This window comes from Peromyscus californicus, unplaced genomic scaffold, assembly GCF_007827085.1.
Source record: "Peromyscus californicus insignis strain IS unplaced genomic scaffold, ASM782708v3 Scaffold_20__1_contigs__length_68692818, whole genome shotgun sequence".
NCBI lineage: Eukaryota > Metazoa > Chordata > Mammalia > Rodentia > Cricetidae > Peromyscus > Peromyscus californicus.
Window position 1 is genome coordinate 20406279 of NW_026294503.1, and position 72089 is coordinate 20478367.

Below are 72089 nucleotides of genomic sequence, written 5' to 3' on the forward strand. Positions count from 1 at the left end.
AGATGATTGTACTATATAATTAAGATAGATGTGAAATGACTAAATAAGAAGACTCAAGACAATTCAGGTGAAAGTTATTGAGAAAAGCATCATCAGTAAAATGCTGGTTAATTATTAAGCAATGTGTGGTAACTTAGAAGAATTTCACCTGCAGTAACAGAACAGTACTCAGTTCAAATCCAACATGACAGCATCCTAGTTTCTGGGACTCCAGATATGTTGCCTTATTGTGGCAAATGCAAAATAACATTACAGATAGAGTGAGGCTGTTAGATTATCACAGCTTCAAGTCACCCCAAGGATAGTGACATGGATCCTTACCCCTGGAAAAAGGAGGCATAAATAGGAGAATTGGAGACATGGAAGCATGAGGAGGACTTGGGCTAATGTTTTAGGCTTTGAAGGTACAAAAGTGACTCTGGTGGTCAGGAAGAAAGTTAGGAACTGCCTGCTTCTCCAAAGCATCTCCAATGAGCATGGCCTTGCCAATATCTTTATCAGAACCCACTGAGGCCCACCTGAAGATTCTGATCTTTAGTACTGTAAGAAAACTGACTTCCATTTTCTGAGCCACCAACCATGATAATTTGTTTCAGCAGGAAATTAATGCAGTATCTTCCCAGAAATAATTTAAGAAAGGTGTGGTAAGAAAGAAAATGAACAGTTAGCCAAAGATAGATTTTCTGATGATGTACATAATATAATAGTTTGGAGAGGGGCATGTGGTCCTTGCCTATCAGGACAAGAGAAGTGGCTGTAATTCTTGAAGCAAATATGTTACAATTAATAAGAATAAACAAAGCTATATTATGGGTTATCTATGTACTATCTTACCTATCTGCCTTTTGTAAAATATATCATAGTCTTGTCTTAAGACCATTTGAAATTGAAGCAGGTTTTCTAGCTTCCTTGAATGTAAAGAAAGAAAGTATGATGTCATGGGAGATCTTAGCATATAGAGAAAAAGGATTCATGTACTAGCTGGTTGGATGAATAAATCCATGATAATAACTGGAATGTTTTTAAATGTTCAGTGACATAGTTGCGTACATGAAAAATTGAAGGTGGTAAATCTGGAGATGGGAGACAGATAGTCAGGAAATTGGACTAACTAAGACTCCTGAGGATAGAGCCTGACTTAGAGTCTGCTTGGCAGTGACCATGGGAGTGAAAAGGATAGAATACAGGAAGCCTTAAGAAGAAAATCAAAGCTAATCCTGGGCTTTAGGGTATGACATGATGAAAGAAAAGTTGCTTAGTGGTTCCTATAACCAGATATTAGGGATTTTAGGGATATCAGGAAGAGGAACAATTTTGAGAGGTGTACTTAGGTTGGGTGGTTTTATACAATAGAGAATTTATCTATGGACAAAACTCAAGTTTCATTTCAACACTGGAGCAAAAAGACATTAAATAATATTTTAAATGCCTATTTCTTGATTGGGGAATGACTTGTGATTTGGGGGCCATCATGATGGAATTAACTATCAGGGGTTTGTTTTGTTTGGATTTTGGAACTGGAGTCAGAGCCTAGAGTATGCTATTCTCTACCACTAAACTATATCCTGGGCTTCTTTTTTATTTTTCATTTTGAGACATGGACTCATTAGTTTTCCCACTTTGTAGTCCAGGCTGGCCTTAAAGTTCTAGTCTTCCTACCTCAGGCTCCAGAGTAGTTAGAATTCCAGGTGTGTGCATTAGGTCTGGCTATTATTAGGTGTTGAGAGACAGTATTCTTACTTGCTATGAACTAGTAGGGATATTACATTCTTTGAGCTTTAACTAATTGTCCAAAAATGGGAGCACCAATGGTATCAATACCCATTTTGTAAAGCTGTGGAGATGAACATAGAGCAAAAAGTGTGATACCTGAAAGGTGCTCTGTGAATGGTACTTTCCACTGCACTTAAATTGCTTCCTGTTGGAATGATTCTTACTAAGTTTTTTTTTTTTTTTTAGATTTATCAAAAGTTAATGTGGGTGATGCTGAGTCACTGAGCACTCAGTGAAATCTCTTCAGGATGCATTAACATGTTCCCTCAAACATCAATAGTTAAGATTTGACATGAGGAGACTTTCTGTAACCAGAAATATTTACCACCATTGCTGTTCATGAAAAGGGGCAACTCCTTTGTTGTGCCTGATACTGCTTGGTGCCATATTTACTACAGACTCTCCAAGCTGTGTGTCTAAGGTACACTTAGGAGCTCTGGCCAGCTAATATGGCTACATAAGCTTATGTGACTTTTCTAGGGAGACTAAGCAAGTCTGGAGCCCAAGAAGCAACCCACACCTGTGGATACTTCCCTGCATCCTCAACCTCCTCTCTGGTCTTGCCTTGCTTCCCTTTATGGAGATGTGGCTGCAACTTGGAACCAAGTCAGCTAGCAGAATGTCCTTTAACCATGACCTCAAATTTATCCCATGAAGTGGCCAGCCACCTTCCTTGCATGCATTCGTCTCTTGAAAAGGAAGAAAATTTATAAACACTTTTTACTATACAAAATACAGTTATATATAAACTCACAGAGACTGTCCAACTGAGCTTCTGTGGTTTTGTCTCTCAGTCATACAGATAGGCAAACTAATCCCCAAAGCAAGTGATTCAAAGATACAATTATTCTGGAGAAAAGCGGCTGTGTCTCATTCCACGTCATTTCCTTTCACTTATTTTCTTGGTATTCTCGGGCCTTGCTAGACTTTATTTTTGAGACACTTTATTATGACATTCTCTATTTTTAAAATGTGGCTTAGTCAATAGAGTTTATTTACAATTTCTTTGAAAATAATACAGTGCCAGCCACACCCAAAGTGGCTGTCTACTGGTCTTAAATTTTGTTTTTTTCCTAGTACCATCTTCAATGGTTTGAGTTTTACAGAAATTTATTTATTCTGGAAGCATTGGCAAGGTTTGTTTCTTTTACTATCTCCCTTTAGTAGTAAACAAATCCTGTCTCTTTCCCATGACATAAGAGCATATGACAAAATGCTTCTCTATGCCATTCAAGGTGACATATTCTCCTACTTGGAGGGGAAAATTTCATTCAGAACTCCCCCAACACCCCACAAAGAGTTTTCTGCTTAGGCTCATGGATAGTGGGTTTCTGATTCTCAGATTTGTAACTTTTTCTTTCCTGATTACTGACGCTGCCCTACTTCAGGAGTGGTGTCTGATTTCCCTGGCTTAAATCTAAAGGCAAAATTAAAAGTGATCATTGATATATTACACAATGCCTGAGCTATTTGGAGGTGTGAGATCAGATGCATTATGTGCCCTGTCCAAGCTATGGATAGTAGTAGAGAGTCGAACAAACGGTGTTGAATGTCACAGCAGTGCGCTGCTAAAGCTGTTAAGATTTAATAAAATGATGATGATAAAATAAATGAGTAGTGGAGGTCAGGAGAGTAAGATAATTGGAACATTGGGATTTAATGAGATGATGTCTGTAATGGTCTTAAGTGTAGGGCTGTGCTCCTTGTTAGGGCTCAATAAATGACATTTACTGTAAGTACCAAGGTCAGTGTAGAAGCAAGGCAAATAAGTAGAAGATGAGCAAGTGATATCCAGGTTTTTAGCTTTATGTAATGTTGCTTTCCAGAAATGTGAATGGGTCCAGAGTTAAGAAGCAGGAGTGGTCAGTAAGTGACCATGACTAGTCAGATATTCAAGTGTAGATTGATGCATGCATCCAGACAGGGGCGACTCTTTATTTCTATCTTTATTTGCAGATGCCCAGGGTTAAAAAAAGAATATTAATATGACTGAAGATAAAGAAGGAAACTGTTTTCTTAGGTTACCTGATATGAATCCAGTATCTCACTCTCTGATCCATATAATCAAAATCAGCTTGGAGGAATCCTAGGACTGTGAATTTTTAACAAGCATCCAAAGTGATTCTTAGAAGCTATTGAGATTATTATAAGGTGTATGCTTGTGGCCAGAGCAACCTGTACAACCTCACTACCCCTAATATCTGCTCTAAAATTCCTAAAGGGTGGGTGCTTTTACAAGTAAAGGAATCATTTTTGCCTAGTTTGTTTTGGAATGGGAGCTCTTGGGACTTCCAGGTGGCTCTCCTGATTCTGGGTGAGAGTGTGCATGCGTTTGTCAAGGAGGGAGACATGACAGTTATGCTCTCCGATAAAACTCATAATGCGACAGGACAGTATTAGAATGGATGGACCAAAGGAGGAGGGATGGACAGATGACCTCATATTATCTCTTAAAGATCTGTGATTCTATGATAATGATGCAGATTTTATACATTATTCCCCCACCACCCCATTTTTAAACTTCCACTTGTCAGAAGCCTGTGAAACATGAAAAATCAAAGTTGCAGTAGAAATGTCATATTGGAAGCCATTTTTGTTTTAGTTACAACAATTTTGTGGAAATATGGCTTAAGCCTTTGTGTCTCAAAATTTGAGCTGGATTTCCCTGGGGAAAAGGACTCATAAAAGCCCAGGAAATGGAAGATTTATTTTGCATTAAATACTTGGAAAAAGACAGAAGTCTCAATCCGTTAGTCATAACCAAATGCCAAGGGATGGTGCTCCTCCTGTTATGACTCTTCCAGAAAGATGATCTGTCCTTTTCATCTGACACATTTCCCCATTCCATTCTGGACTCCCACATTTTGTCTGAGTTTCTAGGTCATCTCTTCCAATCCATCCTATTTTCCCATGCCAGAATATTCTTTCCAAAATGCTATTTCGCAAATAATCGATGTGATTCTTGAGAGCACAGTGGCTCCCACAATGGTTTCAGCAAAGGATCACAGTGGCTCCTACTACAGCATTAACATTCCATGGGGGAATATGACCTCAGACAGGAAGCATCTCAGGCCCAAATATCTTTGTCTTGTTTTCAAAAGCACCTATTTACTCTGCATAGTAGTCTTGGTTCTTGTTTAGAAATGACAGAAACTGGCTTGATTGAGAAGGAAAATCTAATGATTCACAAAACTAAACATAGAGGAAGCCAGACCTTCATTCTCATCAGGATTCATTGTCTATCTATGCCTGTCTTTTCTCCCTAGATCCTCTTCTACATCTGTTTCCTTTGTAGCCTTGTTTTCCATTAACACCTTTGTAATTTCACTGAACACAAAACGTCCATTGTAAGCAATTTCAAATGTTTGGATCCTAAGGAAAGTTTTAAATCTCTTGAATGAGGCATGTGGAAGGTTTCAGGGTTATCAGACTCAGTTGGAACCACAGGATTTAGTCAGGAGTAAGACTAGGAAAAGGAGCTCACTGGAAGAAAAAGAAAACCTTCTGGATTAACAAAACAAATTGATTTAGCTATTGTAATGCAGTGTCTTAGTAATCAGCTCCTACAAACTTATTTTATACCACTCATTAAATTTGTATGGAAGCCACATGGGATCAGGTAATGTGTCCTTTACTTTAAAGTCTTTAGACCTTGTCCTGTGCAATTTCTCATGTCTCACACATGCCACGTATAGCTCTCTGCCTGTGGTGTCCTAGCAAATCTAACCAACATGACCTCTTTTGGGCTGCACTGAGGTTCAGACATGACACTTGATGCCTTTGCTGGATTTGTGAAACTCAGAGGCACTTGTACATGCTGTATGGTATATCCCATTTCCTCAGACACTAAACTATTTTCAGGATAGGTGCATTTATCTCAGTTTCCGGCATTATTGCTGCTGATTATTATGATGGTTAAATATCTGTTTTTCAGTTTTCTAGTTTGGGGGCAGAAGTGTGGAAAGCCAAGCAAGAAAGCCATAAAGAGTTAGAGCCTAGTGGTAGTCAACATCAGCAATCATAACTACACTGATTAGACACAGAGCAGACCCTGGGTTACAGGAAGAAAATAATAGAAGTTCAACTCTTAGATTAAATTCAACTCAAGAAACAGATTCAAATAAATTAAATATATTAGAACGGAGATGCTTCTGGGGCTAGAGACCTCTGTATTCATAGCAAAGAGTTACATTTCTGAGTTCTATGGGTTTTCCTTTTCCTTCACACTCATCTCTACCCTCACAGATGAATAAATTATGTTTGACAGTGACCATTTCCCAATGCCAGATTAAATCAATGGACTATATTTCCGGTGTGATTGCACAAAAGTATAACCACAGCACTTGGAGGCATAGGCAGAAGGCTTGGTGAAAGTTTGAGTGCAACAAGATTGATATAGTAAGATGTTGTTTTAGAGATAGAGGCAGAGGCATGGGTATATAGAGCAAAACAATGGAAGACAAGGTAGGTTTAAAGTCAGTGATAGTTTGTAACTGTGTCTTTTCTTGGAGCTGAGTAGAAAGTGCATCCTCTTAAGTGACCCACTTGGTCATTCAGAACGTTTTCTAATATAGCAAAAAAAATTAAGATGATATAGTAAATACGGCTTAACATAGGTAGAATAGAGAATAGGTTATGTTAATAAAAACTTCATAGAATGTTTTGCTGACACATGGAATAAAGACTTCAAAAGTTATTCCTTTAAATTAACATTATAGTCCATAAGATGATTCTATTAAGAATATGTTGTAGTATATCTGTGTTCCTACATTGGGCAAGAGAAGATAACAGATCTAGACTCATGGGGATACTTTTTAACTCCAATCCTTTCTTCTACATCAACAATTAAATGAAAAAAAAAACTGACTTGATACATTTAGCTTCCACTGTGGTAGACACAGAACTGGTAGATGTAGAGAGTATGCAAGTTCAAATTCAAGAGTTAAAAAAAACCCACTGGAGACCTGAGATTATAAAATTAATAAGTGGCCCCAAATCAAAGAGGAGACAGTGATCTGAGGGATAGAAGACATCTAAATGCTAGCTTCCCTGGAGCACAGGTGACTGGATGCTAGGAAGAACAATTCAGCTGGATGAAAAATTAAAGACAGCAAGGATAGGTTAGCGGGTCTTAGAAGAAATCTCTGAAGGCTACAAGAAATGGAGGCTTCCTCCACAGGTTCTACTTCTGTGAACTCCTCTAGGTACTCGCAGAAGGTCTTCAGAGAGCTCAGAGAGCCATACCATCTTAGAAGAAAGAGGAAGAACAGTAGCCCTAAGTGGAGAATAAAATACCTACTTAGAAAAACAAAACTGTTAAGCCATCAGGGAAACGGGCAAAAACTGCAGGCTTTATGATTTCAGTAATCACTCATCAAAGCTGAGAGCAGAGAGCAAGGCAGAGGAAAAAGTCTTCCTGGGAAGAGAGGCAGGATTCAGTGCTGAGCCCACAGCTTTAAGAACTAAAAAGGCCACACGCATACCTAATACACAGCCCTAATGAGAACATCACAGACTGTATGTACCTCCCACTCCCTCAATGATGCCAAGAAGCTTTGCATAACTAGTAGCAAAAGCAAGACAGAACTGAGCACATGAGTGTGCTAGGGAGCCTCTTTGAGTCTGAGCTCCAGGGAAAGACCAAAATCTCAGTTAAACAGACATTACTCTTGAGTACAGCCAGCCACCACCCAAGAAACACCATGCACAAGGTAGCGAAATCTGTGCTGCACTGAGTGTAACTGTAGCAACAAGAAAAAAAAATCACCAAGTAAGCCCTGTTATTAAATAGATTAATATGAAGTCCTCCATTCAAGTTCCAGCAAGAGGGAAGAAAGTAAATCTAAAGGCTAGGTCTACAAACCATTCATGCTCCTGCTCACTTACTGTCTTAGCCAATGTAAGTTTTACAAAACCTTGAAGTATATGTAGAGAAGGGAATGTATCCAACCTTCCCATCAAACAATAAACACAGAACCAATGCAAAGAAGAAAGCCAAGAGGTCAGAGCCAAGAGCCAAAACCTTACCCTTCCTCCTGCAGTGGTCCTACCTCTCCGAACCAGAGCTACCCCTGTGTTAAAGTCTTTATATAGAGTTCCTGTCCTGCCTTCTCATTGGTTGTAAACCCAACCACATGACCGCCTCCACACAGCCTGTCTGTATAGGCCTCCAGGTTTTCCATGATTGGTATTAAGATTAAAGGCATGTGTATCCAATAATGGCTGTATCCCTGAACACACAGAGACTTACCCAGCTCTGCCTACTAAGTGCTGGAATTACAAGCGTAGGCTACCACTGCCCTGCTTTCCTATGGCTTGCTAATAGCTCTGACCCCCGGGCAACTTTATTTATTAACATACAAATAACATTTTAATACAAATAAAATATCACCATAAGTAAGCCCTGTTATTAAATAGATTAATATGAAGTCCTCCATTCAAGTTCCAGCAAGAGGGAAGAAAGTAAATCTAAAGGCTAGGTCTACAAACCATTCATGCTCCTGCTCACTTACTGTCTTAGCCAATGTAAGTTTTAACAAAACCTTGAAGTATATGTAGAGAAGGGAAAACAAACACAAACAAACCCTAACACATTCCCAGGTAACAGAATAATCATCAAAAAATAATTTCAAGACTTACTAAAAGGTGACAACCATTAATAGACTATGGTATCAGTGAAAGGGCAGAGCTAACAAATCAATGGAGCTAGACATGGTGGTGGATGCCTACAATCCCAGTAATCTGGAGGCACAGAAATGGGGATCTGAGGTTTAAGACCAGCCTTGGATACATAACAAATTCAAGGCCATCCTGGGCTATATAAAATCTTATCTCAGGAAGAAAATGGACCAGTAGTATATGACTCAGCTGGTGAAAATGTTGGGAGCACAAAGCTGATTTATGAGCCAAACTCACGTTAAGCCAGATTTGTTGGCACACGTTTACTGTCTCAACACTCGCAATGTAAGACGAGACATAGAGACAGCCAATCAATCAACAAGCAAATCAAAACAAAAGAAACACAAATGAGCAGACTAGAACAGAGACCCAGAGCCAGGAGCATAGACATATTATCAGTTACATTTTTTTAGAAACAGGCTAATGTAACTCAGTGGACAAATGCTTTCACAAAGCATTCTGCTAGAGCAAATAAAATTCAACACATATTCTACAAAACTTGAAGTAGTTGATAAATTTGCTGTATAAAACTGTGGAAGTGTGGTTATTTGGATATAAAGTGTACATGGGCACACTTTATATTGCATGGGCACAGACATACAGAGAGAGAGAGAGAGACAGACAGACAGAGACAGAGAGAGACAGAGACAGAGAGAGAGAACACAGACAGACAGACAGAGACGGCAAGACATGGGTGTGACCCAAACCTGTAATCCAACACTCCTGAAGTAGAGGCAGGAGGATTGCTACAATTTCAAAAACACCATGGCCTGTGTAATGAGTTCCAGGGATATATAGTGAGACCTCATCCCACAGAAAAAGAAGATAGTTTGTGATTTTTTTTAATAACAGCTCAAATTTTTGCTTTTGTAAATTCACAAGAATATTAAAGCTAAGACACAGACTGAGAAATGATACTTGTAAGCCACATATAGGCCAAAACCAAGAATTTATAAAGAACTCTTAGACAAGCATTGGAAAAGATACAATATAATTTAAAATGGGAGAAATATCTGGACAAAAACATTGCTAAAGATTTATAGATGGCAGTAAATACATGAAAAGAGGGTAGTAAGATGGCTTAGTGGTCAAGGGCACTTGTTGCTCTTCCAAAGGACCCCAGTACTATCTCCATTGAGAAAGACCTAGAAATAGTGATGCACCTAACATCAAGATCTTGGTTTTTAAATACTGTTTTAAAATTGTTATTCATTATTATTGTGTGTGTGCATGATGGACAGGATGCATATACCACTGCACACATGTAGAGTTAAGAAGACAACTTTGTGAAGTGGGTCCTCTATTCCCACCTATACTTGGGTGCCAGGGATTAAACCAGTCACCAGGCTTGTGTGACAAGCACTTCTACCCACTGAGAAATCTCACTGGCCCCTACAGAAAATTTATTTTCTTTTTTTTTCCACCTTTGGAAATGCTTTTATTAACATATATTAATTATACATAATTGGTTTCATTATGTTTTTATACATATGTATAATAGAGTTTGATTGTATTCAGTGGTCGTTCACTTTTCTTGTTCTGTCCTCTTTTCTTGTCTTGTTGAACTTGTCAATAAATTCCCGCTATACATTTTTCTTTTTCTATGACCCAATGAGTTTTTTTGTTTGTTTGTTTGTTTGTTTGTTTGTTTGTTTTTCCAGACAGGGTTTCTCAGTGTAGCTTTGCGCCTTTCCTGGAACTCACTTGGTAGCCCAGGCTGGCCTCGAACTCACAGAGATCCGCCTGGCTCTGCCTCCCGAGTGCTGGGATTAAAGGCGTGCGCCACCACTGACCGGCTACCCAATGAGTTTTATACGTTTTGCTTAGAGGAGCAAAGGTGAGGCACGTTTGATGATGACAGTGCATGGACACTTAAATAGTAGCTACATCACTGAAGAAATACCTCTCCCTTTCCCATAATAAATTGCCTGCTTATAAAGCTTTAAGGGAGGGTTGAGCCTCATGAGCTGATCTGTATGCCCACTACTGGTAAAATCTAGTTCAGGTAATCATAATTGCTATAAATTTATGACTTCCATAGCCACATGGTGCCCCAAAATCAATAATACACATTACTATCACCTTGACTTCTTTTCTAAATATCTTTTTTTTTTTTTTTTTTTTTGGTTTTTTCGAGACAGGGTTTCTCTGTGTACTTTTGGTGCCTGTCCTGGATCTCACTCTGTAGACCAGGCTGGCCTTGACTCACAGAGATCCTCCTGGCTCTGCCTCCCGAGTGCTGGGACTAAAGGTGTGCACCACTACCACTGCCCAGCCTCCAAATGTCATTTTTAATGAAAGGAAAAATTACCTAATTATAGGTCTGAAGAAAGGGAAATTTTATTTCTGAATTATAAGTATAAAAGAGAGAGAAAATTAATGATGGGAATTTTTCTCTTGGAAAATACAAAATTGGGATAAACCAACCCCAAAAGAGTGGTTAAGTAAATAAGAACCTGTGAATGCTACCTTATTTACTTATTTAGAAAAAAGAAAGAATTTATTGATGTAATCAGATTAAGGATTTTGAGATGATAAGATCTCCTGGATTATCCCACTGACTCATTTTCAGTGATGAGGATATTTATAAGAAATGCACAAAGAGAGGAACAGGAGAAAGCGATGTGAAGACAGAAACAATAAGAACCTGAGTAAATTTGCCTCGATGCCTTTATCTTTCAAACTAAAGCTTAACTGACTGGTGTAGACCATTTCATTCTCCGGCAGCATGATCTTCAGTAGATGAACTGGAGCTCCCAAGGAGGAGGTGCAGACTCCAAGTTAATCACTGGGCTTTTGCCTGATCCTTCAATATATGACTTTCACAACTCTGCCTTGGTATGGAAACAGTGGAATCCCCCACCTCAAAGTCACCTGACTTTACCTTGTTTGTTTGTTTGTTCGTTTAATTTCTTCAGTTCTATGTGTCTGTGTATGCTTACCCAGCTCTGTTCTTCTTTTCTATGAAGGTAGCCATTAACACATGGGATTTGTGTCAGTGTTACATTCTAAGTATTAGAAAATGAGAGAAAGGAGGAAGGGTAGGTGGACCCTACTCACAAAGTCACTTCTTGGGAAAGGAAATTGATGAACAAGCGCAGAGCATCATTTGGGTTTGTCTTTCGATCAATCCCAGAGTGAGACAATTGGGATCTCTTTTGAGAATATGACACTAAATTAAAAGATAGACCTGTAAGAGTGGAGAAAGTAGGAACTTCCACTCAAATGGAAACAGATTAGTTTACTTCCATCCTTTCTGAAACTCAGATGCCACCTCTTTATTCCAGCTGCTCTAACAAATTGTCAACGATGGGATGGTTGAAAACAGCAGAAGAAGCATTTCCTCACAGATAGAAAGGACAGAGGTTAGCCCACCAGCCCACCCAGGGCTCTGGGAGAAGCTGTCTGTGTGGCACCACTCCGGGCTTCTTTTACTTTGGGCCACACCTCTTCTGTTTCTTTTTTCATACCACCTTCTCTTTTTCCTCTCTTTGTGTATTTCTTATAAAAATCCTCATCACTGGAAATGGGTCAGTGGGATAATTCAAGTGATCTTCTCATCTCAAAATCCTTAATTTGATTATATCAGTATTTTTTTTTCCTGAATAAGGTAGCGTTCATATGTTCTCAGGATCACCATATAAAGGAATGAATTTGAAGACCACCTGCAACCCAATCATTATGCCACCCTTCCAATTAAGGTCTTCTTTCTTTTAAAGAGCTAGGGAGTGCCATTTTTAATTTGTTTGCAGGCAGAAATATTTAGTTTGACCTTCTGATGATAGTGGTGTCACTTGTGGCTTGTTCCACGTATACACCAATCCTGACTTCAGAAATTCTCCAGTTGTTTGTATGGGAATCATCACTTTGGAGCTTGTCCTGGACCACACTTGTTCATCCCTAAAGTTTTTAGCAGTGTGGTCCAGGAATCTGCATTTTAAACAACTCCTAGATGCTTGTGATGATCAAAGATGCACAGGAAAGTTGTGACTGTGTAAGACTGTTAACGTCTCGTTCAAATAAAAACAAGAGGAAAAGAAATGAAAAATAATTTGAAAACTTTAATGATGTTATTTATATAGTATGATCATAAAATCTTTTAAATAAGGTACATTCAATTTCTCAGAGCATCTAATATTCAGATAATTTATAGTTCATACACTTTCTGACATTAAACAACTGACTATATAATTCATTTTTCTATAAAATGATATTACATCTTACACAGATAAAATTATATTATAAAAACATTCCACACTGGAAAACTGGCAGTATCTATTAGAAAACCCTACAAAGTTTCTATTAAAAATATATTTTATCTCTTTTGTCATAACAATAAACAGAATATTTTTTCTTTCTAAAATTGTCTTATACCATTTCTCTCTAGGATGATAATATGTACAAATCTTATATCTGAGTGAATATAAATAGCAACACTGTAATAGTCTTACAGCTATATTAGTAACTTTTACAGAAGAACATTGGCTTTCTAATAAAAGCCTCTAACACAACTGAAATCTCAAACCTATTTAAGTTAGAGATTCCCATATTCAGAGAGATTCAATGGAGTCTAGATTTTATTACTATTATTATTATTTCCAGTTGAATTACTGCAAGCAGTAATAAGAGAACACATAGTCAGTAGATACTGGGCCAGATACGACAGCTGGATAAACTATTGGGGATTTGTTGAATGTGGGAGGAGATATCAATTCTTTCTCCATGTCATAGTTTCTTTTAGTGTCCTGCAACAAAGTCAGTTATTGTTGGTATAAGGAATAAAACTGGGTGATCATTTTCAAAATAAAAGTATTTTGAGTCAGCTTAGGTCCAACTACATGAACAAGAAACATTGATGGGCTCTTGGTGGCAGTCTGCTAAATAAACTACTGAAACCCACCCCTGCTTGTCTAGCCAAGCCCCTAGCCCAAAGTAAATCTTCAGAGGGAAAAAATAACTAACAGTCAAGCTTGCCTAAGACCCTGCCTATGTGATAAGGCTCGTGCACCTGATAACCATTACAGTAAAGAGAATGTAATAGACAAACAGCTTCAGAATGAAGAAAAAGACATTGGTGACAAGTAAGAGAGCAGAAGCCTCCTGATTACTCAGCCATGAGGAAGTCGAGGAAGGGACCTATGTTTAGGGTTGTAAAAAATACCCTCTGCTGTCAATCAGCATGCCTGCCGTTCTGTGCTGACACTTGGCTTTGCAAAGCTATAAAATAGTCTGCCTCACTTTCTCTCCTCAGAGTCCTCAGTGTTCTTAATGTGGACTGTGGGGCCGGGCATCTTCATTCCCACCATTGATGGGAAAGGGATCACTGTGCCTTTTCAAGTGCCTGAGAAACAGTCTTCTCCTCCGTCCGCGCTGGCCCATCCCAAAGAAAACAGCGCAGTGACCATTTCTAGCTATAAACAGCTTATCTTCACTGACTGCACCCGGTTCCCTATCATTTCCAAAAACAGCTTCTGATACAACCTGTACATAGTGAAGCTGTGCAAGAACCTGATGGTCTTCTTCAGACTGTGGGTGACGGTTTTGGGGAAGTGGTATGGTTTCAAGTGCTTGAGTGCATACATCAGGCCCTTCAAGGTGTCTTGGTCTCCGTTTTTGATCCTCCACAAGCTGAGCAGCTTTAGGAGCTGCTCACTGGGTTTGCATGTCTTCCTCGTTCTCTCGATGTCCTCTGGGCCAACCTTCTTCCCAGGCAAGCTCTCCATCAAGACATAAAGCTGCTCTGCTGTGAGGTTTGCGTGGCCGATGTGCCGCTGAACACTGCTTTCACAGAGGTCAATGTCTGCACGAACCAAAGAGATGCTCATGTCATTCTTAGTCATCTAAGGCCTCAGACAGGCCCTCACACAATCTGAAACTTCATTTTAAGGGTAATCCTTTCCTGCTCTTCCTTAGGTGACTGAAGTGACTCTAGTTCTTTCTGATTGCTAAGATGATTTTGTTTTATGTTATAATAGGATAAACTACAATCTCTTTGAAGTACCCAACAACAGTCGTGTGAGAAGCTTGTGGTTTTGACAGTGAACAATGGAAAATTACAGACTCATCACCTTCAGTTTTCAAAGCAAGAATTGCAACTTTAAAATCACAGCATTTCAGGGAAGGAGAAAAAGAAACCAGAAATGAAGTATTCAGGTTCTCTATATTATAATGGAAATTTCATGGGTCGGTATCTAACCTTGGCCCTATTTGGCAAGAGACATTTTAACTAGCCTTTAATAAATATACATCGTGCTGGAGAAGCACCAGAGTGTGGCAGACATGGAAAGCCAGGAACAGGAGTCCAAGAACAGCAAACACATAGCCTGGAGGGCATTTCGGCAATGAGCTTGGGCATAAACATAAGAAGGAGTAACTAATGTCTCTATTAACGACATGAGTCATTTACTATCTGTGAGCCTTAAGGCAACTCTGTTCATCTTTCCAGGCTGCAATGTTCTCATTTATAAAGCAGGGAATTGGGTCCCTTCACATACTGACAGTCCCTGACTTTCCATTTCTTTTTATTTTTGCTTCAGGGCTAATTATAGGTTCAAAGAATAATTTTGTTTTTGCCAGAAACACAAGAAAAGATAACTCTGCATAAGTGAAAGCACTGGCCTGTCAAAGGGGAAGTAATTCTCCTAAAATCTATTGCCTTGACTTCCCATGTCTGAAGCTTTACGGGGAATGTAAGGAGACTCTGTCAGATACCAGGGTGGAGCAGGGTAATTTCTGCTCCATGCTGTCTGCATTAGGAAAACCTTTCCTCATCTCTGCGGCATGTCTTCCCTAATGGTAACTGAAGTCGAACTCTTTCCACTGTATGTCATTAAGTGTACAGTTCATGTGGACTCCAGCTCGTTTTCTCCTCTTTGGGTCTCTTCTCTCCATGCCTCGCTTTCTACCCTCCACACTATTTCTAAAAGAGATCCTTTAGGAATCTCTAGCACATTGCTTTTAGCTAGCCCTTTCTTCTGAGAAGCTCAAATGCTGATTGGACTTTACTAATCCTCACCACAGGTGTTCCTAAAATGGTAATTTGGATGCATATATAGTTAGGATTAATGAGAGATCATCTGCAAGACATTTAGTGCCCCTCGGCAGAGAATTACCAACAACAGCAGAGTGTGAAAAAACGTGAAGCAAGAGCCAAGAGACCAAGGACTTTCTTCTAGACAGACATGGCTGGAGGCTGAGGAAACAGCTGAGGAATCTGGGGGCAGAGTCCCACCATCCCCGGCTTAGTCCTGAAAGTAAGAGTTCACACCTCTTCTTTCAATCAGTGCAGAGGTGAGAACTGAGCCTTCCTTAGCTGTGACAGGAATCCTGTCTACACTATCACTTGGTAAGAAATTGTCAGTTCCATGATGATTCCAGGAGGGGAGCACCCACCCCACTACTTAGACAACTAGTCCCATTCGTGTTTTATGACAAATAGGTGTCTCTGATTGTTGATTGACTCATTATTTCAGGAGATGGTACCTTGGATGATCTTCTTCACCATCTCTTGGTCTTTGTTTTGATGCTTCCATATCTTCAGCAGCTGGAAAGTTTGTTCTTGTGAGCTATGTCTCCGCATTATCCTCTCTACACTCTCTGCGTTCACTTTTGTCCCAGGCAAATTGTCTACGAGAACACTGAGCCAATTCGGTGTAAACTTGGTAGGAACAGCAAACCTGAAGAATGCCTCTTCGCACAGGGTGACATCTGTAGAAAAGTGGAAAATAAAAAGATTCACCGAACACATCAATTTCCTGCAGTCTTTCCAGCAAAAGAAAAAGACAAAGCAAATCCAACCACAAAATGAGTATGGGGGTTGAGTTTTCTGTGAGACAACATGTTAAAATGGGAAGTTTAAATAAACAACTTTCTTTTGGTTGCTCTTAGTAGTAAAGACTAACTGGACTTAATGTGTTGTCTAATGTTCTTTTGTCTTCCTTTGTCATTTTTTGGGAAGGGGTAAGTTAATATATGTATAATGAGAATATTAATATGGATACACACAAATAATAGGCAAAAATTCTACAACTCAATATAAATATTAATACTTTACTAAAAGTTTACTTAGTGACTACTGGGTACCACAAGGTCAATGTCAAAGAAAAACCAAAACACAAACTCACTGCCTAGAAGGAACTTAAACTATAATCAAAATAGTGTTATTATTTTATGTGCAATCATGATAGGGTATTGTTTTGTGTATATTTAGCAAACATGTTGCTTAGCAGTAGAAATGAGGCAGGGAACATAGAGCTGAGTGTTAAGTCGTTAACCGTCTACATTTATCCTAAGCAAATTTCACAATGTTTTTCATAAATATCAAACTAGAAAGTAAAGGACTTGGCATATACTAAATACTCAGTTGCAAACATAAAATGTAAGCTGAAATAAAAACAATGCTAAGGCTAGAATTAACTCTTTTCATTACCCTTTTCACTCATTTTATTTGTCAGATAAGAAAAGATAAAAGATAAATTAACTAAGGTATCTAGCTGGTACCACAGTGAAAAAATAGTGGAAGTATTGGGAACTCTAAACAATGCCTGTGTCCATTCCTGTCCTTCATGTTTCTGTGTAGCAGAGAGAGACATTTTGAGAGAGTCACGCTGGTTTGTGTCATTGCTTGCCCTGATGCCGGAAAGCACATAGTACTGGTGTGTAAGTCCCACCGTGACTTGTTGAGATCAGTGTGGTAGCAGAAGGACTGGAGAGAGAACACACCAATCCCATCACCCACAGGGAGTGGTTTGATCTGTATGTGGGGACTACCTGCGAAGAACTGAGTACAACCAAAGCATCCTGGAGCTTCCGTGCAATGAAGCTATGGATACGATTGGTCGTGAAGCCAAGTTTTCATTTCTAATTTCTCATCAGTTTATGTCATTTTGCTTATTAGTTGCCAATGTATACCTTAGCTAGTAAACATTCTTAGAAATGATAGAAATGTGTAAGTTAATTCGATAATTTGAAGTCTGCTAATTTGGGCGCAAGCAATCAGCTTGCTACCACCAATGGGCTCTGCTGGATTTTAGTGTGAAAGTGTGGAAGCAGTGGGGAGAGTTGGGGGCTTGAGCTGCCCCTGTGATCACGGAGGAGGCCAGATTGTTAGTATGAGCTTATAGAAACTATTAGGCAGGTTAAGAGTCAAGAAAGGCAAAATGTGAGTTTGTATTCCTCTTGGAGGAGGAAGATATGCCGAGATGGTAAGAAGGCAGTGTGGTTTGGGGTATAATTACCTATTCCGCATTTTTGTGTTGCTTCTCTGTTTCCAGAACATACATTGTCATGGGATCCATTTCCTCTTTGAATTAGCAAGAGGCCAAGTGCGCTGCAGTTCGTGTGTTTCCTACAGGGGGCTTTCGAAGACGTCTCATTTGAGAAGAACCCATCTGGACATCTTTTGCAAACTGTATTTCGCTCCGGGGTTCCTGTGGAAAATACCCTGCAATTTAGTGCCTTCTTCCCCAATGCTTTCACTGTACATAACGTCTAGGCACAGTTCTGAACTGAATTTTCACTTAGCTTTTATTGCTACCACATAGTGCAGGAAAGTTTCAGAATTTCCATTTTTCACTTCATTAGACAGAAATAACAAAACATCAACAGCCAGCCCCTCCGGCTCTTTCCCCTTCTTGTAATACCCACACAAGGTTTTTAGTGCTGTTACCTACAAAATGCTCCTGAAATGGGAGATGAAAAGAGAGGGGGAGTGGGGTACTCATCAGTCCTGTCTCTGATGAAGTGCCAGTAAGATTTGCCAACCGTATTCTTCGCACAATTATTCCTGGAAAAATCATCAAGATAACTGCTCTGTGTCTGCTTTACTTTCACTCTTTGAAATCAGCACCCATTGAATGTTGCATCGTTAAATTCCAATCATTTCTTACAGAACTTCTTTCTCTCCGAGCTCTTAATTGTGAAACTTGCTAACCTTGAGAACAGCACGTTATAGCAAACTCCTGAAGGTGGTATTAAAGTTGACTGCTGACTCACAAACGTAAGCCCAACGTTGAACTACATGATAAACAGACGATAATACAGCATTCGTTTACAGTGTTGAGTAAAGAGCGTGGCTAAATCTTTAGGATGGGTAACTACAAGGGTATTCTACTTCATGTTTTTAAGGCATTTAATACCTCTGAAGACATTATTGGTTATGAAAACTCAAACCAAGAGACTTTCAATAGAGTTGCCACCGAAAATAAACATATTCAAACCCTGAACTCTATTATGCATGGACGCAACACACATTACAGTATATTTGCATATGAAAATACCTCCATCTAGTGTAAGTTGGCTGAACAGATTTAAACTTCAGTATTCAAATGTAGATTGCACAGTCCAACTCTGGCTCATGCAAGATAACAAACACAAAGGAGACGAATGAAAGTTACAGAAAGTTATTAAATTTCATTTATTAAGAAGTTCCACCTCCCATTTCATTGTGTCTTCTACCCTTCCTGGAAAGAAAGCAGTAAAACGGATTGGTTCTAGTCTCATCTCCTCTCTCCTCCTTTATAAAAAGATTGATGATTCATTGACCTGTAAAAATGACAAAGGGCTAGCGGAGACAAGGAGGAGGAGAAACCACAGGCCCCATGTCTCCCATAAATGCTATTTTCAACACTGTCATGACATTGTCTTAAGAACCACCCTCACCAAACAAAGAGGAATTGGTTTGGGTTTGGTTTTCAGTGTACTCTCTTACGACATTCCTCCTGTTAAGTGGAACCCCACTCCACGCTAAGTTCTACAGTGTTGTAAGTAGAAATATTTAGGCGCCCAGGCTCTGCCAGCTTACTGAGAATAAATGACTTGAGTGTGTGGACGTAAGAATCCATTTGCCAACTGCCACATTATCGACACAGAAAGGGAATTTGTCATTATTCAGCTACATGTTTGTGACTTGAGTTTTCTGATGTCACCTAACAAGAAGGTCATCTATATAAAATAGTTTCTTAGATAAACTTGCCTTTCCAATTCTTTAACAAGAAGATTCAAGAATGACAGATATAAAGTTTATATTTGGGTGGAGGCTTCATCTAATAACCTCTCTGAGTAAGACTTCTTTTGAAACACTTTTGTGCCTAAAAAAGATGTAGCAATCTGAGCAATGATTTTTGCCTCGTTGATATCAGTAGAAACAACGAACGTCTATTCTGGCAGGCAAGATGTGAAACACTACAATGATACAATGAATTGCAATTCACTATGACAGCCCTAAGTAACTCGTCAGGAAATAGAGGGCTGGCCAGCAGGTGGATATGAAGAGAAGAAAGTGAAACAATCTTGGCTTCAAAACAACAACAAAAAGAGTTAGCAAATATTTTGTAGAATAACATCACACAATCCTTCCTTCCCTTTGACCTGGCAACCTCTTATTTTCCATGTAGAATCACCTTGCAGGTTTTTGGAGAGAAAAAGTTGAATAAACTCTATCATGTGCCTTTGTTCTAAATCTTCTGGCTAACTCTTAGTTCACCCCATAGAAGTATTTCCACGCTTGTGAAAACAACCACCTTATTATTTCTGGTATTTCCACAATTTTCAACTTTCGGAGCTGTACTGTCCATGCTTAATTTCCGCATCTGTTCGACATAGCTCATAGAACTGGAGTAAGTAGACTTGCTTGAGTTTTTCTCCCTATTGGTTGGTATAGCATTGAGTTCCACAGTATCACCCAATAAGTGGGAAATAGCAGTTCTTTCTCCTTCAAATGCTCCGCCTAGCGGTGTTGCTATGGGCTCTCCTGTGGTGATCATTCTTTTAAAGATTTGCTACAGAAGACACTAACTAGACTCAAGCTTTTGTTTGGGGTTTTGTTTGTTTGTTGCCTTTCTTGAAGCATGGTCTCATGCCATAGCCTAGGCTACACCCTTGTTGGCCTCAACCTTGTCGTCATCCCTGGTGCATCTTTAGAGATGGGACTCCCCAAGCCTTGGCTGCTACACCTGACTTTATGCTTTCCATGCATGACTTCAAACCTAAAATATTTGTCATCTAAACTTAAACTTGTTATAAGCAATGAACATGTACTCGGCATACCTGTACTATGACCTCTCAACCAGGAGCAAATTGGCTCTCACAATGGAGGGAGGCCTGCAGCTGGTAGCTAGTTGCTAGACACCAGGGCTCCTGATAAGCCCTCACAGGGCTTAGAGAGAGAGGCACAGGAAAGCCTCCCACAGGGAAAATGATCCAGCTTAAGTCAAGAGTGCTGGGTTGAGGGATCCTGCTTTAAAGTGAGTAATCAGAATATACAACGATTACTCTTCCTTCCTGCTAAGTGGATGCTCTTCGTTTTCCGAAGGCACAAGCAGTTGTAGTCTACAGGGCAGCTTCACGTGCGTGCTAGAAATGGAAAATGGGTTTCAGCTTTCAAAGTTTCTCACTAGCCCCAGCCCATGCTGCCAGGAACACAAGAAGAGAAAGTACTTGTTTCTACACAAGGACTTCCCGTTGGTTTGACAATCTGTTTTGTCTAAGATAAAGAATAAGCTGGTTAGAAGGTTTGCTACTATCTTTATCCTCCCAAACATTCAACTCCCATGCCCAAAGGAGAACCAGCTTCATTTTTAATAATGAAATGTATTTCCCCAAGCCATTCCCATTTTTACATAATTAATTATAACTGCTCATTGTTAGTGCTCCAGAGTCTCATTAATATCAGCATAATTAGTCTCCTGGTATCGATTAACATTTCTGATGTTTGTCAAAACGCCCTGTAATCTGAAGCTGTCCATGCCGAAGTGAGACGTGGTAGTGTATATCAGCTACTCGTGGTGCAACTCAGATGGCAGGCCTTGAAAACGGAGCAATCTATCATGCATCTCATTAGGGAGCAATTTGCTACATTCGAGATTCCTCACTAAATCATACTGTAGTGGCAAAGTATTCCTTTGAGAAAAGTCCTTTGGAAACAATCCAGATATACAGCACACAGTTAGCAGGTACGGTTATCTTTTATCAGGACAAGCATACCCTTAACTAGCTACTGTCTGGCTTTGCACGGACCTAATTGGTTTTGCTGCACATTGTAACAGGTACCTACCAGCCTGCACCACTCCAAAGCCTGGTGGACAGCTCCTGTGCTTCAAGCAGAATTCTAGCTCCAGGTAGCGCCCTTCCTCACATTCACACACGCGGTTGTGGGTACGGTTGCACTCCTGCTTCACGGACTGCAGCTCCTTGCACACTGGACTGCAGTACACACACTCATCACTGGTGTGCCAGCTGTCTGTGTAAGAGTGGTCAGGACAAGGGACACACAGTGTCTTCCTTCTCGCTGTACAGTGCTGTTTTAGGTAGGTGCCGGGAGAACACTTGTCACACAGGATCTGACGACGGGTTTCTGCGTCATAATGATGGTACTTTGGAGGAAAGGATTCCTGGGTGGTCCATTCAATGATGTCCAGGAGCTAGAAGAGACACAATGGTTAAATAGAGTGGAAATGTGGTGGTAGTTCTGTGCAAAGGCAACATCTGAGTCAAAAATCACTCACTACCTAACCTAAATGCCATTCCAAGGAGACCCAACACAAAGAAGGTTCCAAAGCCACAGCTTTGCTTTTCATGGTTTCTGCCAATAGTCAAGAGGATAGACAGAAACAGACAAAGTGATGCACACTCATAGACAACTATAATTAAAAAAAAAAAAGAATAGAACTAATGATACTTGGGTAACACTGAGTAACCATTTGAGACTTCATCATCCCAGGTCTGAGGATCATCTCTGGATTAGTGAGTGGATGAACTGGTCACTCTCACTTTGGCTACACCATAGTCACCTAGACTCCTTGTTAAAAATGAAGACCTCCAATCCTCATGCCTGGAAGCAGTATGGTTCTATTGGTGGGGAGTTGGTCTTGGGAGTTAACAATATTAATGAACCAAAGTCATGTGTTGATTCTGATGTATGGAAAGAACCAACTAAGAACTGTTTTCTTACTGACTTGACAAATAGTTACTGAGCCTTTACTGTGGGCCAGACTCTTGTTCAAAGTATTCCAGATACAGGTCTAAGTTAAACAGTTCAGAAATTCTGTGTCATGACATTTACAGTCCAGTTAGAGGAGAAAATACATAGAGTAAAATTAAATGGAATATTAGAAACTAAGCGTCATTTTAAATATACATGGGAAAGCAGGTTAAGGAGATGGGAAACATGGAGTGGAAGATGCGGGGAGTATGATTGCTAATGTGGTCACAGTGGCTGGACTCACAACTAGATAATGGTTCTTTTAGTTTCCTTAATTACGACTTAATGATGAAAAGCAATAGAATAAAGAGTTGATGATGTGGGAAAGTACATGATTATCAGTGGCCATTCACAGCATGAATCATTCATTCATTCATTGATTTATTAATGCAACAGAGCCATGGGAAATGTCTACTAGGTGTCAGGAACTAGGAATATCCTAGAATCACACATGAGTACAGTCTCTTTAAGCTTGCAATCCACTAGGAAGAGTCCTGGAATTTTAAGATTGAAACTTTCTCCAGCAAGCCTGCAGGCTGACAATCTTGTCTTGCATAGATAAAACACATGTAGAAGAGGAAAGGACTGCCTCTGCCAGGGATAACTGGGAGAAACAGCATGGCAAGGATGCTTTTTGGAGGACCACCATCACATGAACTCTGACTTTTGTTCTGCGTCCCCAAAGGTCTTCACAGAACACTGAAGAACAACTCCATGCTAATTACTGGAAACATGTTCTCAGAAGAAGCAGTGTCATCTGTGTGTGGAGAGTGGCTTGCTTGGTTTTTAAAGTTTGTTTTTGGGACAGGGATCAACACTGACTGTTTACAGTTTGGGGGACAGTGTCAAAACAAACACCATTTTTTTTCCAAACTCTGTTGCTTGTAGAGCTCAGGAAATATCCCCCGCTCACCACCACACACACCTGGGAAAAGCATGCCCAGCTAGAGAAACAGCATTCCCTATTAAATCTGTAGTGGCCAAGGTGAAGACTAGCCCCTTTCATAAGCATACAGCATTTTAATCTAAGTGACTCCATTCACTTCCCAGTGGAACATAGCCAGTATCTTAGACCATATGAGCTGATAAAATGAAAGGAAAAAACCCAAATACCTCCTCCAAGATGATGGATTTTTTTTAGCAGAGAGAATTTTTCAGAGTGCTTTGATGTGAGACACTCCAATCAAGAAGCTGAGAGCGGAGGAGTGCAAAGTCTGGCCTGCTGGTTCACCAGGGCACCCCATAACTTGAGGGGTTCAGATGAAAGCACGTTCTTTCATTTCCCTGAGACAATTCATTGGCTTGAAGGAAGCGAAGATGAAATGACTGCCTGGCTGATTGTTCAATTGAATACGCTATGAGACATGTTTTAAGGATCTGGTTCAACTATTTCTCCAATCGCCAGCGCTACGGCATGAGGTTTTCCTAACACAACACGCAAACCCATATGAAAGCAATGAGACACACTTTTATTTTTTTTCTATTGCTGTTCATTTTAAGTTTCCTGGAAAGCCACATTTGAGGGTTCTGTCTGCCTTTAGGAGGTCTGGCTCAGAGGTCCAGAGAGGCTGTTTATCTCGAGTGCTACATCCAGCCATGCTTCTCATCCTTGTCCTGTGCCCATTTCCACAGAGGTCAAGATGCTCATTCGTTCATCAACATTGTGATGATGATTATTCCATTACTCCAATGTGATGAAGATGGGATGGGGAAGGAAAACAGTAACCACTCATATGCTTTACCCTGCAGAGTCACACAAACACCACCAACTTAGTACTTCTAACCTGGAAATGCAAAATCGGAAATGCTCCAAAATCCAAACCTTCTCAACTCTCATGTAAGTGCTCAAGAACTTTCAGATTTTGTGGAATTTGGGGTTTAGAATTTTGCAATAAGAGCTGTCAAAGCATATGCATATATTCTTAAATCATTTTTAATAGTCAAAATCTGAAGTAGTTCAGACTCTTATCACCAAGAACACTAGTACAATTGGTATTTTTCTAGGAAGTAGACACGGTGTTGTTTCCCTGCACTGATACTGTGGAAAATAAGCATTTCTTTAAGATATAGGGAAATTATGGTGGGAGTAATTGAGAAAAATGAATAGACAAGGTGTGGATTTAAGAATTAGGGAGTAATTAGTAGGGACAATTTCCTCAAGACTACCGTGTGGAATTAAAACCCAGAAGGCTTTGAAGAATGATGGACTTGTTTTCAGCAAGTTGAATTGGACCTCTGTGCTTTACTTGGAAAAAACTCCACTTTAGTAAAAGAACAGAACTCTGTGTGGTCAAAATCAGATAGTTAGGTCTCAATCTTTGGTTAGCCCCAATTCCCACACAGAATTTCTGGACTCAGTGGCTGCACAGAGGATGGGCAAGATGAATAGTCTTTTCTTACTTCCTTTTGCATTTCCTGGAGCAATGAAAGATACGTGGTCCTAACATTAGTTGTTGCTCCTTTGCCTACTGATAAGATTTAAAACCTAATAAGGCTTTACAAATAGATTCCTGTGTAATGCCATCTTCCTGAACATCTATAGAGGCTGAGACAACATATACACATGTCTGCTGAGCCTTAACGTGTTTTTTATAGATGGGAACATCTTTTCTTTTTTATGTTTGATTTGTAAATGAAATTAAATGCAACTTTCCTTTTTTTTTAGTATTTCCTCTTTTGGCCTCTTTCCATTCTGCATCTAACTATTATCTGGTCCAATCGCTTGTACTAGAAAGTCATCTGTAAGTCCTACAGTCTAGCATTTCTCGCCAGTCTGGGATTTCCTTTGGAAGCTTCCATACTATTTTTCTTGAAAGCATAGTTAAAGTTCTATCTCTAAAGGCTTGTTACCCACTTCCATGTCTAATGTTACACCATTAAAGAATCTTCTGTTCCAAGCCTTCCATCCTTTCTTATCTACCAAATGTTTAGAGAGGATGGAACTGAGCGAAGATGGTGAGGAGATTTAACTGGCTCTCTGGGGTCTTTTCTAGCTTTATCATTGCTGTGTTCTTGGGTTTGGCAGTTTGGTGAGTAATGAACTAAGAAGCGACTCTTCTTGTCTCACCCCCTTTGCTCTCCTCTATTTACCAACTTCTTGGCATGGAGCCTTTGCATACCAATCCCCACTTTTCAGGTTCAGGTTCACCTATGCCTTCCACCCCCCTCTTAAATGACAAGTGATTTGACTCGAGTCTTCTCTCGGTTTATTTGACTACATGACTTCCTAAAGGACAAAAGAATACACTTCCTCTGGCAGGTTTATTTTTGCATTATGCAATACAGACAGCCCCATACTACTGAGCTTGCTCTCTGGTCTGCAGAACCATGAATGACCGACCCAGTGGGTTTCCATTTATGGAAGATTCATTAAGAGCATCCCACGCAGAGCCTGAAAATAGTCAGTTGGTTTGGGAGTTCCTTTTGTAATCCCCCGTCATGATCTTTGCCACAGAAAACTATTTGAGGACTGTCCAGAGTTAGCTAAACATCTGGTCAGTTTGTAAACCATGCCATTCTAAAGTTCATCTCAGTGGTTAAAGGAAACATCCAGGATACATACAGTTGAGAGTTTCATGAAGATTGCCTGTTGTATAAATAACAAAACGTATTAAAAAATAAACTTTTCACATTAAGTTCCATTTATTAATTTTTTTTGTCATTTTAGTCTTTTGGAGTCCCCCATTTTCCCTCCATTCCTTAATTAATTAGCTCATTCACCAAACATTGATTAAAACAATCACTGTTCTCTGTAAATTCAGCTAGATGATAGATTCAATGTAAATCCAGCCTGGTGTAAGATATGAATAAGCTACTCATTGATTTAAAAAAAAATGGAGGTATAAAAAGGAACTGGAGATGAAGGAAAGGACTGAACAGACAATCAGATCAGAAATTATAAGAAACAGTTGATAATAAGGGAGGGAAGGATAGATGAATGTTGGCTGATTTGGGAGGGAAGAGCTGGTAACAAAAGGAGCAGATGAATTTTGAATCTCCCAAGGTAAGGTCTCCATTAATAGCTGAAAAGAGAAGTGTGAGTGAGTATGCAGGAATAAAGAGAAGTACTCTAGGTAGGAACTTTTTTTTTTTCATATGAGATACAAGCAATGATGCTAAGCAAATAGCTGGGAAATACATACTGAGAATTCAGGGCAGAAATGCAGTGAAGGAGCCAACTTTGAAGGTTCTGAGCACACAAATGTCTCTAGGAGCCGAGGAAATGCATTATCCAAGGGTATTGTATACAAGCAGAAGATGGAAAAAATACACACTAACTTTTAGTATTTGCAAATACTTGTGAGATGAGATGAAGAAGAGAAAGTAAAAATGTATGGATATCGTGGACAGTTTTGAGAAGCATACAAAATGTGTCATGAATGAAGCTGTGAAAAGCATACAGCCTGGCAACTCAATGGGGACTAACGTGCACTTTCTGCTGGAGAGCTGGAGAAGTTGCATTTCGATTCTGTTGACCAGATTGCATACTTAGTTCTACCACTGCCTCGGTGACCCTAGGCCACCAGTTCCTAAAATGAGAATGATTCTGGTTTTTATGTTCCCCAAATAATTATTTTCAAATCAATAGGAATATGGTGACCCTGAGCCCCCAGTTCTAAAATAAGAATGATTCTGATTTTTATGTTCCCCAAATAATTATTTTCAAATCAATAGGAATATGGTGACCCTGGGCCACCAGTTCCTAAAATGAGAATGATTCTGGTTTTTATGTTCCCCAAATAATTATTTTCAAATCAATAGGGATATAGAAACTTCTTTTCTTCTGATGATCAATATCAGTTTTTATTTGCTTCTGCCCATAGGCTAGGACCCTCAACTCCATCTCCATTCTTGCACAAACTCTCAAGTTATGTGGCAGGAATTATGGGCCAATTCATCAAAATCACTTTGTGTCTTCACACCATGACTTGTTATTAACTTTCTGTCTTACATTTTAGGTAAATGAACCTTAGAACAATTTTGGGGTAGTCTCCTCTCAAAATGTATTTTTTTTATGTTTATTTCCTTTTCCTTTTATTAAAAATACATTCTTTTCTCATACAATATAAAGAACATAAGACTCACATAACCATGTGGCATAGCCATATATGTTGATTGTACAGGCAGTAGGAAATGAAACATTGTGAATCAAATTCATTTCTGGAGATATTTTGTATTTCTTGGTCAATAGGGAGTTGCACACCTAACATGTGCCTTCAAATTAATTGTCTATCCTGTTCTTAATGATCTCCAAAATGTTCCTTTGACTTGTAAGTAAAATTAGTCTCATATTGAGATTATAGATTACTTGGTAGAGTGTCTGGCATGCATGAACAAATCCCTGTGTTCTATTCATAGGAAAGCATCAACCTAGGTGTTGTGGTTATGTCTTGTAATCCAAGCAGTTGGTCGGTGAGGCAGGAATATCAGAAGTTCAAGACCAGTTTGGAGTTCATGGACTGTTTCTAAACAGATGTGTACATAATCATATACATACATATATATATATATATATATATATATGTATATATATACGTATACATACATACATCATATAATAAAATAATTGGTTTCAGTATCTTCCCAATGGTTACTTTCTTGGTTGTGCTAAGGGACTTAAGGCTGGTCAGTGTTTTTTTCCTGGAAGACTCAGATAGTAAAGAGTTTGTCTCCATATTCTTTGAATGCTTGGTATGAGTTTATACAGCAAGTCTTCAACATATCTAGATATTTCCTCAATGCGGTAGATAGGTTGAATGCCTTCTATGTAAAACTCAGATAACTGGAGATTACACAGCATAGGTAACGTGTAAAGGATACATTGGCAAGGACATGCACACAACCTGCATTTTCTTGTCTGTAAAATGACAGGGATGAAAGCTTTGCTTAGGGGATGTTTTTTAATGCATCTTTCATTTGCATGGAGTTTTGCAAGCACTGTTTGATTTGTACTTAGCCTCTGTGAACAAAGGAAATTCATTGGAGAGGCTTATCTGCTCTGCCAGGTCCCCTCCTGAGGAGTAGCCTGCTTAGTAATTTTCACACTACCCAGTGATTTGGCTCAGGGTTATGTCTCCAGGTAAGGAAGTAAAAGTAAATGAATTGAATCTGTTCATCTCTACATCTGTGCTCTGCTGCCAACTGCTTTCCCAGGCAAATGGGGGAAAGGAAACACAAGCAACTATGATTTATTAGATGAATCACTGGGCCAAATTTGACGTGAGCTTGCGTCCCTTGAGGCTGAAGAACAGTATCCAGGTAAAATTTAACTTTCAATGTGATTTTTTTTTCTTCATTTCAGAAGTTTCTGTTAGTTTCCTGAAGGCATTTACATTAATTAGCAGGATTTTGTTTGTGCTTAGACCAAGTCAGAATGGACAAAACAGATTTGCTTATTGGACTTTTGCTATGATGGAAAAGTGGTTAACATTTGACGGCTTAAACAACTTATAAAAGAAAAAAAAAAAACGAAATAAAAAGTTAACATTCAAGAAAAAAGAGCAGGAGTTGCAGGTTAACACAAAAGATGCATAGAAATCTCACATATTTGGCTTCCTAGATCCTAATATTTCTTCTCTTAGTCTTATACGATAATCACCTTATTGGAGCCACAATATCAGTTCTGGAAAACAACTCTACCCATAGTACTGGCTGCACTTTTCCTGGGTTCTCAATACTCAGCCTACCTTGATCATCAGCAAGCAGCATTAGACCTTGATGGCTCTCTGGCTACAGTCCCTCGCATCAGAGACTGCAAATTGGTGGTGTATTTTGGTATGTTGATACTTCTGAACACAAATTTAAGATTACATTTTATTTTTATACTTATGGTCCTTTCCTGGGAAGGTAACATATTGCTCACAACACTCTGTAGATCCTTTTGCTGACTAATAAAACCTATTGTTGTTTAATTAACATAAGGCCATGGGCCACTGTTATTAGAAACGTTAGAAAAGTTATGTTAGCAACAACATCAAATAGAAGTTAGAAGGAAAGGAGGAATCAAATAACATCTGTGTTAACTATGCAGCTATTTGCTGTCTACCAATCATGTCTAAATAATCACACTATACATCGTATATGGTATGCAGAGTAACAGCATTTCATTTTATAATATTACTATATAGCAGGCTGTAGCCTAAGCCCTTTCTTCACGCGCTACTACCCTTCATCCCCCACAGTCACCTACAAGGGGATATGATTATCCCTATTTTAAAGATGAAGAAACTGAGTCTTAGAGAGTTGGGTAACTAATCAGAAATGAGAAAAATTTCATACCTTCCAGAGTTCAAACCCAAACCTGCTTGAAACTCACCCTTTTCACACCTGAGTGTTCTTGCTAAAGTCTTAGGAATAAGCGTCCCAGTCGTATGAAAGAGACAGACATGAAAGTAACTGTAACACTATGGAAAATATAATCTGTGGCTTGTTTCTATACTCCTCTATTAAACTAATTCTCTCTCAAGCACCCATTGAGGCATTCGCTCAAGTTGATGCAGAAATTCTCCTGAAGTAGCTGACATGACACTTTGGTAGAAAGACCTGTAAGACTGGAAAATTAACTACATGTTATGCCAAGCAGTAGATGCTCAGTAGTGCATCTCCTTCCATTGACCCTCCTTTCTTTTCCATCCTTCCCATTACATGCTTGGTCTTTCTTCTCCGTGCTTTCACTGTCTGATAAGCCGTAAGCTTCTTGCCTTATACTCTGTTACTTAGGAAATTTCGGCTTAGATTCACATCCAGTAAAAAGATCATTGCAAAATAAAATAGTGTCCCCCTTGAGCTAAAAGGCTAAATGGGTCCAGGAACGGAAAAAAAAGTGCATGATATCACTTTTTCTAAGGATTTGGAGGGTCCTATTCTGTTCATCCTTCATACCAGCTGAATGTTCACCAAAGCCTTTTTCTGATTTGCTAGTATTTTCCCCTGGACTTAGTGACTAGGTAGTAGGATGTTCTGTAACAGAAACCGTAAAAGAAAAAAAAATTCTCATCTGGGTAACCTTAGGGAAAATTGAATTTAGTGAAAAGTACCCAACTTCTCTGCATTCCCAGTTTCTAGTCTGAATCTCTGAATCCCTGGCTTTTTATAAAAAAAAAAAAATATGTGGAATGTTACATGTAACATGTAGATGTGATAGTTGTAAACAGTGCAGTGTCTTTCTAATTTATATTTGCCCTCTTTGCAGACCTTAAGTGGGTTGACATTGCAGATGAATGAACTTCTACAGAGGAAATGTCAGCTGGAAATAATGAAGGAAAACATGGATTGTCTTCTTGGTGATGTCCACAGAGTCGGGTATTTAATTCAGTCAACTGCTAACCATCAGATGACTGCTTTACTTTACAGCCAAGCTAAGGCTTTCTGCAATGTTTGCTGCCTAGAATTTTTTTTTAATTATCAGCCAAATAGAGATCTCCTTGTGTGAATCCTAACTATAGCTATGGTTGGTGATGCCCTTCACTGTGACTGTGTCTCAGGCATCAAACATAGTGGGATGTTAGCTGCTGAGTCAGTCAGGACCAGTTGGGTTTTATTCTGTGCAAATAAGCAACTTGAAAATCTCAAGGACTGTAATCAACACCAAAGGGACAGTTTTCATTTGTGCTATCATGCCCAATTGGTCTGTCAACAGTCAAGCAAAGATTCTTGTCTAGTAAGTAATGTTTGGAAATTGTTTCTATGCGTGGAAGTATGAGGAGAAAAATCAAAAACTACAGAAAATTTAGTGTGCACCATTAGCAATAAGATGCTTGGCTTGGAAGTGAAAGGATCATTTTAATTCACCAGTCTCCACCTGAAGTGCCCATATTCCCCTCCCATTCCATCCTCATTAGACTGGAACTTTCTATCAAATTTTGGAAGCGAGAAAAACTGAGAATCCTTAGGGGGAAAAAAAGAACACTAATGACTATACCATTACACAATAAACACAGTAAACATCACTCACATCTTTACAGACCAGTTATTTTTTTTATTTCTTCCTTTTTACTGGACGTTAAAAGAAGATACAAGAAGCCGAGTGTGGGGATAGAGATCTGCTGTCTGTCAGCTGGTGTATTATTCAAGTGTAGATTTAATGGTCTTGCTGGGCTGCCTATTACCATGCTTAGAATGCCTGAAGGTTTGACATTTATTCCAAAGAGCAGTGTGCAGTTGTCAAGTACTTCTTTGTGAATATAGATTCAAAGAAAATTTTACTCAATGACTCTAAGGAGATTGCTTGTGACCATAATTACACCTCTTCAGTAAGTCCTGGGGGAATGTCTTGAACTTGGCTTTTAACTAAATGAAGAATGAAAAAAAAAAAAAAAACCCACATTGCCATTTTCTATGTATACCAGCTGATGACAAGAATGAGAAAATGTGAATGGTTTTGGTTTCAAGAATAATTTATGACCCTCCAGTACATGTTATGCTTTCTAAAGTTAGATAGCATTTCAAAAGCTGCTTCTTGGATGATTTCCTTGACTTCAGCAGAATTTCTTGATTTCTTATGTATGACCCATGGAGCAAATAGAAACTTTTAACCATCACAACAAAAGAGATTATTGCAAAATATCCCTGTATTGTTTCATAGATAGACAAGTCTATTTGGTTTTTGATATTTGGGCTAGACAACAATATATAATCGATTCTTTAAAACCAAATCTCAGATGACAAAACTTGGGAATTAGAGTAAATATTCCGTGTATCACCTGGCTCAGCGCCTCAATTTTGCAGAGGCATAAATGGGGTCCCTGGCTAAACCTTAAAGGTAAAGGCAGAAGTAAGGGCCCTTTCGTCCTGCCAGCCTTACTATTGCAGAGTGCTGTCACACCACTCTGCATCTGAATGCCCAGGTTATGCAAATTGATGGGGAGGAGATATTATAAGGAACAGACTCTTGATCCTAACATTGTCTAAGGATAAAATACCTAAGTTTTAAACAAGAAAAGAATTTTAAAAAAGAGACACATTTGAACCAGAAAATAACAAAACTGAGTAGAAGCCCAAGATGGTGGGAAGAGTGAAATCAGGAGAGGACAAGGGTAAAGTCAGGATTGGGAGCACGATGAAGTGGAGACTATGAAGAAGAAGACAGAGACCCAGAAAAGAATACGGACAAAACAAAGCCACAAGCAAGAACAAAGGTAAGAGGAAAACAGGAAGCAGAGAATGAACAAGGACACGGGACAACAGAGCAGCTACCTAACAAGAAGTATGGCAAGGCAACTAAGATTTTTTTTTATTTTTAATCAAAAACCCCAATAGGAAAGTTAATGACCAAAGGCAGTGAGTATGCTCAGAGGAGCTGCCTTGTTTTATGTCTGACTTAGTCCTCTCACGGATTCCTCTGCTCTATTTTATGGTTAGTTAAGAAACATTTGCAGAGAGTGTTGCCAAGGCACAGGATGAGGTGAAGCGAAGGCCTGGTGGCTAGTAATTTTATTTTCCAAGATGGTGCACTCCCACTGTGAGGAGAATGTTAATTACCAGGGGCAGAACACGGTGGGGTTCTAATCCAGGGACCTCAAGTTTCAGTCAGGTGAGAACAATCTAGAGACCTCTATGATGCAACAAATACCAATTGCTGCACTGTGCTTTTGAAATTTGTTCAGACAGTAGGTCTTACATGTTCTCCAACACAGATGTGCTTAGGAGAGCAGATGGACATATAACTAGCTTTAGTTTAGAAACTGCACTCTCTCTTTTATATGTATGTTTTCTTTCTTCTTTTTCATGTGTATGTATGTATAGTATGCGCATGTATGTATATGTACTTGTATGTATATAGACCTATGTGCGTGTGCATATGTATGTATACATGTATGCAGAGGCCTGAGGTTGAAGTTGGATGTTTCTTTGGTAGCTCTCCTTGTTATCCATTGATGCAGAATCTCTCAGCTTAATTCACAGCTTGGTGTCTTGGTTTATCTGGCTAGCCAACTTGTTCTGAGGCTCCCATCTCACCTTGCGAGCACAGAAATTACGTGTGGGCACCACACCCACTTGTCACTAGGTTCTGGGGATTCAAACTCTGGTCCTTGTGCTTTCATGGTGAGGACTTTCCTCACTGAGATCTCGCCCTCCTTGTACATTCCCTATCAATGTACTGTCTGCCGACTCAGATGCTTGTGAGAAATCACATGAAAAATGTATCTATCCAAGCCCTTGGGCTATTGTGTCACCTTATAGTAGGGTAAACTATTCTACTGTGCCTGTAGAGCGCACATCACTTACAGAGGTCACATGAGTGTTGGGGGGGGGGCACCACACAGCTTCTTACCTAATGTGTTGTAACACTATTCTTATCCCTTACAACTGTCTAAACGTATTCCTTTTTTAGACTTTCTGTGCTAGTTATTCCAAAATATTCTGTGGTAATGAGTTCCAAAAACTAATTATATGTCACATAAAAATACTGTCCTTGTATCTATTTCAAGTTGGCCGAACCTCACTCTTTCTTCTTGCACAGATAGTTTAGAGCTCTTGCTAGGATTTCCGATTCACTAGTTCCGGCTATTATGGGTTGCTAAATTTTATTTTGATCTTTGTTTTCTTTTCTAAACATGGTTGCTACTGCTGCTCTTGTTTGCATTTTGTTTGCAAGACTCTCCTTATTAGAAATGAGTCTGAATGGTGCCTTACCCTTTCCTCTCTTGGCCATGTGAAATCAGCTTTCTCTTTGCTTCTCTGGGGTAACGACCTGGGTTGTTAATATTATTTTTATCTCAAGTCTAGGCTCCTTCCAAGGGCTGAAATTTCTTGAGTCTAATCCTCAGGAACTGTTTTTGAATCTTTTTAAAAAAACATTTTAAATGTATCAGGGAAAAACTGACTATCTAATGGTTCAGTTTAATACCACGAGCCCTGTGTTCTCTGGCCAGTAGACAGCAGCCCTCCAGCAGTATGGGGAGCTCAGAAAGCTATCCAGCTCTGCTCACACTGCAACTCCAATGGTCTATAAATCCAGTTAATTGTGTTGCTTTCCTAAGAAAGAGCTTTCATGAAGGTTCTGAGCTTCCATAGTAGAAATGTACACAGTGATATTTAAAATATTGGCCAGATAAGTAGAGGGTTAGATTAATACTTTGAAAGATAGTCAAGCCAACTGTAGGAGGTTAAACCACAATCACACATTAGGTAGGTAAACTCTCTTGGAACATCCATGGAGATTTCTGATAGATTACCCAGTACTCTGAAAATTTCACCATAGTCCATTTGACTCAGCAAACACGTGCATCATGATGATGGAAACCTTGTGGGTACAAATGAGGAAGATGAAAATCTGTGCTTGCAGGGAGCCCATGCTTTGTTTACCATTCTTTCCTTGGAGGAGGGGTGGAAATTGATGGGAGTGTTTCTAAGGATGTCATGACAGTTGATATTAGGTATCCAGAAGAATCAAGAACAATTATATGCCCTACAAGTCTTCAGATGCCCTGTTGGCAGCTAATGAATAACAAACTAAGTAAAAATCATACATGTATATATATACATCACTGTGACATTTAGCTTTAATTGTCCACTTGACACCATGTAGAATCACCTGGTGTCTCAATGGAGCACCGCCTGGGTGTGACTGGACTGTGGATTGTGGGCATGACTGTGAGGAATATCCTTGTTTGGTCTAACTGAAGTACGAAGACTCATTCTGAATGTGGATGTCACCACCCCCTCGGCAGGGTTCCTGTATGTTCCTATATGTAAGTCTGGAAACAGAGCTGAGCATGAGCAAGCAAGCCAGTGTGCATGCATCCATTTCTCTCTACTCCTGACTGTGGATGTGATTAGCTGAATTCCCTGCTATGATAGACTGCACCCTGGGATTGTAAGCCAAATGAGCCCTTTTCCCCTGTGTTGCTTTTTGTTAAGGCATTTTATCACAGCCACAGAAGTCAAATGATGGCCGTCATCCGGAACTGTATCGGGATTCCATATTGTTTATACAGGAAGTACTTTTTCATCATTGTTGCCCATAGTGGATTTTCCAGGAATTCGGTAACACACACTTTGGTAAGAAATGAAATGAAATTAAAATGTCCAGCAAGATTGGCTCACCATTTTAGAAATCCAGAGCGCCAAAGCCAAGCCTGATCAAGCTTCTGGGTCACCACTGAGACATACCTGCCCTGGCCCCCGCTTCATTCCTAGCTGCGTGACTGCGGTAACAATACCACGTAAAAATGCCAACATATCATGACTTCATTATGCCTTCTACTGAAGCTTGTTTTATTATAAATCACTTTCCTTCTATTACTGTTTTACAGTATAGTTATGCCAGGATGTTGATTTTATAAACATTATATGTGTAGGCAAAATATATGTACACCAGATTTCATTTCAAGAGACATGGAGGTTGTTTCAAAGGATTTACTGTAAAAGTGCAGGGAAGAGAAAATCAAATCGAATATAATTGAGAGCTCTGCCCTATAGGGAGTAAAACACAAATAATTTTCAGTAAAACACTGATAGTTTTGGCAACTTTGCTCCATCAGAGCAACATAAGGGGCAGCCAAACACTGTTAGTCCAGGCTTTGAAAGACATATATTTTTTTGTTTTGTTTTGTTTTTATGTACCTTAAGCACCCCCACCCCCCGTGCCCCACTCCACTTCCCCACCTCCTCTACCCCCTGGCTGCAAAGTACAAATTAAGGCTGAAGGAAATTCTCTTGGCCAATGCCATGCTAAGGAAAATAGTGTTTTTCACAGAAAGCCTTTATGCAGAGGGAGCATGTGGGCTGGGAACTGTAGAGAGCAAAACCCGAAAGGCAAGTTAGTGAACAGGAAAGAAAGAAAGCAGACTGTGAGCTTAGTGTCTCTTTGGAAAACATGACCATAGCTTCTAGAACTTTCTGAACAAAACGTCTGGCACAGACTGCCTTCTTCTTCCACCAGTGGTATTCAGCAACTGTGGTTTTTAACCTAAGTAAAAGTTAAACCTAGATTGAAATTAGGAACTGCGCTGAAGATTGCTAGGTGACGGAGGCCAGGAAGGTTGCTATGGACACGGGACAGGATACTGGGCAGGGCTGCCTGCGTGGAGTTGGGTTTATCAGATGCTTCTAGAAACCTTTGGACCATCCACATTCTCAAAAGAAAAGAAAAAAAAAAGGTAGGCAAGTTTATGGACTTAGCCACTGGGGAAAGGGGAGGAAAGACAAAATACAAACCGAAAGTCAGAAACTCCAAGAGCGTTACCCTAAAGGAAGAACAGAAACATCAGGCAGTTTTCCTGAGCAAGGAGCAGCTGCCTCTCCTCTCCCCTTCCACTCCCTTCTGTCATGAAAGGATGAATTCAGAGCTTGGCTTTGAGAAGTTCAGGGCGGGTTCTGACATTGCATGATGGATGATGGGAAGTTCTAACCACAGCTAAAGCCTAGACCTAAGCCAGGCTTGTTGATGTTCTCTGCTCTCCTAGTAACTCATGGCAACCAAGAAGGAAGTGACTTGGTATGATGAATAATCTCTCCTTGCAGAACAGCTCACTGCTTGTCTGTGCTCGTGAGCATTCTAGGAATGTCCTCAACCATGGACCTATCCTGACTACCAGCCTATCTTCTACTCTCACGGAAGAATGTGGAATATACTTTGTTACGTGGTTTTCCATCTCTCGCTTGGATGTCTTGATTTCATCTCCAGCAATAGTATACCCCATTAATCCCTCAAGGTGAGATTAAGAGGCCGTCCCTTCCTCCTCTGTGTATCGTCAGAGTGTACGTCTTATACATAGATGGTTCTAGAGCACCCTTTAGCTAACTGTTACCACACAGGTAGTGCTAATGACAAACGGAGACTTCAGAGTGGTTGTATTAATGGATGCTTATCCCAGGCTGTAGAAGAGAGGAACTCCAGAGGGAAGAAACACAGCCACTGTTGTTCCTCAGGCAAATGGTGTGTGGGCATTTGAACTGGGTCTAGTGGAGAACCACCGTGCTGCAGCTTCCCTTATGAGCTCATAGGAGGTTATTTTGTTTTTGATTTTGTTTTTGTTTTTTAAATTTCCCAGTCATCTGGGGCTTCCTGTTTTGTAACTGTTATTACATATGTAATACACGACCCACATCTGCCTCTTCCAATAGGCTGTTAGGTCCAGAAGGCAGGAAGGATGTCTACCTGGCTACTCACTTTGTTCCCAGTATCTATCTAGTGGGATGCTTCACACAAAGAACTAGATATCTGTAGCACCTCTGGTTCCTACAGTCAGGCCTCTCTTTTTACTAAGGGGAACTTAGCCTCTTTGCATGCAAGTACAATATGTCCATTTCCCACCATTCATAAAATACAATCAATCTCAGCAATTAAAGAAAGAGCAAGGCCCTTCCTATTCATTTATGTATTTATTTATTCCAGGTTTTTTCTTCTGATGTTATATTATCTAAAATTAGTATCATCTATGCACATATCTCCTTATATAAACCATCTATAAAATAATTACCTTTTTACTATTTGGGAAGAATTATTGGAACAGTGATGAATCTCTGAGCAGAATTTTGAAAGGAGCCAATGTGAAAAATACATAAAATCCATATATAAACTTTAAGTACAAGCAAAACCTATTTCTGGTGTTGGTTAGTCTGGGTCTGAACATAGCAGTAAAAGGGAGGGAAACCGGGACCTTTGGGGGTGGTGGTGCTGATAATGTATTTGTGGATCTTTCTGCCAACTCATTAGTGCTCAGTTTGGCAAATGTATGTAGGCACTACCAGTTGTACAAGTTCTCGGGTCTTCTTTCCTCTTTTGATACTTCCGTTTACTTGTTGTGTGTGTTAGTGCAGGTGCACACGTGCCGGGGAGTGTGAGAGGAGATCAGAGGACATCTTTCAGGAGCCAGTTCTCTCCTCCCACACAGGGATCCAAGGACTGAACTTGTGTTTTTAGGTTGTCAGTGCCTTTACCCACTGACCCATCTCACTGTTCCCAAAACATTTCACTTCTTAAAAAGTTCTCCCAAGTGTAACTGGAGAGATGGCTCAGCAGGTAAGAGAACTTACTGCTCCTCCAGAAGACCTGGGTTCTATTCCCAGCACCCATGTGGCAGCTCACAAATGTCTGGAACTCCAGTTCTAGAGGACTTGATGCCCTCTTCTGGCCTCAATCAGCCCCAGACACACAAATGGTGCGCAGACATACATACAAGCAAACTATATATATATACCTAAAAATAAATAAAATTTTCAAAATTCTCCATGTGTCCAAACTAGTGGCTATATGCATTGCGTACGCATACATATCTGCATATGTACACATGTAGTTAACATACTCGTGTGTAGTCCCCTGCCCACCTTTTCCTGAGTGACTTTGTGTCTCTTGTGTCCCTGGAGCTAAGGGGAAGATAATACAGCTTTCCACTCACACTGTGTGAGTTAGGGGTTGAAATTCAAACACTGACTCTAGTGCATCCCAGACACAAACAGTCCTTAAAGACAGACTTCTCTGTCTGAATTGTAACTGCCTGTGCGTTTCACACTCTACTGATGTAAAGGGAAAAGATTTTTGGCACAGAAAAACTTCTACATAAACTTTAACAACAATTTTCCAAAAGCCTAAGTTGAAAGGTTTTTTAAAGAAGAAAAGGAGGAAGGAAGGACATATACTACATTAAAGAGATTCCTTTATTTTCCAAATAGCATTTCAAACTAGGTTTGAGCCCTATTTAGGGTTGAACTTGATCTGGTTATTTAACTATTATCAGCCTATTAATATTTTCATACTATATTGGCATTGAGAACTAGAATAATGAAACTTTATTAAAATATTAAATTGCACAATTAAATGAGAGAATATTTTCTCTAATGCCCAAAATGCCTATGTAAGTCAGCCTAGTGATGCACCAGACTATACCCCCACCCCACCCCCATCCAAACTGTTCTACACAAGTTTCAAAAAGTCTGCCCTTTCTTTCCAACATACAGTCCGCTTCACCTGCAGTCATAGGAAAGTCAGGTCAAGAAGAGGCGTGATGCACCATACAAAATATAAGTAAGCAAATAAATAAGTGAAATAAAATGGGTAAAACCAAACAAAAAGTCTTAGTCTCCTCCTGCTGTCTCTCTCTCCCCTCCGCATAAACTCAGCAGGAACTTTTCACGGCAAAGCCACTCATCCTCCAGAGCAGCCTTGTATAGCTAGAAAAAGGGGTTTGGAGAGAGCCCGGCTTGGTCCCCAACAGCCGGGAGGAGTTCCCGAACCCAGGTGGCCAGCAGCTTTCTGCCCACGACTTACCACCAGGAGTGAGCAGCACAGCCACTTGTTCATTGTGGTCCTCGGGGAAACCTCAGGCTGCAGCCGCTGGGTCAGTGCTTAGGTGCGCCTCTGCAGCCGAGGCGATCATGACGTTTTATATAAGGTCTGGGCAACAGGAAGTATGCCCTGCCTTTGATCTGTCAAGTCTCTCATGTGAACCAACCTTGTACCTTTCCTTTTTAGGAACCCTGGGGCGCGAGTGGTAGGGGTGCCTGGACGCTCCAGGGTTAACGCTTTAGGCGCCGGAGTGGGAGGATCCTGCTGTGGAGGCGTGGGGCAAAGGGAGGGGGTGGACTGACTTCTGTAGGGGGGGAAGAAAGAAGAAAAGAAGGGAAAAGCCACCACCGAGCTGTGAATCAGGCTGCAGCTGTCCCGCTGCGTCCTAGGCTTCCCGCCAGCGGCAGCCTCGGGGCAGCTGGGACCTGCTGTGAGAGGCTGGGCACACGCAAGGGAGCCTCTGGGCAGCCTCCGGGCAGCCTCCGGGCGCTGTTTCCTCCACCCAGGGTTTCAACTACAACAGACGCCTGCCGAATGTCGCAGATAATATTCCCTTTCTGGGAGAAGTCTGGAATTATCGTTTGACCTATTGTTTGAACCCTTTCCCAGAGATTCTGGAGCCCCCGAAACAACCCCTCTTTTAAAGGCGTGGCATTGTCTTCAGCACTGTTGGGAGAGTTCGTGTGCAAACTGTCCTGGACCCGCGGAAGAAGGCATTTAAAAAAAAAACAAAAAACAAAAACTCATATTTCCCCGAAGTTATCAAGAGCTAGGGAGAACCAGAAGAGTAAATTCTTAGTCCGTGAAGTAGAAAAGCCTTAAAGCAACTCTTCCCTTCCCAGCACCCTCCTTCCCAAAGGCTCCTGAGAGTCCTAACCACTGGACTTCCCTCCTCAAAGATTAAGTCGCCTCTTCACTGCCCTCTGCTGTTGGCACTTTTAAAGATTTGCATACCAGGTTCTTGTCCTGCCCACCAGTCCTCCTACTGCCTGTTTGGAAGTCAGGTATGATTGTTTCCAAATTGAATTCTCATTCCAAGGTGACCTAGGCAGCTCGCAAGTCAACTGTAGGTGGGTACACCACGCTGGTTACAGCACAATGGGCAAAGTCCCTGAAGAACTGGCTTCCTTATCAGGGGCAGGGTTAGTAAGATGTCTCCTGAGTAGGGCAAATTCTTCTGTCAACAGCAATCAGGGCGTCCACCTCTTCACAGCAGGATGGATCTTATCCTACCATGAGTTAAAAGCAGATCCACAGACCAAACAAATAATTCTTGGCAGAAACATACACGTTGCTGGTTTCTTACCGTGAAGGAGTTCACTCCATGAACACACCATGCAGGAAGGCAAAAAGTTGCATGATTCTACACCAGCCACTGTTGCTTTAGTTTCTGCTTCTGAAACGGGAGATACCAACACTTAAAACTTACCGTAAGATCCAAGTAAATCCAAATGTTAAGTTTCAAGCCCCGTGTTTAATGTCAGGACTATTATTTCTGATTAGGAGATAGTAGTCTGGGATATGAGCTGAAAGCATGTTTCTCAAAATGTAACATGATGTCAATATGTAGGAGTGACATAAACTACAATCACTTGGAAAAAGAGTCTCAATGAGGGATTGATTAGCTTCATTGAACTGGCTTGTCGGCCTGACTGTAGGGCACTGTCTTGATAAATGGATGTGGGAAGAGTCAGTCCACTGTGGGCAGAACCATTCCCTAGTTAGGGTATCCTGAACTGTATAAAAGTAGAGAAATAAAGATGAGTACAAGCAAGCAAGTATGTATGTATGCATTCTTTTCTCTCAGTTCTTGACTATGGATATGATGTGACTAGTTTGAAGTTCCTGCCCTGACTTTTCCACAATGATGTATTTTAACCTGGAATTATAAATTGAAGTAAACACCCTTATTCCCCCCTTACTCTCCAAAAAAGAATTGCATTCTGAAATGTCAATTATAAAAAGATTCATGTCTTTCTAAGCCTGTTTCTACTTTCACATCAACATCATCATCATCATCAATAACAACAACAACAAAAAAAAACCCTGGTATTGTAGAAGAAGACAGCAAATAGAAACATTTTAAGTCACATTAAATACAGCCCACTTTCACTTAGTTGTGATCATTAAATAAAAGAATGGGTGCAAAGTAAATTAGTGCCCATAGGAAATATTTGCAAAAGCCAGGGTTTGTGGTGTGTGTGTGTGTGTGTGTGTGTGTGTGTGTGTGTGTGTGTGAAAACCAGAGATTTTTTTTTGAGACATGTTCTCTCTATATAGCCCTGCCTGTCCTGGAACTCACTCTGTATACCAGGCTGGCCTTGAATTCACAGAGATCTGCCTCTGCCTCTATCTGCCAAGCCCGGGATCAAAGTGCTATTTTCCCAGCACTTAGGTGGTGGAGACAAAAGAATCCCTCAGGCTAACCAACATCGAATTTAGCCAAGTGTGAGTTTGGGGTATCATGAGAGTCTCTACCACCACAGTGCTAGAATCCTGGGCATGCACCACCACATCTGAATTTTAACTTGGGTTCTGTGAAATGAAACTCATGTCCTGGGGCTTGTATTGCCAGCACTTTACTGACTGGGCTATCTCCCCAACCTATGAGTTCTGGATCATCATCATCATCATCATCATCGTCATCTAGGTAGTGTGGCCCAGCTGGCCTGGAAGTCATAACCATCCCTTACCCCACACCTCAACCTACTGAGTGCAAGGCCTGTGGTCTTCACCACCATGCCTGGCTTCAACTCCAATTGTGATTGATCTATGGAAAAACATATGAATCCTGTAGTCCAGATCCCTAACTTTAAGCCTTAGTTCCACACCTTCCTACTTCAGCAACCTCAGACAAATGACCTAAGACATTTGTATTTCTTTATCTATATAGAGCAACAATAAGTCTGCAAATTGGTACTCCTTAGGGATTTATGAGGAATGGATAAAGCAGAAAAAAACACTCAGAAGAGTATCACACAGTTTTCATTAAGTTTTATATGTCTACTTGCACGTGTGTGTGTGTTATTTATTTAATTTTAGACAGTTTCCTGTAGTCCAAATTGTCTTGCACTTCCTACATAGGCATAGTTAGCCTTTAACTCTGGATCCTATTGCCTCTACATCCTAACAGGCTTGTGTCATCGCTTCTGGTTTGCATTAAGTTTTAAGTGTTATTTGAGGTCCTTGGGAAACTTATAAGAGTGCAAGGTGAATTTATACTCCTGAGGACAAGAATCCCATGTTTTCCTGTAGTATTCCCTGAAATTTACAGCTCAGACTCTGGCTCCCTGTAACTATTCAGTAAAAAAAGGCATGGTAGTGGTGGCTATGGGAATAAGGTAATTAGCTGAAATGGTGATGCTAATTTGGTTATCATTTGTCACTTGATACAAATTGGAGCATCATTTATCTTGAATCACAAAATAGACCAGGTATTGACTATGTATCTCAGACTTTGACTGTGGGCTGTTCATTAATCACTTGCCAGCAGGAAATGGACAGAGACTGTGAGTTATTGGTCATTTCATTTGTTATGTTCCTAGACCAATCTGACCGACCCCCTGGGATATTCCCAAGTGATCTTCCACTGTGGATAGCAGGTCCTGAACACTCGAAACTCCACTTCATCTGAAGAATTAATTGGAACGGACCTGGAGGTATGCACTAATCCCGAGGGGACACATTTGAACAGTAACCTAGAAGACTACATTCATCTTCCTGTGACAGAGAGGTCCCTCACAGGCAGAGGCCATTGGTATAGTAATCAGAGTCCTGTAAATTTAGCCTCTGTTTCTGGGCACCAGGTATGCATGATGCTAGCGTTCTAGGCAAGACCTCTTTGCACATATTGTAAATTCTCTCTCCTGAGATATTTGAATCAAGTCCTATATGAAAACATTTTCACTGCCCATGTTGCTGATTATCCCCAGTAACATTGTCCCTCCATACCAGTCACTTCTAACACTTAGAAAAAATGATGCCTGAATACTGGGTGCTTCCCATAGGGAAGCAATTCATCTTTTCAACACAGCAGCTCAGCACCTGATACAAAAGGTCATTTATAACCATCACCATAATCAGAATAGCTGAAACCCAGGCAATGATTGATTTCAGTGATCTGAGAGAGAAGTCACGCTCTGAGGTGTCAAGAACTCTGAGGGACTGATCAGTTGTCATTGTGTGCTTAAGCCTCCTACACTGAAAATCAAGAATAATCATTTTGAATGTATGTGTATAAAAGGATATTCGCTTGAAGAGGAAGAATGTATTCCTTGTTATTTCCCTGTTATGAAGAAAACCCTTCATTCTGAAACGGGGACAGAAAGAAAATCATAGTGCTGACAGGTTACTGATCTGATCGTTTCATTCATGTTTGCTAGTGTCTTCACTAACAATGTTTTAAACTTCAATTTTCTGACTTTAAAGGTATTGTATAGCAGGTTAAGAATTGGATGGGAACTTTGTGGGTTTTTTTTGTAGTTTTGTTATTCATTTATATACAAAGTATTATATGAAAAGAAAACTTCAACTGAGGTCCTTTTTGATGGAGTTGGTCTCTAGTTGATCTAGGCTCTGCTCTTAAGTGTTGGGTTACAGATAAGTAGCTACTACCCTGGGGTGGTTCAAAGTTTGTGTGACTTGTACATCGAAATAATGCTTTTTATGGAAATTAAATTTAATCCAGTTAATCCCAGAGAGGTGTAATCAAGGCTATGTGCCAAGTGGGAAGAAATACATTGCAAAGGGGACCTTTGACCTTGAGTGACTTTAAAGTCAAGCTCTGAAAACTGAGCTTGCTATCAGGTGGTGAGAAGGCAGTGAAGGTCTTGGAGAAAGAACACTGCATGGTGGGGAGGACAGGGCAGTAGCCTCTAGGTAGGAGGATGTGAACTGTGACTTGAAGGAACTGAAACGCAAGTGTGGCTGATGCATGGAGAGCAAGACATTAAAAGGAATGGAAGGCTAAAGAGGTGAGTGGCCCAGGGCAGAAAGTTTAATTGAGTTTAGTCTTTCTCTAAAGAGCCACCAGGAGCTTCACAGGGTTTAAAGCTTAGAAGTGTATCTTACTTAACTCAGGTGTCCACAACAGCATAGCACCAAGTGAGTGGTTCATAAGCAATGGAAATGTGCTTTTTATCATTCTGGAGGCTGCAAATCTGAAGAATATGTTATCCAGGTTTGAGGCTGGTGAGGGTCCTGGGCTTCAAACTGCTGGCTTGTCCTTTGAAGCCTCACACAGCAGAAGAGGGTGAGAGAGCTTCCTCTTTGTTTCTCTTTTATCAGGACCCAAATCCTACCTATGTGAATTCCGTCTCATGATTTGCCATCCTCACCTCGGCCAGTACTCCTTTGTCTAATATCATTCCACTGGGGGTGGTTAGATTCAAAATAAGAATTTGGAAAGAGGGTATGACATTCAGCCTAGAAGAGCAGACAGGACCATTATAGTTTCTGTGGGTCATACTTTTCTGTTTCACACCCTGCCAAACTCTGAGGACCATCCAGCCTAGCATAGACACATAAAAGGAAGTGCTGTCAAGCTACAAATCATTGCCAAATTCATAGTGTCTCTGTAGATGCACATTATGGAATCAGGACCAAAAATGTCAGCAGTCCGTAACGCAGAGCTCTGTTCCAATCAGCTAAAGAGGTATGACTTCTTGCTGACAAAATGTGTGACCTTTACTGATAATCATTGCAATTACTTCAACTGGAGTTTCTTGAAACCCACATATTCATTGTAGTAGCGACACAGTCCCAAGAATTGGTTCCTTAATTAAACAGTGGTGTGTTTTTCAAACAAACATTCACCCCAAGGCTTCTGAACAAACAAATATTTGTAAGAACAGCGTGTAAGAAACATGTTTATCCAGGGTTCCTGCCCAACATCCTTGCAGAGATCTGGTCATTGCTCATATTAATTTAACAATTCTTATTGTCTGCGAAATTTGTCTGTGCCTACCTAATGGACATAAGGTAGGTGGGAACCCTTAGAACTATTTTGTTAATGGGCAATTGGCTGCTTCTGTCTGGGAAAAAAACCTCCCTTAACTAAATCTAACCTCGTGAAGCAGAGGCTTGGATGAGATAGTTCTTAGAGAAATTAATCTACAAGGCTGAATTACTTCTCCAAGCAAGGGTTTGTCTATAAAAACTTGAACCTAAAGGAATTCTTTTATGTAAATATTGAGTTAAAGAGGTATGGTGGATAATCTTCCTTGACATTCTGACTAGATTCAGAATTACCATGGAAGCATACCTCTGAATGTCTCTATGAAGATATTTCCAGAAAGGTTTGCCTGCGGAGGGAAGCCTACCTTGCAGGTGAGTACAGCATCCTATGGACTGAGATCTCTGACTGGATACGAAGGAGAAATTGAGCTGAGCACTGATCTCTCTTTGCTCACTGATCATGAGCACATGGTGACCAGCTTGCTCATTCCTGCTGTCATGACTTCCTGCCCATGACCAACTGTGTCTCCAAACTATGAGTCACAACAAATCTTTCCTTTCTTAAATTGCTTTGTATCAAGTTTTTTGTCATAAGAACAAGAAGAGAAACTAGTAAAAGAATAGACAATGAATAGACACTATAAGCAAAACAGAAGATAAAGTCCATCTAAGCATAAAAGCACTGCTAATTTATTCAGAAAATGCTTACTTGGTATCTACTGGATATTCAAAACCTGTCTCTCAACTCAAACTTTGGCCACTTCTTCCACAGACAGTGACAAGCTACTGACACATCCTAATCCTGAGTGAACTTGTTCAATGCACAGGCACAAAGATTACTTCCTGTGATAGAAATGTAAAACATGAAGCAGAAGGACCACTGGGTAGCCAACACCAGGACTAACCTCATTAAACCCTCAGGTCCTGAGAGTTGGAGAAATGAGTTCCAGCTCCATCATTTATAACCAAAATGTCTTCGGTGAAGTCACTATGAGTCTCTCAGTGTTTCCAGCCTCTGAGTTTTTGATTTTGAAAATGGATATTCTAGTCATTAAATAAATCTGTACATACTGCATCAGGATTCTAACAGTACCAAATCTTGTAACAGTTTATGAATCCTAAAGCACTCTAAAGTTTCTCTAGCTGTCAATGACAGTTAACTTCCTTGATCCTACTTTTAATTAACATTCAAAATGGACAGAAGGGCCTTTGAAAACTAAATACAAAAGTGAGCAGCTGATACACTAGCTTACCAAAAAGTACTCTGAGTGTTTTCATCCCCAAGAACTAATAGATGTTTGAAGAGCTAGACAAGCTTAGTTTGATTTGGCTATTATACAGTGCAAATATGTATTAAGACATTACATGGTACAATATAAATGCATATAATTTTTACTTGCCAATTTAAAAAACAACAACAATAACAACAACAAAAACACTAAGACAGGTTGGGAATACAGCTCAACAGTAAAGCATTTGCTTAGCATTCATGTGGCTTTGAGTTCTGCTCCCAACACAACAAACAAACCAAGAATAAACAAAGCAAAATAATAGAAAGATATACAAAGAGGTGAAGATCTAGGACCTTTTTAAAGTATCTATATATTTTCTATATACATTGTATTTATTGTTTTTCCTAACAATAATAGCATCTTGAATGCTCACAGTGTGTAAATGCTGCAGGAGTATTTCACATGTAACACACTGACATGGATACTGTTGTTTGATTTTCTGTGATGATAAGAGTATGTCTAGAGCAGTTAGCTAACTTACAGACTGTCAGCAGCTAGACTTGGGGCCGCACAGTCTAATTTCAGAGTCTATGTTTCTCATTATCTCTGCTGCCTTTACTAGATGGAAAGGTTTTTTTTTTTTTTAAGCTGAAATTCAATTAATTTCATTATACAGAACCTCAAAGTGTTTGGAATATCTTCGGAGCACCCAAGAGTTAGAAGTAAGTAAAGATTAGCTTCTCTTATTAGATAGATGTGCAGATTCACATATACTTATTAGCAATCAGTTCCCAAATTGTGACCCCATGTGAGTTAGTAACTTTGATGAAGTTAGAACTTTCCTCTACTGGAAAGTTATGCAAAAGGGATGAAATGATTCAAATGTAACAAGATCCAGTAGAAGAATGTAAGTACAGTGCCTCCACTCAACAAACCGGTATTTCTAGAATCGGAATAGAATCCTGGACAGTTGAAAATCAAGCCTCAAGTAGTGATTTTAAAAAATAAAGAGGCGGGGTGGCGGCGGCGGTGCGGGGGGTGAATGCATTCTGTATTTGGACACAGGCTTAGGAGATATGAAAGTGCTTTAAGCCAGTGTTTACCATATTTTTGGCTGCTATTACCCACATAGAAGAAAATGTTCATTTAACTTAATGCAATAAATACTAAGGAGTAGGCTGCCTGGCTAGCTTGGTTGGTAGAGATTGAGACACTTAAATACTAGGGAACAAGATTTGCCGGGTTCAGATGCTCATATCTTATCGTTGCAGTCAGGAGGTTGCCTCCGACTGGTTTTTAACCCTCTTTGACTTTTAACATCAACTTTTGTCTCTTGTAGACAATATTTCCCCTTCTAAAAATGTATAATTTAATAACCATAATTTCCACAACAAGGGCCCACTTAGTATCAGTAAGAAACAAAGCATGTGGTATTGCAAGACTGACTGACTGGCTCTTAGACATGTAGTTTCTTCCTGGAGGAGTAGACATCACAAATAAATCAAATGCCATCCTTGCAGAGAGTAGTTCAACCCGACTAGAGTGCACACAAGGTCAGAGCGCTTGTAATTGAGAGTTTTAAAATGTATGATGGTCGTAAAAGCCAAGCGGGGCATGGTGGAACAAGCCCGTGATTCCAGCGCTCTGGAGGCTCTGGCAGAACAATTCCAATTTCCAGATCAACCTGGGCTACGTAGGATCGACAGGGAGAGGGTTGGGGAAGAGAACGGAAGGAGGAATGGAGGGCAACAGAGAAGTGAGCAGGAAGCGATTTGTGAGCAGAAAATAGCCCAGGCTATGGTCTGGGAAAGACAGGAAGATGGGGGTTGGCTTGGACGACTATAAGCAATGCACAAATGAAAAGCACACCAATCTCTGTCATTACCACTCCTCCTCAGACCCAGTGAAATCTCCTGTGATGGTTCATATTGCTCTGGCACCACAAGGCACTGCTTGAGGACTAGGAATGTGAGCAGAGGGGAACCCGAGAAGAGTCAAGGTCACCTCCTGGTGTCTGGTAAGTGTTATCTGGGCGTGGCATTCTTCTCCCAAAAGGCAGGTCACTTCTCTTGCTGGGGTGGGTTCCAAAAAAGACAAAGGAATACTTCGCCTTCTCAGCCACTTGGGAGCATTTTGCACAGAGGGACCAAAGACTGGGTTCACAAAGGCTGAAGTATTTGTTTCAACTTTAGTCAGTTTGTGGCAAAAATGTTTTCTTAGCAAGATAAAGTCTGAAAATGAGAGGTCTCCAGCCCAGAAAAAAAAAAAAAATGTATGTAGGCTCATACCAACTTCTCATTCAGTTTCAAAAAATGTTCACAGCCTGTGATCCAGAGGGGAAATTGATTTGGAATGAGATGAGAATTTTTGTTGTTTAGAGGGTTTGGGGGCTTATAATTTTCTTTATTTTTTAATTCCTTAAGAAATTCATACACCTATATAATGCACTTATGATTTTTAAAAAAATTATACAAAATATTTTTATCATATTCCTTCCCCTCCCCAACTTCCCCCAGATTTTCCCCACCTCCTCAGCCACCCAACGTTATGTTCTCTCTTTCTCTGTCTCAAGAGAAAAAGAAACAAAAAAATCAATAAGACAAAAAAAAATAACAAAACAAAATACTCAAAAAACCATGGAGATTGTTTTGTGTTGAGCAACTACTCCTAGGTATTAGGTCTGCTGTGGAGTGTGGCTGATATACCCAGTGACATTCCACTGAAGAAAACTGATTTTCCCTTTCCCCATGGCTATCAATGACAAAAGCTTCTTGATTAGGGGCATGTCTATGTGTCTGCTTTTGCTTTTCAGGGCTGGTATTTGTCTGGTTTGAACCTGTTCAGGTCTTTTGTGGTCCCATCGTTCTGGGAGTTCATATGTGAACAGCAGCATCCTGCTGTGCGTGGAAGACACTGTGTCTGAAGAACGTTGTGCCACATGTGTGTAGGGGTTCTGGAGGAGGCTAAGGGTTTCAGATTTCTTGGCACTGGAGTTTTGCATACAGTTGTGAGGGACCTGACAGGATTGCTGGGAACAGAACCCGGGTCTTCTGGAAGACCAGGAAGCACTCTTAACCGCTGAACCACCTCTCCAGCCCCCAGCTATTCACTTCTAAAGAGAAGTTTGTATGCTGGTTAATAGCGACCTTGTTGCGTCATCCGTTCTCCTACTTCAATATTTATCTTTCCAGGGTTCCTCTCCAGGCTACCGAATTTTCCACGTTTTATAAATGAGGGTTGTTTTCAACTCCCGAGTGCATCCTTACTCCAGCCTGGTCCGGAGCTGGTTTTTACCCTTTGGAATTGTGTGCTTCCTGGCAGCTCAGAGATTGGGGTAGTTGATTCTACCCGGCAGGTGTGGGATGTGTGACTGAGTCACTCGAGAATCTCAAAGAGATATTTGTTAGAGGAAGCAGCAAACAGTGACTGATTCAGGAGCTTCTTGGAGTCCTAACAGCTTGGTACTTACCGCGGCTTGTGTTTGTAGGAAGCTTGGCCCTTGCTCTAGTGGCTGTTAACTGTAGGGGAGATGAAAGAACAGAAAAGCAGAAGTTCCAACAGCAAGATGGGGGGGGGGTGTAGAAGAGGGGATTTTTTTATATATGTGTGACCTCTTACATTTTGTTCTTAAACCAATAGGTGTGAGAAAAGGCTTGGACAACGTGGGACAGAGACCTGGCAGTGGAGCTGCCTGTGGAATCCAGCTGTCTGGGGACTTGGTAGACCCAGAAGCATATGATGTAGGGCTCATGAATTCAGGCTATGAAGCTAGACTGCTTGCTTCTGCAGCCTGGCTCACTCGTTCAATAGCTCCGTCCTATTTCTTTGTGCTTCCATTTCTCTAGCTTGAAAATGGAGAAGATAATGTCAGTGCTCATCTTTTGCAACTTCTCTGCCAATAATAATAATAATAACAAATAATAATAATAATAATAATAATAATAATGCATGAAGCACTTAAAACACTGTCTGAAAAACCATAGGTTCCCCTGTCTTCAATAAAATATATTGCTGAGTTATTAGAGAGTGGTCGTTCTCGGTGCTGTGTCAAAACAGCTGCCAAGGTCGTTGCCCAGGAAAATTTTATGATTGTAAAGGCTAGCCATCCTACAGTCCCCCCTTGCTTAGCAGAGACAACTGGATTCACAAAACACAATTCATTCCAGGAGCCTGAAAGTCAAGTCACTTGGGAGGACGTAAGTGTCCTCAGGTGCCTGCAATGCAGAGCCCTCTCCCTTGTCCCCATGCATCTGTTGTGTGTCTGTGTATGCTCCTCACCTCTTATCTGATCTCTTCCTCAGCGTTTTCTCTAGCCTGTTCCGTGCTTTCCAGAAAGATTCATAAATGTCGTTGAAGGGCTCTCTAACAGGCCCTAGTGTGGTAAATATGGTGCCGACGGGTTTTGCCTCTTTACCCCTTTCCCTCTCCCTTGCTAAAAGCTGTTACATTCCTAAAGCTAGACCCCAAGGTCCATTCCCTTATTTGGCCACTGACTCATTACTGAGACAAAACACCAAGGACAGACAATCAAAATTCATTATTGGCCTAATATGTCCAATCAGGATTTTTACCAACTCACTCCAGCACAGACTCCCCTTCTTCTTCCTCCTGAAAAACCCACTCCTACAGAAAAACAAACAAACAAAAAAAAAAACACTCCACCTGCTTGGTGTTTGCTGTTTGTCTTTATACACCACTCCCCTCCCCCTTCTCCCTCCAGGGTACTAAATCTCATTTGTGCTAGGAATTTGGTGTCTGGGTGAGTCCTGGGGTGGCTCTGGGGGAGCCACCGTTGTCCCTCACTGTCGTGGTCAGACAGCATAAACACAGAGCTATTGTGTAAAGAGTTTAGAAGATAAGATGGGCATACTTGAAATTAAATGGGAATGGCATATGTTAGGGTTTCATGAGAAACATTTGTTTTGAAGAGCTGGCAGAGTTTTGAGTGGGACACAAGAAGGGAATGTACCCCCAGACAGAAGGAAGATTACTCACGGTCCAGGAGTGGATGGGTATGGGGCGGGTGAATCACCGTTGGTGAAGAAGGGGCAGGTTATTTGGGGGATGTGGTTCCACTGAAGGGGAAATGGACAAGGCCGAGAGAGGTCCTAGTCACCAGTGTTTGACGCTGTGGAGAAAGAAGGAAGGCTCTCAGGGAAAGAACACAGGATGCTAACAATAGCTGCCATTGTTCTTTGGGCAGTAGAGGTTCAAAGGTTTTGACCACAGATATCAGCGTAAGACAGCATTTGCAAACTAATCTTTCCCTCCCCCCATATTTCATATTAGTTTTTCCTGTTATCACGGCTGTGTGATATTTAAAGAAGCAGAAGTGTACCTCATTTTACCTACCTATGTCAAACCCATTGCTCTTAGAACATAAAGACAAAGAGGCTGTGCCCTTGAAGAGGATGCCTGAGATGGGTGACACCAGACATTATAGATGACTGTGGACAAGGTTTCTTCCATTCTGTGAAACTGCTTGTTTGGAATTAGATTGGGCTTCTGTTTCTGGTCTGTAGGGTGCCAGGTCTCTTCTGATCTAGGGAGCTAAGGAGGGTCAGACCTAGTTAGCACTTGAATGGGAGAAATGATCTCCCAGCTAGAGAAATGGCTCAGTGAGGAAAATATTTGCCATGCAAATATCAAGACGTGAGGTCAGATCCCCAGAATCATGTTGCAGTTGGGCATGGCATCAGGCACGTTCCTAATCCCTGCACTCCTAAAACAAGATGGGAAGTGAAGATGGGAGGATCTGCAGACACTTGCAGACAACCTAGCCTGGTGTCTGCGGACGAAGGACTCTCAAACAAGGTGGAAGGTAAATATTAACAGTGGAGTGGTCCATAACTTCTAGGCACATATATAACTGCAAACACACACACACACACACACACACACACACACACACACACACACACACAAATACACATTTATAAGCACACAAAGATAAAAAAGTGATATACTTATTCATAAAGTATTATTTTACAATCCTATCTTTACATGCATGGTATCAGCTTGTCAGGGTAAATGATAACATTTCCACAGCTCCTATAGATTGATAAATATCATATGATTACCTAAGCACCTGACCTTCTCAATAAAATAAGAAGTTGTCAGGTTCCAACCTGTCACAGAAGAAAAGGGCTGTCTTATGCTGGAGCTCTACTTCTTGGGCAGCACCACATCTGCATCAAAGTGATGTTGATTTTGCCCCCTGGTTGGCTGAATTTGAATCCTCCTTGAAAAGTTGTTATTTTTTTTTTCTAATAGTGTTTCTGACCTTTGAATCCAGAAAAAAAGGTTATTTTTGCTTAGAGAGACATCAAGATTTCAACAAGAATTTGAGTTTGGGATTTTTTTTAAATGTCCTACTCAGTTCCTAAGATAGAAAAATAGCTAAGTCATTTTTAGAGGAGCGTTGAGCAAATTGGCATGTCATTAGTGGGCCTAAGGCTGAGCTCATGCTCTACAAGCCATGCTCGTCTAAATAAGGCTCGAAAACTAGTCATCCCCATGTTGTTTTGCATTACCTAAGAACTAGACACTGGAGTAGGGTGGAGGATGTGAATTCTGGCACTCTCACAAGAGCGTGAAGAATCGTCTCAGTCTCTTTAGAACCTTGTAAGGTTAGCCACTGATTGTGGGTTGCTGAGACAGATAGCAAATGCAAATCCCCCCGGGAAGGGGCACGCCCTGTGGTAAAGATAGGGAAAGCCCAAGATGAGTCTTTGTCTATATATTCCATAGGATTTTCCTGTGTATTCCAGAAAACAACAATGTTCTCCTTTAAAGCTATTGCCACTTAGCTCTCAAGTGAGGCTTCAGTTGAGCGAATGGATGGATGCCTCCATGCATTTCAAAGGCAGTAATGAAAATGTTCCATTTACTAGGAACAAATCCAACAATTCAGATTGATAAAGCATCTTTGTGGAGGCATAATTGGTACACCAAAAATTGAAAATCCTTGTTGTGTGCCATTTGAGCAGTTTGTGCAGTCAGGGGAATGGACATACCCAACACCTCTCAAGAGCTCCTCTGAGACTGTTTTTATAGTGAGAAAAAACTTAGCATGCATTCTCCCTACTTAACAGATCTTGAACTTACTCCAATTTACAGTGCTGCTAATTAACTATAAGTACTATGCTTTGTCGCCATACATTAGAACTTACTTGACACATATCAGTGAATACCAATTGAAAAAGTTTACTACTCCCTTTGGCCTCTGGAAAACACTGTCGTGTCCTCTGATTGTATGAGTTGGACTGCAACGGTTACCAGTTGTTGTTCTGTGACTGGCTTACTCAAATTGATTCTTTTGCTCAATCAACAAATACTATAGGGACCTTCTAGCTGCCAGGCATTGTCTATGAATAAGTCAAGGTTCATATGCTAAAGGAAAAATTATTTAGTGGGGGAAAGATTCCTTACAAATATAAATAGGGAAGAGTGCTATGGGGGTCCATGTAGTGGGGAGGACATCTCAACCTGACATGAAGAGGGTTTTGTTGTTGTTGCTATTGTTGCTATTGCTATTGTTGCTGCTGTTATTGTTGCTGTTGTTGTTTAAGGCGGGGTCTCACTATATAGCCTTGACTGGCCTGGAACTTACTATGTAGGCAAAGGTAATCTGGCTAATAGAGATCTACCTGCCTCTGCTCCTCAAGTGCTGTGGTTAAAGTCTGAACCACCAAACTAGCCACAAGAAACTTCAAGTTGCTGGGCAAGGTAGATCCAGAGATTCCCCAAATAACGTAAGTCACTGCTATTGCCCTAGGTTATTTCCCTGAGATTGAAGGTATATTACTATTGTGGAAGACAGCACATACTTCAGTCACAGTACTTGGAAAGTTAGACTGGGTTTAACCTGAAAGCTGCCTCCCTGAGGTCTAGCTTTCATGGTGTCATAAGGTACCCCACAAGCTACCAAAGGAGGGAAGCAATCAATATTCTTACCCATGTGATGCTTATGAACCACAACAATGAATAGCGTGGCAAGCTGTTCTTAAAGGTTCCATAGTGTCACTCATATTTTGGTGGTAGCCAGCACCTATTTAACTGGATTTAAGGTCTGTTCAGTAGAAGGGAAAACATGCTTGGTACCAGAAACCTAGCCAAGTAATCCTGGTACTGAGGTCATGAATCTTAGAGAAGAACCCACTAAAACCACTTTACTAGATGAACATAATTCTTGACTGTGTTCTAAAACTTATCCTTACACACACCAATAGTTGCACCTCTCAGCCCTCATCAAAGAAGTATCTCTTTGAAGCAGACAACAACCATTACAGAAAACAACTGGTCAAAACGCAGAGGACAACTGATTGTGGTGTACCCAGCCCTATGGACACATCTCCAACACAATTCTCACACCTAAGTCTCTGGGAACATCTCAGAAGAAGGGGCTGAAAGAATGTAAAAGTGAGAGGGCCTCAAATCCTCCTGTGAGATCTCTTAGAGATGACAGGGAATATACATCCATGGTACTTCATCAATATAACTACCTAAGCAAGACCTGAAAACACATGCTGACGTGAAACCCTTCCTCTAGACAAAGAACTATAGGCTACTAATGACAATTAAGAGAGTGAAAATTAGTTTTTCATAGGTGTGTGCCCACTAATTGGTATTCACTATGAAGTAGTCAGCCCTAAAATCATATACACACAACAACATTAAGGAGACTTAACAGGTTATATGTGTGTGTTTACCACACACATATATACATATAGTATATGTGTCTATAACAACAGTAATCAAAAAAAAAGAAGTCATCCATTTGAGACAAAGTTGGGGGAACATGGGAGGGATTGAAGGAAGGTAAAGAAGGAAAGAAAAGGAAATGAAGAAATATTGTATTTATATTTTAATTATTTTTTTAAATTTTTAAAGAATTTAAATGAAGTTCATTTCTGAAGTTATGTAATAAAATCATGGAAATAATTAAAACATCCATATACAGAATTTCTCTTAAATTCAGTGACTTTGGTAAATATTGCTAGTTTTCAAATTAGCAAACAGAGCCTCAAAAAATTGTTCAAGTCCACAGAATAAAGATTGCCATAGCTGGGGTTAGGCTGTGTCTGCCACTAAAGTCACAATGTGCCACATGAATAAAGGGTTGGTTTCTGGTCAATATGTCTATTTTTTCTGATGACTTACTACTATGTATAATTCATTCATCAATACACGGTACTCTCTCTTGCTACATATTGCCTATCTGTATATTTCTCATTACCACATCACTATGTAAAATGCACTCTGTTGTATTTCATCAATTTTTTTTTTATTTTGCAATACAATTCGGTTCTACATACCAGCCATGGATTCCCTTGTTCTCCCCCCTCCCGCTCCCCTCACCTTCCCCCCAGCCCGCCCCCCATTCCCATCTCCTCCAGGGCAAAACCTTCCCCACAGACTGAGATCAACCTGGTAGACTCAGTCCAGGCAGGTCCAGTCCCCTCCTCCCAGGCCGAGCCAAGCAATCCTGCATAGGCCCCAGGTTTCAAACAGCCAACTCATGCAATGAGCACAGGACCCAGTCCCACTGCCTGGATGCCTCCCAAACAGATCAGGCCAAAAATGGAATGAGATCTACATGAACAGCCTGGACATGAGTGGGGGTAGTGAAGGGCGAGGGTCGAGGGAAAGAGAGCTTGGGGGAGCGGGAGATCCCACCTGGATCAACAACAGAGAGGGAGAACAAGGAATAGGAGACCATGGTAAATGAAGACCACATGAGAATAGGAAGAAGCAAAGTGCTAGAGAGGCCCACAGAAATCCACAAAGATACCCCCACAACAGACTGCTGGCAATGGTCGAGAGACAGCCCGAACTGCCCTACTCTGGTATTTCATCAATTTTAAGATGCCCTTTTACTTGTGTTTCGCATGTCTCTAGATTTAGTATGCATCAAAATGTCAATAACAGCATCAGGGCAGAACTGAGATACCGTTTTCATTATTTAATGTAAAGTCTATGGTGCATCTTTGAAATGGTGGCTTCTGATATTCCTCAAATAGGTATAGTTTTATTTACGCATTTGTTTCTTGTTTTCTCATAGTGGATTAGAAGCCCCCAAAGGGCCTTATTTTTGCTTGATTTTTTTTCACCTTTCCATCTGCTGTCATTTGAAATATTATCTAACTAACTGGTGGCTGAATAGGTATTGTATGCCTACTGTGCATTGAAAGTGCTGTGAAGGGCTGGGTTTAGAGGAACAGAATAGGCATAGTTTTGCCCTTTGGGAAGAGATGCAAGCAAACAGGGAAACACACAAAGCAAACATGTAATTTTGTTTTGTGGTATTGGAATCAAAGGGTCAATGTTCTACCCCTGGAGTACATTTCCAGCCAACAAACGTGTAATTTTCTGTGGGGAGTTGAGAGGAGTGAAAATATTGAAAGTGATGTGGAGAAAATAAATGGAACTGGAGTGCTTTCCAAATTTGGATTTAAAAGTCAGGGAGGAACTCTCTAAGGAGATAACAAAGCTGACATCAGATAAATAAAGATCATAAATCTAGGTATCTTGGCCATAGGCTGCATGGCACACACCCTAGGCAATCCTGACTATCATAATCCAAAACATTGTCTCTCATATCTAAGTAGGACATTGGTAACTGTATACACTCAGACAATTATCTTTTAATATTTATTTAATTTTTTCATACAATATATTTTGATCATATTATTTCACCTCCCTCAATTCCTTCCAGATCCTCCCTACCTCTCTACCCACCCAACTTCATGTCTCTCTCTTTCAGGAAAAAAATAGGAAAAATAAAAACAAACTAAAAATAATAAAAAGGGAAATCAAGATGAGGAAAAATACCAAAACAAAACAGAAAATAAACATGAAAGAAATATGGAGTCCATTTTGCATTGTCAATTACTCCTGGGTCCACCTTGTGGTGTGGTTGATATACCCAATGACACTCCATTGGAGAAAACCGATTTCTCTTTCCCATCAAGTATCAATTGCAAATAGTTTCCTGGTTTAGGGTAGAGCTCTGTGTACATTCACCTTTTCAGTGATGAGATTTTGTCTAGTTTGAACCTGTGCAGGTCTTGTGCATACTGTCATAGTCTCAATAAGTTCTTATGTGTTTTAGTCCTATGGTGTGTGGAAGAAGCTGTTTCCTTGGGGTCATCCATCACCTCTGGGCCCTTATAGTTTTCTACATCATCTTCCACATGGATTCCTGAGTCTTGGGGGGAGGTTTTTCATAAAGACATCCCATTTAGAGATGCCTGCTCCACAATTTCTGCTCTGTAAGTATAGCAATATGTCATTAAGACTGGTTTACTTGCAGGGATCCTCTATATTGACTAGATGACAGCACACAGAACGCTTTCAGTAAACTAAAAAGAACAATAGACTAGGAGACAGCAGGCCACAGTGATGCACCTGGCTTTGTTCCTATTGTATAAATTCTGATTGTAGAGGGAATCTTAGAAGGCCTTATTAATAAAATCAAACCCGAGGCCAGTTATTGGGGTCAATGCTGGTAGATCAGAGAGACAGAACAAGTCACAGCTACCTCATCTCGCCGGATCCTCAGCTGGTCTTGTCTCCTCAGACTGGAGGCCTCTGAGTCCTCATCCAGAATGGGTCTCAGCTGAATTGCTGCTCAAAAGCCTGACTGCTTAACCAGCCAAATGCTTAACCAGCCAAATGCTTAACCAGCCAAATGCTAATGTTTGGTCCTCACGCCTTATATACCTTTCTGCTTTCTACCACCACTCCCTGGGATTAAAGGATCGCTTTCTGGGATTAAAGGCGTGATGAGTCACCATGCCTGTCTGTATCCTTGAACACATGGATTTCTGCCTCTGGAATGCTAGGATTAAAGGCATGTGCTACCACTGCCTATCCTTTATGTTTAATATTGTGGCTGCTCTGTCTCTGACCCCAGATAAGTTTATTAGCATGCACAATATTTGGGGGAATACAATACCACATCTGATGGTTACATAATTTCCCTAATCTTCAGCATACTTACCCATTTAATTGGGAAAACATATTATAGATATCAATGATGGTACTGAGCTTTAACACTTAAATACAAGACTTATCAATCCCTTTAATGAATAGTTATTGTAGAGCTGTTGTGTGCTAAGTTAATAAAGAAAAAAAAAACACAATTCATCCAGTTACATACTTTAAGATGTTGAAAAAAGGAGTAACATTTGATGACTTCAGTGTAATATGAAGTAAAATCTTCCCTGCTTCAACTACTGTCATCATCTTTCTACATAAGAACCAGGTCCTGTACTCACCTACCCTTGCAAAAGACACACACAAGTCCATTAGCCACCAACATGTGGCACAAGCAGTCACATCAAGTAGATGATCTTTCATTGAATTTTAGGGATAGGAGATAGAAGTCTGAAAACCCAAGGATTTGGTTGGTATTGATTTTTGGAGATCACAGGACCATGGAAACTTGAAATAAAAGAATACTTGGTTCTTCTTGAGTTCTGATGGGATGGGATTGATGTGGAATGCATTAAAAGGTCTAGGAAAGAGACACAGTGAGGCATTGACCTCCCAACTGTACTACAAAGGAAAGGGATGACTAGGAAGTTCCATCCCATGGGATGCCTTCCACAGCAGAGGCGCAAACTTCTTAAGCAAAGGCAAACTCTGTAGGTGCAACTATATTTCCACTAAGGCAGGGAAATTCCAAACTCAAATGGGATTCCAATGGCTCAAAATGTCATTGAGAATCATGTTCTTTCTAGCTCTCCATTGCTGGCTTTTCTTCTGAAGCCTTTTCCTTTTTGATTGAAAGATGACTCTTAACATAGCTGTTTTCAATTATTATTTATTTATTATTAGTTTACAAAGAACCGGGTTTCATCATGATGTCATGACATTTTCCAAACAAAATTTGTTTTTGTTGTTTCTCTCCACACATCTTCCCCAGTTCCCTTCTTTCCCTCACACTCTCCCATCCATTTCCCTGCATGTGGTATAGATACACAATGGAATTTTACCCAGCTGTTAAGAAAAGTACAATTATGAAGTCAGCATAGTATTTTTATACAGTTCTACACACACACCCAAAAGAGGAACAGCTTTCTCAAAATTCTCTCTACCAAACAGAAGAACCGTATTCCTCTTTCCTCAGTTTCCCCACTTCTCACCCCAGTCTCAGCAGATTTCTCTTTATCTGTTAAAATAGCTGGAACACATACCCATGTTCTAAGTGCAAGTGAGTCTGGCAAAGGGTTCACTGGGTATTTCTGTCTCTGTTAGATGGCAGAGGCTGTTCACTAGGAGGAAGCATGTGTGTGAAGGAACATGTGGGATGATTGCTGGGTGGGCATCCAGCACCATCTCTCTTTGATCCCATGCTCAGAACCCGGCAGAGCGCTGCTTTCTGCATCATAGAAACTCAATGGATATTCTGTGATTTGGAAATCTTTATCATGGAAATAGAAAATCAATATGAGGTCAGGCCAATGAGTGGTGAAATCAGCTATTCTTCCCATGCCATGGTCAGGAGAAAAAATAAATTTAATTTCATCACTTGAATGAATGGCTGTTGACATTTCTAGTGGGAGTTAAACTGAAATACTAATTCAACATCCTGAGGAGCTGTGGTGGTATTTTTTTTTAAAAAAAAAAAACTGTGTCTAATTTGGCAGCAGTTATATAATCTACAATCAAATGAGGGGGAAAGTTGAGTTAAATGGAAAATGACCAGATCTTAAGAAGTGGAAGTTCGCTGAAAAGATCATATGCGTGTGCCCTTTTAATGAAAACAACTGACTGTAAAATGACTCCTGGGATGTGGAAAGGGTCTAGTAAACCCTAATAAGGTACTCACTGTCTGTTGATTACACATGGACACTCAAAACAAGGAGGCAGAAGAGGACACCAAATTGGTCCATTTTTAAAAAATCAACTGCATTCACAAGCAAACATTTAGAAGATGTAAAATTTCTCGCTTTGCTTTTCTACAACAAATAAAAAAGTTATTTGTTGACTATACCAATAATACAAAGAATGTCACAAATAGGCTAAAAGAAGAAATGGGCCAGCTTGCTAGGAGGGGTGAAACCATTTAACTACGTAGTATAGCTTCTATAAAGTCATGTAGGGAGTTTTGAAAATATTAATGTTGTCACAGCATACTTTAAATCCTTTAAACTGACTTTTCTCCATTCTTTTGAGCCTGTTAAATCCTTTTGCAAAACTGTGAGAGCTTGCCCAGAGAATGGAAAACATTAGAGATGAACATCCAGTTGCTTGCTGCTGTTCTTCTTTGAATATGATTGGCTTTTTTTTTTTTTAATGGCTGGGACTATTTAACTTCAACCATAATGCATTTTCCATGGTTTCTTTATCTAGAGTTTTACTCTTGACACCTTTCTGCCCTGCTTTTCTCATGAATGCATAAGCATGTTCTAACAGAGCTGGTAGGACTATGAAGGATTGGAGAAGCCTGGCTCATCTTTAATTGTTCCCTGCATCACAGTACTGTTTAAATTTGTGATTTCTATGGGGTTTGTTTTTGGTCCTTAGTATTATAAATGTTGGGTTTGTATTTCTTTTTCTTCAGACTTCATTTTAGTTATGTGTATGTTTGTGTATTTGTGTTCATGCAATGCCAACTGTGTGTGAGGGGTTGCTCACTGAGGCCCGAAAAGGACATTGGACACCCTGGAGCGGGAGTTACAGGCAGTTGTGAGCTACTTGCTATGTGTGCTGGAAACCAAAGCTGGGCCCTCTGAAAGAACAGCAAGTACTTTTAACTACTACACCATCTCTCCAGGCCCTATATTCATGGTTTAATTTAGTTATATTAGTATTGAGAATATCAGAGTCCATTTGGATGACACCAGTAAAACACTAAGGTATTATAAGTGACATATAGAAATTACTGATGTGCCAGGCAGTTGGTAGTGCATGTCTTTAGTCCCAGCACTTGGGAGGCAGAGCCAGGCAGATCTCTGTGAGTTCAAGGCCAACCTAGTATACAGAGCAAGATCCAGGACAGGCACCAAAACAACATAGAGAAACTCTGCCCCCCCAAACAAACAAACAAACAAAAAAATTACTGATGTTATAAGAAAGGCTGTTTTTGATGTTTGGTTTTTTTTTTGTTTGTTTCTGTAGGCTGGAAATTTTAAGGAATGGATTCCTGCATTTATTACAATAAGGAGATATGGTGAGAAAATGACAATTAATAATATTATTCCATATAAGAGTTTGTAAAGAACATCTATTAATTGTATTATGAATAGATGCCTGGGCAGGCAGTTACAGCAATGCCCATTGCTCTTCTTCCATGCACTCAATAAACTTGTTTTTTCTTTGTTTGTTTGTTTTTAAAGAAAATATTAACTATATATTGTAGCCCTTTTTATTTTTGGGGCTCTAGGCATGTTTTGTTTTAATTTTTATGGGAGAGGGGCTGCGGGTTGGGAGAGTGTCACAGTGACATGTGGAAATCAGAGAACAATTTGTGGGTCCACCATGTGGGTCCTGGGGAACAAAGTCATGTTGTCAGGCTCGACAGAAAGGCCTTACCTGCTGAACCATCTTGTAGATCCATGTTGTAGTTCTTACTTACAAATGAGAGTGGGACATAATACTCTTAAGGTTTGGGGTCTATAATGATTCTCATCAGAGTTTGAGTTTTTCCTAAGCATCTATCTTAGATGGTACTCTCTTTCAGTGCTGCCATTTGAAAGGTGACATTAATAGAAACTCTATAAATAAAACCCTTGTTCTCCCAAAATGTGTGGTATAGACATTGAATCATCTGGTTTGTGCAACAGACCGAAATCACCCAACACATACTTTCTCTCTCCATAACTGATTTTACGGAATAGTTTGTTTTCAGCATTGCTGATAATGGAATATAAGTTTCACAGACAAAAAAAAACAAAACAAACAAAAAACATGGTGTGTATCTGGGTCCCCAATCTCGACATCAATAAGGGGAATATTCTAGAGTGCCAGAATTCCAAGCATCTTATGGGAAGCTGAATTATGGAATATCTCATAGATATTAGCATTTTAATACTCAGAATCTACGAATATACTGATTTTTATGATTAAGGAGACTTTGCAGGCTTGATCAATTTCAGTGTCATGAACTAAAGCTACAATTTTAGATTAGCCAGTGGGCCAAACCTAATAATCAGAATTTTTTTTTTTTTTTTTTTTTTTTTTTTTTTTTTTTTCAGCTTGGGAAGAAAAGGGTTTATTTGGCTTACAAGTTATAATCCATCATCATAGAAAGCCACAACAGGAACCTAAGGCAGGAACTGAAGCAGACTATGGAGGAACACTGCTTACTGGCTTGCTTCCCATGACTTGCTCAGTCTGCTTTCTTATAAAACCCAGAAGCATTTGCCCAGAAGTAGCACCATCCACACCAATCATTAATCAATAAAATGTCCACAGACTTTCCTTACAGATCAATCTGATGGAGGCAATTCCTCAACTGAGATTCCCTCTTCAGAGATATGTCTACATTTGTGTCAAGTTTACAAAAGCCAACCAGTACATGGGGCTATGGTGATGGCTCACTGGGTAAAGTCCTTGCTACACAAGCATGAGGTACTCAATTCAGATCCACAGCACTCACGTAAAAAGTCAGGTATTGCAGGACGAGCCTGTAATCACAGTATTGGGAAGCGAAGCAGGTGGAGACAGAAGGATCCTGGAGAGTCACTAGTAAGGTAACAGTCAATCCGTGAGCTCCAAGTTCAGTAATGAACTCTGTCGCAAGTGGTAAAGTAGAGCACTATAGAGGAAGACACCCAATATTGACCTCCAGGAACACAGGGGCACATGTAAACACAGAGAGGCACAAAAATAAGTAGGAATCATGTCCACAATTATTTTAGGTGAGGTCATGTCTGAGGGTGTTTTCCTATGAGTGTGAAAAATAATAATCAGAATTTTTAAAGGATTTTAACCAAGGCTCTGAGAGTTAAAGTATGAAATAGAGAGGTCTTGGAATGAAAGAAGTTGGAAGCCGATGGATCTTGGTGGTACACCTAATCTCTGGAGCTATACTATTTGCATTCCATTTAGAAGAGTGGGTTTCTAGTAAATTTCCTAGTGAATTAATGGTACCCTTCAATCATTCAAGAGCTTGTGACAGTGTTTTCAGATCCACATTTTATTTTTAGAAAGGATATTTTGTTCCACAGAACATGCTACATGTTACTAACCAACTGAAGTTTCATCTTCCACAAGCTAAGTGCACATTTTTTATGTCAGGTTTTGGGAAATACTTTACTCATCTCTGTTGAAAACAGAATGTGAGCCAGCAAATGAATTTGCAATCCTCTGGTGGCTGAGCTGCTAAAAGTTGTTATGGAGAAAGTAGCTTTGTTATGAATACAAAGTCTTTAATAATTTCTATGAATATTCTCTATCGCCAGCAAATAAGAAAGGTAAATTTGTTGGATATCTTTGAGTAGTAGCCATTGTATGGGTGCCAGGGTGCCACTAGATGGATCCCAACTTAGTTAAGTAGCCACTGCCCTACTTAAATAGTCACAAGTTCTTCCAGAAGAGACAGGAAGAGTACAGTGGACAAGTGAGGTACTGCCTGTAAGAGCACAGATCATATGGGACCAAACTGAAGAGTTTTAAACACAAGCCTTGACAACTCTAGACTCAGATACCCTTAAAGCTCCACCATGCCACATTGTCACCAGCTTTGCCAACTCCTAATAGTAGCAAAATGCAGTCAGAGAAGTAGAGATGCAATGTGTATAAGGACTATTCACTTTCTCTCTTTTCTGGAAAACAACTTTGTGGATGCTTGTGAGGATCCGAATAAGTCTCCTGGCTAAGGCCTGAGCTCTGTGGTATGGTATCTCAAATACCATCCTTTGTGGGCCTGTCTGCTTCCGCATATGCTGGGCTTTGACACTTAAAGTGGGATATCTTTTCATATTGAATTTGGATGGGTCATGTAGGTATTACCTAGCCCTAACATCTGGGATTCTAGATTTTTCTTTGCAGCATTTCATTGGGAAGAAGAGTAAAGAATTCTTACTAGTCAGGAATGAGCCTCTTCTTCAATGTGAGAAACACATTGACACCAAGCACTCAGTCTTTTTGTATTCTTGGTGTAAAATGAATGTAACCTGAAACAGGAAGGTTGATATGGAAAAACACTAGTGGAAATCGCAGTGTTTCTGTGAGAATATCAGCCTGTCAACCAGCAGAACATGTGATCTTGGGTGAAATGTTTGATCTATATTTTGCTATCTATAATTGGTAACCTCAATATCCATTTTGGGGTGACATTCAGAAGATTGAATGAGTGACATACACTGAGTGTATAGCTCAGTCTGGAGCACAGCATACTCTCAACTGTTCCTTTTCCTTCAAAAGAAGACATGAGGAAGTCTCTTCCTTTGCTTTTGTTCTTGTGGGAAATCATCAGAAAGTGCTATAATGCTGAATGGTACATCCTTCCATACATACATTTTTCACACTTTTTTCCAGTGTTATAATTGTGTCTGCTTTATAGGTAAAGAAACCAAAACCCCAAAAAGAACAAGTAATTTGATCAGTAAATATAAAGATGATGTTTGTTATAAGTGAAGTTACAGTCTGGTAACTTTGAGAGTTTTTTGGAACATAACTCTGTAATGGCCAAATCCCAAGCCAGACTAAAAATGTCTACTAGTCTTCCCAACTTTGCTGCCATTAGAAACACTTGGTCTAAGACCATCTCTAGACATTTTCAGACTTTGCTGGGGAGGGGGAAGTTGAGTTAGTGTTTGGATGAGTGTGGTCCCCTCAATAAGGAACTCAAGTGAAGTAGTAGTATATTACACAGTGAGTTCATCGGGTTAGAAATCTCAGCTCAACCACTTGCTAACTGTTTGATCCTAATTTGCTTATCTTTCTCTTCTTTCAACTTCATCTATTAAAAATATATCTACCCAATGGATAGGCTACTTGTCTAGCATGCACCAAGCCTTTGGTTTAATCCCAGGCAGACACAAAAACGAACAAAGCAAAACAAAGCTCTAGTGAGTCATTATAAGAATTAAATGAGTTAATTTGTGCCCATAAAAGCATTCCTGGGGATGGATGTTCATGGTTGAGGTAACTCCTCAACCCACATGAAAGTAAATGAAAACACTGAGGTCCTCTGAGTTTTTATAGAGGACCACGCAACATTCCTTTAACATGAGGTGGAAACTTAGGGCACTTCACTATTATGCTAATGATCATGCACCATCGTTTCACCAAACAAGGAACACATCGCATAGCTGCTCTGAAATGTCTTTTTATGTGCATGTACTCAGCTCCTCTTCAGAGCTTTTACCAGAGAAACCTAGCACTTCCAGGGAAGCTCTTGGTTATAGTTTCAATAAGAAAACACCAGAGTATCACTCCCATGTTACAAGAAAAATTGATTTCCTGATAGTACATCAGGAGCTTCTGACAACTCTGGTCCACACCATCACCTAACCCCAGACTTACAACCTCTACCATCTTAGACTTAGTACTTTACTGCCTCCCAGACCCACTCTATGCTCATGATCAAGCAAACAATATGTTTATGACTAATACCACTTATGTGTCTCCTTCTCACTTTCCTCCTACTTATAAAATGATACCAGGCATGATGTAACACTTTTTATATATCCATCAGTAACTATGTTTTCCTTGAATAAAAGAATATGTGTTAGAAACAAATTCCTTATGCTGAACTCATTCACTGTCTTCTCTTCTGCCTGCCAGGGAAGGAACAAGTGGCCTCAGCAATGGTCTGGAGGGCTTCTCTGATTTCTCATCTAACCTCCCTCTTGATCATATGGAATTCTAGTGAAGAGTCACTTCCTGTTTTACTTTCTCCTTGGTCTTGGAGGACTGAACATACCTACATTTACCATTTCACACAGAGAAGGTGAGAACAGGGTGTGTAATCGCCAAGCTTGTATATCCAATGTGCAATTTCTCCCTGAGTTCTAGCCAGAAAATCTTCTTGGCAATGTAGGTATCTCAAACATGGCACATCCAAGATAGAACATGTGTTTCCAACCTGCCTTACCTCCCAACAAATTGCTTAAAATCAAAACAAACAAACAAACAAACAAACAAACCCTTCCTTCTCTCCGTGTCCTCCATAGGTCAGTTAAAAGTAACTTGAGATGATTTAGCTGTAAAGTTGGCTGCTCTTCCTTGCACAGTTTATATTTAATATATCAGTAAAATATGAGCTCTGAACTTATAATCCATCTTCTTCAAGCATAATCATCTCTGTATACTCTCTCCAGGTCATTGATGTATGTCTCTTTGGTTACAGTGTTAGGGAACTAACCTCTCATCATCTGTCTTTACTGTCTGTATTAATCATGTGTTGACAATAACAAAACATTACATTTTTTGTTGTTGTTGAAAGGATGCACTTTTATTCTATTGTAGCCTGCGCCCTTTTATTCTATTTTACCTCCTATGGGTCACAAATCTGGGCAAGCTTATCTGAGTCCTCTTCATCAAGATTTCCTATGAGACAGCAATCAAGGTCAGTTCCAGGGCTACAGCCTCACCTGAAGTCCTATAATTGTTGCAAACAAAATTTCAGTTCCTCAAGAGCATTTCTGGATGGGGGCTTCATTCCTGGTTGTCTGCTAGCTCTCATTTCTAGCTGCCCCCGGTTCTTTTCTCTGTGAATGTCTCCAACGTGGTTTCCTGAGACTTCAGAGTCAAGACAAGAACAAAATGAAAATTTAGTCTCGCACCCGAATCATGAAAGCAATACCCCGTCATCTTCACTGAATCCTCTAGGCTAAAAAGCAAGCCACAGTCTGCTAATCCTTGCTTGCAGGGGGTTAATGAGAGTAATGCCAGAGGCAGAAATTACCGAGTGCCATTTGGATCATTGTCTACCATGTCCCCCAGTTAATTTGTATGCAGTAGGTGCAGAAATTCTTCAAAATTAGAGACCATTCATGTCATACCCCTTTTCAAACTTTCCCGCTGTTTCCTATTTAAGTCATAATAGACTCCATGTTGTCATGTCTGTTCTTACCCCATCTCATTTGATACCTTGCTTCCGACACTTGCTCCAAATTATATGCTGGGACTGTCTTCCCTCCCTACATCACCCAGTGGTGCCTGTTACACTTCAGGGTTTCTTTGCAATTCACTCTGCTCAGATCCCCTTTGCTCCAGATACATCTTGCCTGACCATTCCCTGAATTCAGACCTTACTCTCTCTCCTGTCTCCTTTCAGAGAGGCTTCTCTGAACCACACTATATGAACATTGTTCTCTGGAGGCCGCCTACAAATTATTTCTCAATTTGTACTCTTTGTGTTTATTTTTAACCGTGTAAAACACTATATACCATACTTAATTATCCATTTTTTATCCCTAAAAGGAAGGCTTCATGGAGTTATGACTTCCTATTTCGTGAAATACATAGTGACTTATTTGGTAAAAGAAAAAGGAAATCTGATAAGACAAACACAAGGCTGTTGAGGATGTGGGTTTCTTCCTTAACCTATAGTCCTCTGGGCAAGCAGAACTGTGTTCTGACCATTCGTAGAGGCAGATATGACCTTAATTTAGATCAAACTTCCTCTCAAAGACATTGAGCTCCCTTTACTGCCTCTATCAGACAATGCCTTAAAAGAACATCTTTGAGTGGCAAGCTACTGGGCATAGAGGGTTTTGTCATTAGACATGTCCATTCTTACTTCTCTCTTGGAACTAATAAAGTAAAATTCAGGTATATAAGCTTGTATTGGAGTCTGTTTAAAATTAGATAAAATTATAGAATCAAAATTATAGATGCTAAAATTAGCTGTCCTGTTACCTTTTCTCCAAGAACTGGCATTTACAAGGAAATACTCCAGCAAATATCTGAATTTATCCATCAATGGCATCTACTATTGTTGAGAGGCATTAGTGTTTGGGGAATGATTTGATTCATATTTTTCCTCTTTGGGGGGATTTAGTGCTTTGGGGGCTGTTTGGATTAATTTTAAAGTCAGCATATAAAATCAGGTTTCATTATGGCATTCCATGCATATGTGGTGTTAAATTTTGTTTCCAATCATCCCCTTCCCTCAGTGCCCCTCCCCAGCCCCGCTCCTCTTCTTTGATCCTTTCTTTCACTCAGATAGTTCAAATTCATATTTATTTAGTCGTCGCAGGTTCTCAAAATTAACATAAATGAGCCCGAAGTTAGTTTGTTTCTGGGTATTGACCTCCCAATTTACTTTTAATGAATAGACTTTCCTCTGGCAAACTGTATCAACATAAAACAAAAGTGCTGCCATTTTTTTTTCTTCTGGCAGCTCCCTAATAGAGCCTAAACTGGCCAACTTCCATACCCTTCAGGGTTCCAGGAACACAAACAGGAAGTTAACATTTCCACAGCAATAATGGTTCTATAATAAAAGCTGAGAAGAAACAATAAAACAGAAGGTCAAGATGAAAGCAATTTGCTTTTTATTAACGTCTCAACACTACATCAGAATGGATTTTAAAGATTAAATTGGAGTCGGTGCATAATTAGAAAAGTGTTTGTAATCAAATGACTTTATTTTCTCTTTTAGTCAGGATTCTGCTCTAGCTTTAGAGTAAGGTACAAACTTACACAGCACTTACGAATCCCTTCTGCCCCTGAGTCCTGCAATGTCTTCTCTCAATTGTTATCTTAAGTGTGTTTATTTCCACTGCAAATGCCCTTTCTGAAGAGGAGGTATGTGAGTATGTGACCCACTGTGCCATGTAAGCCATTGCTGTGAGATACCATGTGCAGCAATGAATTTACTAAATCCAGTGATTGGAAGCAACCCAGGAGAATTCTTTCAGACACCCTTATTAAGGCTAAAAGGTGACAGAATACCCTATAAACATAGAAAACAGCCTATCCCCAGTAAAATTTTCCAAATTTCCCAGTGGCTTAGACTTTCTTTTTCAAACTATCATACATACATCCCCTCTTACTATGTACAGTGAAGGTAATTTCCCGAGAGAGCAATAAGATACTTGGACGTTGTATGAAGAAGGAAGAATTGAGCACCAAGACAAGAGAAAGGAGAACTTTCTAAGGCCCAGGTAGAGGAAGGACTGAGGCCAGTGTTTGCAGACAGAAGGGGGAAGAAGATAGTCGATTGAGCAGATTATACATGTCATATTGTAATCTAGAGCCTGCCAAGTTTCCAGGACTTTCTGTTATTGTCAAATGACAGGCTTATAGGGCTGATAAGGTAGCTAACAATAGGAACACTGATTCAAAAACTTTGGATTCTGTCTTTGCAAAAGAACCCATATTTCATTTTCTTCTGTATTTCAAAAATGCATATAACTCGTTTACCTCAGTTGTCCTAAGTACATTCACAATTTCTAACTCTTCCTTTACTGTCAAAGTGTGTTGATTACTATACAGAATCCAAGTAATGTATTGTCTAATGATAATTCTCTTTCCTGTTTTATTTTCCAATCTCACCTATTGATATTGAAATGCAGTTCTGATGGAGAAAACCATGAGCTGTTGAGCATTCAGTTGTAGCCCTGTTCATTTTAAAATGTCACTTTTGAAGTCTACCTCTTAGCCCATCCTCCCGGGTGCCTGTGCTTGGTTGGGTTGACAAGTTTGTTTCCACATGCCACAGTAGGGGTGGGATTAACCAGAGTCTCTTGCTTCAAATGAATATAAGCTTGACGGCCATGCAAATAGTAAAGTGACTCTCCTTGGACTCCAGTTGGGATACATTTATACTCCCATACTTAAAGCAGACAAATTGCTTTGCCTGGCATGGCCCTCAGGTGGCTAATGCTAACAAATGCTGTGTCAATCAGACTCCTGCAACTTCAGTGCACCAAAGATCTACAGGAAAGGGTGCAGACAGTCGTGTAAATTGAGTGCTGCCCCCTTATGGTCCTTGAAATGCTTCCTGGGTCGAGCACAAAAAGTTCTGGCCTCCAATTAAGGTACTTGTCAGAAAGTTTTAAGAAAGAGATGGACCTAAGAACTATAATCCATGCCTTGATTTAGCAGTTTTCAATGCAGAGTTGTCTCATTTCAAATTCATCACACAGTACAGAGCCAAATATAGAATAGAATTCATGGCCCTGACACTCTAGTGCATATTTCAACACAATTTTAACTTCAGCTTCTCATATTCATATAGTTGTGGAGAGAGAAATCACAAAATATCTGGTTTTATCCACATAATTTGTAATAAAGTAATTAGAATAAGTTGATATAATGTCAAAGCCCCTAACATGTCATAGAACTTTTTCATTTACTCAAGTCAGAGAAGGTTTCAGATTTCAAACTCAAATTTGAAAAGATCTCAAATATCAAACTCAACATATTCCCAATTTGGTGCAACAGTTTTTATTTATATTTTCCTAAGATCAATCTTCTTCTCACTCATCATTTGAGGAGACACAGAAGAAGCTGAATGCTGATCCAACTTTAAGAGAAGTTTATGGCCAGTAGGATGTGGAGAAAGGTTGTGTCCATGAAAAATAAATGGGTAGGTAGATTCCAAAGTCATGATTTGCTTCTAGAAATTAAAAAACAATTCAGTTGATGGTGTGAGCAAAATGATGAATGCAAAATAATGCTAAGTCTTAGACTAGCTGGAAATTGAGCTGTGCGTGTTCTATGCTGAGAAAATGAGAACAAAGTGATGGAAGATGTAGGAGAAATGTTTAAATCTCAGAGTTACAAATGAGCTAATTACACTTTCAGAAGAACACACAGAGAATGGACGGAAGGAAATATTTATAAAAAAGCACCAGAGAAGCCAGGCTTGGTGGCACACACCTTTAATCCCAGCACTAGGGAAGCAGAGGCAGGTGGATCTCTGTGAGTTCCAGGCTAGCCTGGTCTACAAAATGAATTCCAGGACAGCTAAGGCAGAGACGCAGAGAAACCCTGTCTGGAACAGAAGTCACTGGATAAATAATTTCTGGCCTAAGGGGGGAAAAAGCGTAATAGAACTGAACGTGATGACCAAATGTCAAAATGATAAATGAAAAAGACCCAAACAAAGCCAAAACATAGGAATGCCACAAAAAGGAATGAAGCACTGATTAACTAATGCTCCAATGAAGAATAAACCTTAGAAACCTAAAATGTGAAGTAAGCCACATAAGAAGACCACATATTTTATATGATTCCATTTACACCAGATACTTAAAATGGTAAATCCTTGTGGGCAAAAACATCCGATTATTCCTTTTCAGATGCTGTTGTACGAGAGGAGCGGGACAAA

At 40.1% G+C, this 72089-nt stretch overlaps 1 protein-coding gene and 2 long non-coding RNA genes across 3 annotated transcripts; 2 read left to right on the forward strand and 1 right to left on the reverse strand.

Annotated features, from left to right (window-relative positions):
- Nucleotides 1-12492: 12492 nt before the first annotated feature.
- Tnfrsf11b (TNF receptor superfamily member 11b) lies at nt 12493-40055 on the reverse strand. Its single transcript, XM_052747812.1, has 5 exons — nt 39642-40055; nt 21503-21869; nt 17688-17879; nt 15934-16158; nt 12493-14251 (listed from the first exon to the last, which is right to left on the reverse strand). The coding sequence occupies exons 1-5, from the start codon at nt 39672-39674 to the stop codon at nt 13863-13865; spliced, it is 1206 nt and encodes a 401-aa protein (XP_052603772.1). The 5' UTR covers nt 39675-40055; the 3' UTR covers nt 12493-13862.
- LOC128116507 (uncharacterized) lies at nt 36135-46126 on the forward strand. The gene is made up of 3 exons (XR_008220488.1): nt 36135-37086; nt 43205-43318; nt 45897-46126. It is a non-coding gene; the product is annotated as an uncharacterized LOC128116507 (long non-coding RNA).
- Nucleotides 46127-47519: 1393 nt separating this feature from the next.
- Nucleotides 47520-50725, forward strand: LOC128116226 (uncharacterized). Its single transcript, XR_008220413.1, has 3 exons — nt 47520-47568; nt 48745-48863; nt 50486-50725. It is a non-coding gene; the product is annotated as an uncharacterized LOC128116226 (long non-coding RNA).
- Nucleotides 50726-72089: the final 21364 nt, after the last annotated feature.

Bases quoted from the DNA above. Each gene is read 5' to 3' on its own strand.
- Tnfrsf11b (XM_052747812.1), bottom strand. From the start codon at position 39,674: ATGAACAAGTGGCTGTGCTGCTCACTCCTGGTG. The intron at 21,870-39,641 runs GTAAGTCGTGGG...TGTCTCTTCTAG, and splicing joins TGTGCTGCTCACTCCTGGTG to CTCCTGGACATCATTGAATG. The intron at 16,159-17,687 runs GTAATTATACCC...ACTTTTCTACAG, and splicing joins AACACAAAAATGCGGAATAG to ATGTCACCCTGTGCGAAGAG.